Source organism: Microcaecilia unicolor, chromosome 11, assembly GCF_901765095.1.
Source record: "Microcaecilia unicolor chromosome 11, aMicUni1.1, whole genome shotgun sequence".
In the NCBI taxonomy this organism is placed as follows: domain Eukaryota; kingdom Metazoa; phylum Chordata; class Amphibia; order Gymnophiona; family Siphonopidae; genus Microcaecilia; species Microcaecilia unicolor.
Window position 1 is genome coordinate 127,794,767 of NC_044041.1, and position 72,089 is coordinate 127,866,855.

Consider the following 72,089-nt stretch of genomic DNA (forward strand, 5'->3'; position numbering starts at 1 on the left):
CTGTGCCCTGGAAAATCGACCTGAGGCTAACAAGGAGAGCCCATCTGGCACTGCTGATTTCATCCACCAGTGACTGGGTACTTAAGGAGCCTGCCCAGGCACGCAGCTGAAGAGATGTGGCAATAGGGGCAAGTCTGGACCCTTTGGAGCACATAGAAGAATGCTGGGCTGTATAGACATGGAAGAGTGGCCTAGTGGTTAGAGCACCAGTCTTGTCAATCCAGAGGTGGCCAGTTCAAATCCCACTGCTGCTCCTTGGGATCTTGGGCAAGTCACTTAATCCTCCATTGACTCAGGTACAAACTTAGATTGTGAGCCCTCCTGGGATAGAGAAATATCTAGTGTAGCTGAATGTATTTCACCTTGAGCTACTACTGAAAAAGGTGTGAGCAAAATCTAAATAAATAAATATTGGACCTTTGTCTGTACTGAGTAAATTTTACAGTTGAGATGGATAAACGACAGATCAAGAACTGGGGTTCTGTTGTTTCCTCTCCTGTGGTCCCCGATCCCATGCATAAACGTGTGATTGTTAACACTGATGGGACTTAAAGCCAATTATGCCTTAATGTAGGGGTGTCTCATGAAGTTTGAATGGGGGAGGAGCCAATTTCCCTCCCCATCACCACCTCTTATAACCTCTGTAAATTCTTCTGTTGACACTGTTGGATGGCTTCATATGCTATTTCCAACAGAACCAAGGGTGTCGCCTGAAGTCCTTGAATGCAGTACCAGTGCCTAAGATGGTACCATCATTGTCTGAATCAGCGCAAAGAGACTCTGTTCCAGATACAAATATTTCTTTAGAAGATATTTGGCAAGTAATAACATAAATGGAAGCAATGGTTCAAGGGACAGTAGCTAAATTATGTAATTTTACCAAAGACACCATGGGCAAATTGCCAGAGCTATAGGCTGTAAATTCAAATTTAAATAAACATTTAGGTGTTTTGGAATTGCAGGTTAAATCAGGCTGTGAAAATATCTGGAATTAAAGATAATCTTGGTACACATTAGCGATTCCAAACCTGGTCCTGGAGGCACCTCAGCCAGTCAAGGTTTGAGGATATCCACAATCAATATTCAAGAGAAATATTTGCATGTACTGCCTCCACTGCATGCAAATCTCTCTCATGAATATTCATCGTGGATATCCTGAAAACCTGACTGGCTGGGGTGCCTCACCAGGTTTGGCAACCACTGGTATACATTTTAAACTTGAAGCACTGGAAGATATGGCTAGAACAATGACGCTGCTAAGTAGTAAATTTAAAACAAATCAGAGAAACTGTTTCTTCATTCAACGTGTAATTAAACTCTGGAATTCATTGCCAGTGAATGTGGTAAAAGCAGTTAGATTAGCAGAGTTTAAAAAAGGTTTGGATAATTTCCTTAAAGAAAAGTCCATAAGCCATTATACTCAGTTACACAAACTATTTCTTGTTTTATCCTTGTATCCAACTCTGCAATGTGTACCTTTTTTCCTCTATGCATCGTATTAATTAATCATCACCACTCGTGTGTTGACGTTTACATATGTTTATCTAGTTCGATTCCCGGCACAGGCAGCTCCTTGTGACTCTGGGCAAGTCACTTAACCCTCCATCGCCTGCCGCATTGAGCTTGCCATGAGTGGGAAAGCGCGGGGTACAAATGTAACAAAAATAAAAAATAAAAAAATTGTTTCTTTTTTTTCTTGTAATGCCTTAAAATTAATTAAATAACTAAGACAAAAAAAAAGATGGGGATTTGGGACAATCCACTGCTTATTTCTAGGATAAGCAGCATAAAATTTGTTTTGCTGTTTTGGGATCTTGCCAGGTACTTGAGACCTGGATTGGCCACTGTTGGAAACAGGATATGGGCTTGACAGACTTTTGGTCTGTCCCAGTATGGCAACGCTTGTGTTCTTATGTAGAGCAAGGAATCTGCATTTCCTCAACTTTCTATGCACCCAATTAAAGGCACCTCAAATTTTGCTTGCTAATTATTTTTAAAAGGTTTTAAAAATTCCTAATCTTGATGAGATTTGAGTTAATAAATGTTTCTATATCTCTAAGCAAGTTAGGGTGTTTCATGGACTTTTTAGAATCACCGAGTGCCTTGGATTTGACTAATTATCTGGAAACTTTTCACATTTCTGATTAGGCGACTCTGCTGGTATCATTTGTCACCGAGAGTGATACAAATCTGTTCTTGAAGGCTTATTTTCACTGTAAGGAGTCTCTTTTCTGGGTCTGAAATTGCAGCTGCTCCCTGGTGTTGTGGGAGCAACTCGGTTTCATAGGAAATTGTTTTGGGCCATTAAACTATACTCTTTGGCCGTAGGGGACCTCATTATTCTTAAAGTATCCCTGCAATGTTTGGTGTCATTTGATGTTATACAGCTGGAGATATTTCTATCTGATAAGAAATAAATGATGCGGATGCTTTGTGGTCTAGTACTGGTTAAGGGAGTGTCATTGTTAGGATGCTTTTCGCTATCCTTAGTTTTCCTTATTATAATTCAATTGTATGGTTGAATTATTGTCTATTTCTTCAAGATGAGGTCTAGTCTTGTATTTTGAAGCATTTGTTTCTGTTAGTGAATTGAGGTGTGTTCTTGTCTGTGTATGACTTGTCATTATGTTTGGAATGTAACAATTTGCAACCTCAGAATTAAAAAAAAAAAGTCTTTCTCATGGAAGCAGGATCAGGAAGGCCCAGCATATTCTGGTTTGTGTGGTGAAGGAAGATGGGGGATACATAGGGGAATCTTACAATGTTTACAGTGTTCAAAGAGTGACAGAGGCAAAGCATTTGACAGTTGAGTGGATTTGTTTGATGGGTTTGTGAGATCAGCCTTCCTGTTTGTCATCTCACTGGCATACTGGGTGCCGAGAGTGGTGGGAGGGGAGGCAAAATCCTCTCAGCAAACACAGGTGAGCATGTGAGAAAGAGAGGAGTACATGAAATGGGCTTTTATTCCAAAAAATAAACTTTTCCCCCATTGTCTAGAGGAAAAAGATATTGAATTCCTGTTTCAAGGAATGATTCCAGTGGCATTGTTAAATACTCAGGCCCAGATGCACAAAACCTAACAAGCCTGCAATGTGTGTTTTACACTGGTTCTAGCTGGTTTAGCGAACAAGGAGTAAAGCGGGACGCATAAAAGGTTTCTCTGATCTCTTTTCCTGTCACGGTAGCAGCTAACGAAAATTGGTATGCAAAGCTATTATAATGAGCTAATTACTATACAAATGTGCATGCACAGCCGTTTTTCTAGCGATGCACAGAAGCAGCTTCTACCTTTACCATGGAAAATTTAACGTGTGGTCAGGAGCTGCCAGTACTGGCTAGAATGACAGTTGAAACAGTGGAGGGAAGAATCAGTCTATCAGAGCTTGCTCTTGGTGGCAGGCATAATCGCAGGTGACTGTGTCACTAGGCTGGCCCTGGCTGCTTCTCCTCACAAGGGAGATTGGACCTCAGCAGCAGTATATAATTTGCAGTTCCAAGAGTAGGCTCACTTTGCATTTTAGTTTTTGACCTGAAAGTCTCTCTCTTGGATCAAATCTGGCTGATTCCCAAAGCTCATAAAAGTGCTTTCCCTTCCTCTCTAGCTAGTGCTTTAAAGGTAAACTGAGAAATCTGTGACCATCACACTTTGGACTTTTCTGTTAAATTGCTCTTGCTGCCATTCTTGCATTCCCTGTAGCAGTACTACAAATCCTGCCCCCTCCCCCAGACATGGTGGCGAGAAGGGAGGGAGCATTATTTTTGGTCGATTTTTCTGAGTTACAAGTGGTCATTATGAGTTGGGTTGAATGTCATTTTCTACCACTGTGGTGTGGAATCCGTTTTGCAGAATCCACAGAACTCCATTGGCGGGGAACGGGTCCTCCGCCCTGGTGCCCTCTCTGTAAGCGCTGCCCCACCCACCGCTGCCACTGCCATCTACATTCTGCCTCCTGTATTAAAAAAAAAAACTCAGTGCTTGTGCTTGCAAATAAATAAATAATTTAAACAAAAAAAAAAGTCTACCTCTACTACTTTCATACACTCGCTGGACTGAGACACAGATTGCACACATGGGTCCCCTTTACTCTGTTTACCCTAATTCGCATTCTGCTGCGGACCCTTCCCTCACCATTAAACCAATTTAAAGTTTGTTTGTAAATGGGGCAGAAGCAGGGAAGCAATCAGAATCACAAACACAGGTCAAGGGGAAAATGTCAAGGGTGAAGGGGCTCTGAAATTCCCTTAACACCTAAAAGGAGAGACTTTGTGTTATTTGTATTTCTTTTCAGAAGAGAGAGATGCAGGGGTAGCCCAAGGCAACCCGCTGCCTGAGGCAGGGATAAGATGTCACCCCCACCTGTTCTGGCATCTTCCCCCCTTCCCTCTTTAACCCTCTTCCCCGTGTTTACCTTATTTTTTCTTTTACAAAAGGCGACAGTGGCAGCGATTCCCATAGGCTGCCCTGCTGCAGTGCCACCGCCACGACCTCTTCGCTCTACTGTATCCACCCTCTCAGGAAACAGGAAGTGACATCAAGAGGAGGGACGGTAGTAGGGAGAAGAGGCCAGTGGCAGGTCAATCTATGGAAATTGCTGCCACTGCCACCTTCTACAAAAGAAAAAAAAATAAGGTAAACTTGGGGAAGAGGAAGGGGAGAGTGCCGCTCCATGGATAGTACAGTCTGAGGCCCCCACCTCAGATGGGCTAGTGGGAGGGCTGCCACTGGAGAGATGTATTTAAAGCTGTGCTGGACTCTTAAGTTCTATACCACATATCTCTATATATAAAAGGCAACACCAACGTTCTATGAAGCCTCCAGCCGGAAGTGTGAAGGGGGAGAGATATCTGGTTTCCCCATGAGTGTCTGCCCTGCCCTCGCTCTCTAACACAAACAGTGAAGGAAAACAGCAAAGCAGGAAATCAAATCGCTCTGTCTGTAACAATGAAGGAATCAGAGGGGGGAGGGGAGAGAGGGCACAGAGGGCAGGGACACACACATTCCCACATGCACACAGAAGAAAACCTTGCCAGCCCCCGTTTCATTTGCATCAGAAACGGGGCTTTTTTACTAGTAACCATAATAAAGATGGGGGTCAATATTCAGCCAGAGGCCCTACCATTAGGCCAACTGAGGTGGGAGCCTCAAACTGCATTCTCCATGGAGCAGCACTCTCCCCTTCCCTCCTCAACCCCCACGTTTACCTTATTTTTTTCTTTTGTAAAAGATGGCAGCGATTCCCATTGACTGCCCTGCCATCGACCATATCTGGGCTTCGGCATTGAACATCCAGTTTATGTGGAGCTGGCTGTTGATATCCAGAATCTAAGTGGTTACAGATTACTGTATAAAGATAGGGCAGTCTTTTGTGTGGTCCCATTTATGTGGTTACACTGGCCGGTTAAGCACTGAATATTGGCACTTAACCGGCCAACTGCTGACTCCAGCCTTGGAATGCCCCCAAAATAGCTTAGGCAGTATCCGCTAATTTTCAGCCGCGATAACTGGTTAAGTGCTGCTGACAATTAGCAGCAGATAGCCCCAAACAAGTGGTTTACCCAGTCAGTGGCCAGTTAAATCATTTCGAATATTGATCAGGATGTTTTTAACTTCAGCCAGCTTTGGTTATTTCGCCATTGCTCTCTGCATTTGATATTGGTATCTGCAGCAGGTCTTGACCCTTAATGTTTTGCTAGATTCTATGCTGCACAGATCAGGGACTGTTTCCACATTTAATTGTTCTCCCTTGCCTTTTCCAAAGCTGAGCTCCAGGTAGGTTCCCTTTTGTCTAAGGGCTTCTTTTACAAAGCCGCGCTAGCAATTCCCACATGGCAAATGAGAGGAAGCCCATAGAAATCAAATGGGCTTCCTCTCATTTACTGTGCAGGAATCACTAGCACCAGTGGCGTCCCTAGGGGGGCTGACACCCGGGGCGGATCGCCGATGCGCCCCGCCCCCCCCCCCCCCCCGGTGCAGCGCAACCCCCCCCCCCCCGGCGAAAGAACCCCTCCCAGGTGCACACTGCTGAGGGGGTGCTGCGCGCCGGTCAGCTTCATTCGTTTCAATGCTCCCTCTGCCCCGGAACAGGTTACTTCCTGTTCCGGGGCAGAAGGAGCATGGAAACGAATGAAGCTGACTGGCGCGTGGCACCCCCCAGCGGCGTGCACCTGGGGCGGACCGCCCCCAACGCCCCCGCCCCCTTGGTATGCCACTGGCTAGCACAGCTTTGTAAAAGAAGCCTTAAGTTTGTACCTGGGGTAATGGATGATTAAGACACCCTTTTACTAAGATGCATTAAGAAATGGGCTTAGTGGCGTTTTAATGTGGGACTTTCCCACAAATGCTAAGCCCATTTCTAACACGCCCCTAAAATAGGGCTTTTTTTAAAAGTCTGCAAATGCACTAGCTGGATAACATTCCATACCTGTTGACCACCCAAGATACACCCCCTCCTGAAAAAATTACAAAAAAATTAAATAGCGCTTGATTAGCATGCGCTGACGGTCAAATTGTGATACCCGCCAGCAAACCATCTCTGGGGCAGCCCCCACACTCTAGAATGCACTCCCTGAAAGGCTTCAGTTAACACAAGACTATAAGTACATAAGTAATGCCACTCTGGGAAAAGACCAAGGGTCCATCGAACCCAGCAACCTGTCCACGACAGCGGCCAATCCAGGCAAGCTTCCCAAACGTACAAACATTCTATACATGTTATTCCTGGAATTGTGGATTTTCCCAAGTCCATTTAGTAGTGTTTTATGGACTTGTCCTTTAGGAAACCGTCTAACCCCTTTTTAAACTCTGCCAAGCTACTTCAGGAAGCAGGTGAAAGCTTGGCTCTAACTAACTTACTAGTCACACACACACAAGTGACACCAGCAGCACATACTACAGCAGGACATGTTTATCCACTCCTACTCTAGCTAAGATAATATTCAAGTGTGGCAATACTTTTGTACTCGTGCCTTTCTGACCTCATGTGCAAGTTTCTTTAAATGAGTTCCCTTATTTTCTAGCTCTTGTTTCTCTATCAATTATCAACTAACTTTCGCAAATCTCTGAAGACACATCTCTTCAACAAAGCCTACAAAGAGAATCCATAACCTTACAAAACTACGATACCAACCCACCCAATTATTAAAGACCAACTTCTATACTATCCTAACACCTTCCTTCTCTCATCCCTTATTTAATCTTTGCACATTACTAACTGTATCTGATATATTGGAATGACTATGTCATAACAAAACTCTGTAAGCCACATGGAGCCTGCAAATAGGTGGGAAAATGTGGGATACAAATGCAATAAATAATAATAATAATAATTACAGCAGTAAAAATATTCAAATAACAATACAAAGTATAACATAGTATACATAGAGGGGAATAATCGAACGGCGCCGGCGAAATACATAGCCGGCGATGTATTTTGGCGGCGCCACAAACAGCTGGCCAGAACCGTATTTTTGAAAAAGATGGCTGGCCATCTTTTGTTTCACTAATACGGTTCCGGCCAGCCAAATGCCTTGGATTTGGCCGGGGTTTGAGATGGCCAGCTTCGTTTTTTAGCGATAATGGAAAGTTATTTCAGCCAGCTCAAACCCCGGCCAAATCTAAGACATTTGGCTGGCCAGAACCGTATTATCGAAACAAAAGATGGCCGGCCATCTTTTTCAAAAATTTGGCCATGGGAGGAGCCAGCATTTTTAGTGCACTGGCCCCCTGACATGCCAGGACACCAACCGGGCTCCCTAGGGGTCACTGCGGTGGACTTCAGAAAAGCTCCCACGTGCATAGCTCCCTTACTTTGGGAGCTGAGCCCCCCAACCCCCTCCCCAAAAACCCACTACCCACAAATGTACTGCACCCACTAAAACTGCTCCAGGGACCTGCATACAGCCTCTAGGACTTATTGCTGCTTTATAACTTTGGCACACCAGTTCACACCTGAAGACTAATCTCTCTGAAAAAGACCTTTCTTGGCATAACCACGTTTACTCACAGTTAACTGCAGATCAGAGGTTGTGCCCCACTGGCAAAGAGTCCCCTGGTACTAAGATGAGCAGTAGGTCAGAGCTGGCACAATGGGGTACAATGCCCTCTTTCAGCACCCTTCAAAATAAGAACTGCTTTCTCTAACATGGATAACACAGGAAAGGGATCTAAAACTGGCCTACAAAAATGGCCACTACCGCATGGACTACAACAGGAAACAAAACAGGGCACACTCTGACCCAGTAAGCAGGGGGAAAGCACCAGGGGAGTTCAGCCTACCAACTACCAATACCTACACCTACCACAATGCATTGCTGATGTGACTCTGCAGTGCAAATAACAGAAAAGGTGTCACACTCACCCCAGAGCCACATCACAAGCAGGAAAAAGCTGTCGGAGGACAGAACACATTCTGCTGTCATGGAGGTGGGTACGGCATTTGATGCTGGCATACAGGCTGGAAAAAAGTGTTTAAAGTGGGGGGGGGGGTTTGGTGGGAGGGGGTTAGTGACCACTGGGGGAGTACAGGGAGGTCATCTCCGCTTCCTTCCAGCGGTCATGTGGTCAGTTCGGGCACCTTTTTGAAGCTTGGACCTGAAAAAAAAGGGACCAAGTAAAAGCGGCCAAATACTCTTCATCACCGCCTTTTTTTTCCCATTATGGGCTAAAGCCGGCCATTTCGTAACCCCGCCCATGTCCAGCCTTCATGTCGCTGCCAACACTCCCCCTTGAACTTGCACCAGCTCTGCAACGGGAAAGCAGCGATGGTGTCAAAATAGCGGCTTTCGATTATACCGATTTGGCCGCCGTTGCAAGATCGCCGTCCATCTCCTGATTTGTGTCAGAAGATGGCCGGCGATCACTTTCGAAAATGAGCTGACTAGTAACATAGTAGTCAAAACTCTGCTGCCCGTCTCATCTTCCGCCAGGGTCGCTTTACTCATACTACCCCTCTCCTCAAGACCCTTCACTGGCTCCCTATCCGTTTTCGCATCCTGTTCAAACTTCTTCTACTAACCTATAAATGTACTCACTCTGCTGCTCCCCAGTATCTCTCCACACTCGTCCTTCCCTACACCCCTTCCCGTGCACTCCGCTCCATGGATAAATCCTTCTTATCTGTTCCCTTCTCCACTACTGCCAACTCCAGACTTCGCGCCTTCTGTCTCGCTGCACCCTACGCCTGGAATAAACTTCCTGAGCCCCTACGTCTTGCCCCATCCTTGGCCACCTTTAAATCTAGACTGAAAACCCACCTCTTTGACATTGCTTTTGACTCGTAACCACTTGTAACCACTCGCCTCCACCTACCCCCTCCTCTCTTCCTTCCCGTTCACATTAATTGATTTGATTTGCTTACTTTATTTATTTTTTGTCTATTAGATTGTAAGCTCTTTGAGCAGGGACTGTCTTTCTTCTATGTTTGTACAGCGCTGCGTATGCCTTGTAGCGCTATAGAAATGCTAAATAGTAGTAGTAGTAGTAGTAGATGACGGCAGAAAAAGACCTGCACGGTCCATCCAGTCTGCCCAACAAGATAACTCATATGTGCTACTTTTTGTGTATACCCTACTTTGATTTGTACTTGTGCTCTTCAGGGCACACTACTTACAATGTCAACACAATATGTAATAACACATTTAAATAGGCAGTATAGGGTGTAACCAAAGATGGAACATATACCCCCCTGAATGGGCCGTGTCAGCATTGTCGCTCACCAGCTGCTAGCATTCCATCTTTGGTTGCACCGTATACTATTCAAATGTTTTATTGCGTATTGTGTTGACATTGTAAGTAGCATACTACGTTTGTTTTATTATTTGAATAATTTTACTGCTGTAATTGACTGTTGCTTACGTTTGACTTATTCTTACTGCACACCGCCTTGAGTGAATGTAAATAAATCCTAATAAATAATGAACAGAAAACATTTTAGCACATTTTGCTTCTCATGCACTGAGCCCACGTTAGGGTTTAGTGTTCTTCAGTAAAAGGCCCTTAAATGACTTGTCCAAGGTCATACGCAGCGTCCCTGCTTCTTAGCTTGTGTTCTAACCATTGAACTACTCTAATGGCTGTTTTTGTGGAACGATGGAGACTCAAACATGCCTGGTTTATATGTCCTTTCTGCCTGATACATTTATTTGTTTTTTTTTAAATTGGGATTTATTAACTGCCTTTATGAAGAGATTCACCCAAGGTAGCACATGATTAATAGAAGAATTTCCACTTTTAGGGACCATTTCCTACACTCAGTCCATCCAAAGCGAGAATGATAGGAGAAAGTTTTTGCTTCTATGACACATTTCTCCTTAAATTTTCCCTTGGCCTGACTTACTGCTGCTTTACATGTAACTTGTTGCTCCTTATGTGCTTTCCTAGACCCTAATGCTCAAAGGTATGGTGCTAAAGCCAACTGCGCAGACCCCATAGTGCAAGAACAGCACAGAAACCTAGCTCTTCAATGCTCAAAGGAAATGGTATTCAAATTACATGCATGCAATAAAAGTGAAAGCAAGGGGGGAGGGAATGAGACTTGATATACTGTTTTTCTGGTTTTTTTTGCAACTACATTCAAAGCGGTTTACATAGTATATTTGTATCTGAGGCAATGGAGGGTTAAATGATTTGCCCAGAGTCACAAGGAGCTGCAGTGGGAATCAAACCCAGTTCCCCAGGATCAAAGTTGCCTGCACTAACCACTAGGCACTGGTGTATGCACACAAACTGCGCTTACTGCAAAACTCTTGTGCGCATGGGTCAGGCAGTACCGGAAGTGCAAGCACACATCGGCACCATTCATCTGCACCTTTAATTATAAGCATTTCAAAAATCATTTTCACTTGAGGAGCTCATTTTTAAGCACAGAAGAATGGTGCCAATGTGTGCTTGTACTTTCCATTTTGCTTGCACTCCACACATTTGTTACAATTTGTAGCCATATTTGGTGCACACATTGGTTCCCGTGCTAGAGCCCTCTGAGCATGCTGGTCTAGCACTAATTGTCTGAACACTGGTGTTAGGTTTTGAGCATCAGTCTCTGGCTATTCTTTCCCTTTTTCAAAATGTTTATTTGGATTTTGCTCACACCATTTTCAGTAGGAGCTCAAAGTAAAATTAGGTCTTACCTGATAATTTTCTTTCCTTTAACGACAGCAGATGAATCCAGGAACTGGTGGTTTGTGTCCATCTACCAGCAGGTGGATAGAGTTAACAGAACTCTTGGGAGTTATAGCAGGCGGCCAACCCCTCTATCAGTTAGTATACAGTGGTGGAAATAAGTATTTGATCCCTTGCTGATTTTGTAAGTTTGCCCACTGACAAAGACATGAGCAGCCCATAATTGAAGGGTAGGTTATTGGTAACAGTGAGAGATAGCACATCACAAATTAAATCCGGAAAATCACATTGTGGAAAGTATATGAATTTATTTGCATTCTGCAGAGGGAAATAAGTATTTGATCCCCCACCAACCAGTAAGAGATCTGGCCCCTACAGACCAGGTAGATGCTCCAAATCAACTCGTTACCTGCATGACAGACAGCTGTCGGCAATGGTCACCTGTATGAAAGACACCTGTCCACAGACTCAGTGAATCAGTCAGACTCTAACCTCTACAAAATGGCCAAGAGCAAGGAGCTGTCTAAGGATGTCAGGGACAAGATCATACACCTGCACAAGGCTGGAATGGGCTACAAAACCATCAGTAAGACGCTGGGCGAGAAGGAGACAACTGTTGGTGCCATAGTAAGAAAATGGAAGAAGTACAAAATGACTGTCAATCGACAAAGATCTGGGGCTCCACGCAAAATCTCACCTCGTGGGGTATCCTTGATCATGAGGAAGGTTAGAAATCAGCCTACAACTACAAGGGGGGAACTTGTCAATGATCTCAAGGCAGCTGGGACCACTGTCACCACGAAAACCATTGGTAACACATTACGACATAACGGATTGCAATCCTGCAGTGCCCGCAAGGTCCCCCTGCTCCGGAAGGCACATGTGACGGCCCGTCTGAAGTTTGCCAGTGAACACCTGGATGATGCCGAGAGTGATTGGGAGAAGGTGCTGTGGTCAGATGAGACAAAAATTGAGCTCTTTGGCATGAACTCAACTCGCCGTGTTTGGAGGAAGAGAAATGCTGCCTATGACCCAAAGAACACCGTCCCCACTGTCAAGCATGGAGGTGGAAATGTTATGTTTTGGGGGTGTTTCTCTGCTAAGGGCACAGGACTACTTCACCGCATCAATGGGAGAATGGATGGGGCCATGTACCGTACAATTCTGAGTGACAACCTCCTTCCCTCCGCCAGGGCCTTAAAAATGGGTCGTGGCTGGGTCTTCCAGCACGACAATGACCCAAAACATACAGCCAAGGCAACAAAGGAGTGGCTCAGGAAGAAGCACATTAGGGTCATGGAGTGACCTAGCCAGTCACCAGACCTTAATCCCATTGAAAACTTATGGAGGGAGCTGAAGCTGCGAGTTGCCAAGCGACAGCCCAGAACTCTTAATGATTTAGAGATGATCTGCAAAGAGGAGTGGACCAAAATTCCTCCTGACATGTGTGCAAACCTCATCATCAACTACAGAAGACGTCTGACCGCTGTGCTTGCCAACAAGGGTTTTGCCACCAAGTATTAGGTCTTGTTTGCCAGAGGGATTAAATACTTATTTCCCTCTGCAGAATGCAAATAAATTCATATACTTTCCACAATGTGATTTTCCGGATTTAATTTGTGATGTGCTATCTCTCACTGTTACCAATAACCTACCCTTCAATTATGGGCTGCTCATGTCTTTGTCAGTGGGCAAACTTACAAAATCAGCAAGGGATCAAATACTTATTTCCACCACTGTATGTCTTTTGAAAGCAGTACAAGTAGGCCAATCAATAACTTTAATGTAAAACCCATTCTCACTATAATAAAAGAGAACAAACTAGAAAATTGTAACTATGGAACCGAAGCTGTAACACTGTCTGTCTAAGCAGAGTTTCTTCTTTGTATTTATTTATTTTTCATATTTGTCTGAATCTGTATTAGAGAAAAAAAGAACAGCAGCGGAAAAATAAATAGTTGGCTAACGGGAGGGATCCTGGATTTATCTGCTGTTGCTAAAGGAAAGAAAATTATTGGGTAAGACCTAATTTTACCTTTGTCACAAACAGCAGATGAATCCAGGAACTGGTGGGATGTACTAAAGTCTACCCTAAGAAGGGTGGGAAGCTGACATCCCCCGTGCCAACACCTGAGCCCCGAAATGCGCATCTTCTGTTGAGGCGACATCCAACCGATAGTGTTTGACAAAAGTATATCAAGACGCCCAAGTAGCTGCTCGACAAATTTCATCCACATGAAGAGTAGAGGTCTCCACCCAGGACGTCGCCTGCGCCCGAGTAGAATCAGCTCGTAGATCCAAAAGTGGCTCTCGACCTTGTGATAGATACGCTGACCCAATGGCCTCCTTAATCCAACGCGCTATAGAGGCTTAGGAGGCTGCCTCACCTCTCCGCGGCCCCGAAAAAAGGACAAAGAGGTGGTCTGATCGCAGAAATTCATTAGTGACCTGAAGGTAACTTAAAAGCACCCTCTGGACATCCAATAGTCGAAGGGATGCAAACTCCCCTGGAAAATCCTCTTTCCGAAACGATGGGAGAAACAGAGTCTGATTGAGATGGAATTCTGAAACTACCTTCGAAAGGAAGGAACTGTCCAAATCGAGACCCCCAAATCTGAAAACTGTAAAAAGGGATCCCTACAAAACAAGGCTTGCAGCTCAGAAATGCGTCGAGCTGAGGTAATCGCCACCAAAAAGACTGCCTTACGCACAAAATCCTTATCCGTTGCCTTTTGTAAAGGTTTAAATGGAGGCGCTTGCAAAGCACTGAGCACCAGGTTAGTCACCAAGGACAAGGCTGCCGAAGAGGTGGACGAAGATGAAGGACTCCTCGTTAAAAAATGAACCACATCCGGGTGAGCTGCTAAGGACAATCTGGCTAATCGACCTCGAAAGCAAGCAAGAGTTGCTACTTGCACTCGCAGAGAATTATACGCGAGATCCTTAGAAAGACCTTCCTGGAGGAAATTCAATATTACTGAAATCGATGCCAGGAAGGGATACCCGGTCTTCTGCTCACACCACGAAGAAAAGATTTTCCATGCTCGGACATAAGCATACGAAGTGGACTGTTTCCGTGCTTGTAGAAGCGTGGTAATCACAGATTCTGAAAACCCTTTATTTCTCAATCGGTTCCTTTCAATAGCCAGGCCGTAAGACCAAAGCGGGAGGGATTTTCCGTCTGAACAGGGCCCTGACACAGTAGATCCGGTGTTACCGGAAGTCACAGTGGAATGTCATGCAGTAAGCAAATAAGGTCTGTGTACCACAGCCTTCTGGCCCAGTCTGGAGCCACCAGGACCACGAGCCTGCGATGATGACTGATGCAATGAAGAACTCTTCCTATCAGAGGCCAAGAAGGAAACACATAGAGTAGCCTCTGCTTTGGCCACGGCTGCAGTAGGGCATCGATTCCTGCAGACTCGGGCTGTCTTTTCTGGGAGAAGAATCTGGGCACCTTGGCATTTTGTACCGTGGCCATGAGGTCCATCACCGGAGTTCCCCAACGACAAGAAATCAGTCTGAATGCAGCCACCGATAGTGTCCACTCTGCCGCATCCAACAGAGTTCGAATGAGGAAATCCGCCTGGACATTGGACTGGCCTGCAATGTGAGCCGCTGATAGGCAAAGAACATGAGTCTCCGCCCACTCCATGAGACGGGATGTCTCCACCGCTAGCGACACACTGCGAGTGCCTCCTTGCCGACTGATGTAAGCTACCATCGTCAAATTGTCCGACAACACGCAAGCAGGTCTCCCTTGCAGGAGATCTTGAAAATTGGCCAAGGCATTCACCACCGCTCTCAACTCCAAATGATTTATGGACCACACCATCTCGAGAGGGGTCCAAGTTCCCTGAGTCACTCTGTGTAGACAATGAGATCCCCAACCGGCCAGACTGGCATCCATCACAACCACCACCCAATTCAGGGAGGCTAACGGCATGCCCTTCTGCAAAGTGGTCGGGCAGATCCACCACATGCTGGCCATGGCCGCATCCGTCCAGGATAGAGACGCCGTTGATAGTCCATAGAAGTTGGAGACCATCTGCTCAGAAGAAACAACTGCACAGGACGCACTCTGCTCTTCATAAATATCTCTTGTCTGCATTCAATTCAATCCCTGGTATACATTTAATCCGAACAGGAGCCAGTTTTGCATTTGACAGCTTTGTTTGTTCAAGAAGTATACAAGTGTTTTCCCTTGACAAAGCTGTCAAATGCGAAACAGGCTCCTGTCGGGATTAAATGTATACCGGGGATTGAATTGAATGCAGACAAGAGATATTTATGAAGAGCAGAGTGCCTAATGCCACAGTATGATCAGATGAGATTGTGGCTTCCAGCAGTGCGCAGATAAGTTATAGTTTTCTGCATTTGATAAAGCTCAAAGAAACATCGCTGCAGCAAGATTGCGGGGGTGAATTGCATATATAGTACACAGAGTAAAAAAGAAAAAATTGTAAAAATGCTGCACAAAGATATTTAAGATTTTTATACACCAAAGGACACGTGTGTTTAGCAGGTTTTGTGCACTATCGGAGGTTGGGGGCTGTCAATGATTATACAATCGTCACAAAATCAGAGGCTTACTATAAATGTGATATACAGCATTTGTGTGACTTTATGAGATGTCCCCTTATCAAATAATTTATTGAACATTTTTCGCTCCATCAGCAGGTTGTGTGTATCCTAGAAATAAGCAGGATTTTCCCGTCCCTCTTAATAATGGCTTATGGATTTTTAGGAAATTATCCAAACCTTTTTAAAACCCTGCTAAGCTAACTGCTTTTACCACATTCTCTGGCAACGAATTCTGGAGTTTAATTACACGTTGAGTGAAGAAATAGTTTCTCCAATTTGTTTTAAATGTACTGCTTAGCAGCTTCATTGCATATCCCCTAGTCCTTGTATTTTTGGAAAGATTAAAACAAGCAATTCCCTTCTAGCCGTTCCACTCCATTCAGTATTTAGAACATAAGAGTAGCCATACTGGGTCATACTAATGGTCCATCTAGCTCAGTATCCTGTTTCCAACAGTGGCCAAGACAAGTCACAAGTACCTGGCAGAAACCCAAATCATGGCAACATTCTATGCTACCAATCCCAGGGCAAGCAGTTGCTTCCCCATGTCTCTCTCAATAGCAGACTATGGACATTTCCTGCAGGAACTTGTCCAAACCTTTTTTAAATCCAGATACGCTAACCACTGTTACTACATCCTCTAGCAAAGAGTTCCAGAGCTTAACTATTTGTTGAGTGAAAAAATATTTCTATTTGATATAAGCCTGTATCATATCTCCCCTAAACTGTCTCTTTTTCAAAGAAATAGGCTCTAGCTTCTTTAGCCTTTCCTCATAGGGAAGTCATCCCATCCCCTTTATTATTTCATTGCCATTCTCTTTACCTTTTCAAATTCCACTTTAAGATGTGGTGACCAAAATTGCACACAATCCGGCCAAGTTTTAAAATTGTTTATCGTTTATTAACTTTGCTATACCGCTTTCTTTGCTCACAAATTAAAAAGCAATAAAACAAAAAGGAATTCCAATTGTAGATAGGAAAAAACAGACTGACCTTATCAAATTAACACTAAATCAATCATACACAGAACAGTATCACATACATGCATACAAAGACAAGCAGACCACGAAAGAAAAATAAATGTGATTAAACATAGAAGCACAAACAAGACAACACAGAACATGCTGCCACCAGATCTAAGACATCTATCTTCCTATTTCTCCTTTCAGCAAGACTTTGAAGACCTACCTGTTTGATCAATAGTTTGGATCTATGATTAACTGCTTTGCTTACTCATTTGTGATGTTAACTTCCCTCATCTGTTGAGATCTTCTTGTACCGTAAACCGCTATGAATCCTTCTTGGAAATTGGGCAGTATATAAGACTCCAACAGAATAGAATAGAATGCTTAACATTTCACACAATTAAACTCAACCCTGATCTCCCGTTGCAGAATCAGCCCAGACCTAAGTATGAAATACTTGCTGGAATAAATGAGTCTTTATTAGAGTGCAAAAGGATATGGCTCCTGGCCTGTTAAATGGCACTTAACAGGCTATCGAGCAATATTCAGTTGTCTTCCATTGCCCTAGTTACAAATTTAGGGCCCTGTTTACTAAGGTGCACTAGCGTTTTTAGCATGCGCTGCTATAGACACCCATATATTCCTATGGGTGTCTCTAGTATTAGAACGCACGCTAAAAATGTTAGCATGCCTACAGCGTGGCCTAATAAACAGGGCCCTTAGATTGTGAGCACCCCGGGACAGAAAATACCTACTGTACCAGAATTTAACTTACTTTGAGTTACTATTAAAGAAGGTATGATGTAAATCTAAATCTGAAATAAATAGTAACAGGCTGTTGTATCTCTACCCACCTGGGTGCACACACATCTTCAGTGTGAGCCCTGGCTACACGATCACTTCCTGGAAACATCATGATGAAGTTCTCTCCTTCCAGTTGGCCTTCACCTTCCAGAGCGGTACATGGACTGGTGGAAATAGACACTTCTTCCATGACACTGAAGGTCTCCGTAATACATCATATCACATCAGTAACTGTACACAAATCCTGGCCTAAATCAGATTGGCCACAGACCTACATTAGGCCTGGTCAAGGCCAGGAGTAGTGTGTTCTGGATCACAAAGACTACTGCACTAGAATTTCCTCAGCCCTTCTTGGGAAGGAGCACTTGACACCCCCATCTTTGAAAGCTAAGTCAGCCCTGAATGTTCAGCTTCTGTTACTGAGAATGTCTGCAACCAGGAGCTGGGAAAAAATGGAAAAGGCCTAGGCCTGGACCTGCCACTTCACCCAATAAACTAAATCCAAAGAGGATGACTCAGTATTTGGTTTGCCCCACTGCACATATGGAAATACAGTTCTTTCTGTTATGGGAAGTCAGAGCTATATTTCCAAAGGTGAAGTGGGACAAAGTTGGGACAGGATTAGTCTCTTAGGGCTGGCTAAGGTGAGCTGATTAGTTGAAGTCTAGAGTGCTTTCTACTTTCTCTAACTCAGCTGAGCCAAAGGCAGCTCTTGAGTTTCTGAGAAATGAAATTTGCTCTCCTCCTCCCCCCCCCCCCCCCCAAAAAAAAAAAAAGCAAATGCAGTAAGACAGACAAAATGCAAAATATTTGGAACTCTGAAACCTTAGAATCTAACCTCTGAGTTTCTGGGGAAATTGATGGTGGAAGAAGTGGGATATTGTCCCAAGTGGCAATTAGTGGGAAGAGTAGTTGGCTGAGACAGGGCATGAGATTCTGTTATACAGTGGAGGCAGCTCATATGGAAAAACGGGCCAATTTTAAGGGGTCAGCAATAGAGACACCCTTCTACTATGAAAGGTATATACCTAAAATAGAAATATTCAGGCAGCATTTGTAAGGCAACGAGAGGTTTTTGAGGCCATAAAGAGACTGGCAAACTGAAACTAACTCTTTAATTATATATTAATATCAACATAGCTTCAAAAGTATACATTTAATAACATTTGTGTGTGTGTGTGTGTGTGTATATATGTATGTATATATATATATATATATATATATATATATATATATATATATATATAGGAACAAATTTAAATACATTGGCATGAATAATACAACATACACAGAGGCCAGCTTACGAGCTCAGAGGAAGCTAAGAAGAGGCTGAGGGTGTGTGTTTGTATAGTATAACCCGGGACTGGATGGCATAGGTGGAATCTCCAGTCCAGGTTTGGCATTTGTGGGGTGGAAATTGCTAACAGCAGCCAAGCCATGCCCCGAATAATGCCCAGCCTGCTCCTGAGGAAGTGGGACGTCCATCCCATGGCATGGCTGATCTGAAGACACAAGGTTCGTATTAGAAAATGGATTGTGGAGAGAGAGTGGCTCAGACTTCAGGTGACCATTGCTGCTGAGCTGGCAGAGGAAACTCTCATTAGGTGGGCCCACACTGTGGAAGAGCTGGTGGGCTGGAGAGTTCCTTGGGTCTGAAAAGGGGCTGAGACTAGGAGAGGTGGTTTGGGCCTGCTGGGTAATAAGATGTCTTCCCTGATCGATGCCGGTAGAAGAGCTGGGTGATTGGGCAGGAGAGCTCCCATCAGCACTGGAGGATGGAGAACACACTGGCTCACTTGCTTGCTCGCACGCCTCGTCATCTTGGCCTTGTTTGCTACGGTCACATTTGAAGCGCTTCTGTCTCCTCAAGTAGCAGCCATTTTCAAACATGTTTCCAGATTCAGGGTGGAGGGCCCAGTAGGAGCCCTTACCTGGTTTCTCTGGGGACCTGGGAACTTTCACAAAGCAGTCATTGAAGGAGAGGGAGTGCCGGATAGAGTTCTGCCACCTTTGTTGGTTCTGTCGGTAGAAGGGGAAGAGCTCCGTGATCCACTGGTATATCTCATTCAACGTCATCATTTTGTTGGGTGATTGCTGAATTGCCATGGTGATGAGTGAAATGTATGAGTAAGGAGGCTTGGCATGTGAATAATTCCTCCGGTAGGTCCGTGGGTCCTCCTGGAATTCAAGACCACCCTGCCCATAGACTAGGGCACTCATGGAAGAATGGGGAGTCATGGGGGAGCTTTGGGACCCCATGTTCGCACTTTGTTTCAGATGCCCTGGTATATTTGGAAGGCCTGGAGGTAAGGAACTTATAGAGCCCACGCTGCTCAGGAGCCCTGGTACAGAGGTGCCCACTCCATTGTTGATGTAGGGCATGGCTGCCGCTTCTGTAGATCCCTCGCTAGGCAGGAAGGAGCAACTACTAAGACTGGGGGGCAGGGTAGGCATGCTTGGGTAGACCTGAAAGAGAAATGAAGAGCCAGTTAGTGGATATATTTGGACATTCTTCTGCTAATCCACTGTCTTCAACCTCCAGGCATCAACTAATCTGGCTTTCTCAATACAACAAGACGACTTCTGCACTTTTATCCCAAACATTAGGACTGGCAAATCTGGCTCCTTACAGCCAGAAAAGGGAGATCTGTGAGGAATATTCAGTGGGTATACTTCAAGAATTGTGTTTGATCTGCAAATTTTAGGCTGTCTGGTATTCAATGTGGGAGGATGTGATAAAAGGAGTTAGCAAAACTGGGTTTAAAAAGATTTGGACACATTTCAGGAGGAAATTCTTAATTCTATAAACCATTATTAACCACTGCTTATCTCTGGGGGTAAGTACTCTAGCATGGAATATTGCTATTTTTTAGGGGGGGGGGGGGGGGGTGGATCCTGCCAGGTACTTGTGACCTGAATTCAGTGGTGTGCTGGAGCAGGCTCTCACAGGCTCGCAAGAGCCGGTTGTTAAGTTTTTAAGAATTTTGGAAGACGGTTGTTAAAGTAGGGCCCTCCATGGCTACTTTAACAACTGGCTCCCAAAATGTGGGCTTGGGCCCCCTGCTGAATTATCTTTTATTTTGCTGATGGGGATGCTGAGCCCCGCCAGCCAAGTGAATAGACTACTGCTGCTCCACGCTCCTTGTTTCCAGCTCTGGGCAGCAGGTTGGGACTTCTCGAGCATGTGAGAGAAGTTCCAGCATGCTGCTCAGAGCAAGACATTGGGAGTGGTGGCAGTCCATTTATTGGCTGCCAGCAAAGGTATGCCTAGTGTGCCCGCATGAAAGGATGGAGGAGAGAGAGGCAAGTGTTGCTCCCCCCTCCTCCCCGGCCACCCCTGGCCCTTCCAACTGCAGAGCTGGCTACGTCCGGAGAAAGAGCCTGTTAAAAAATTTACCAGCAGACCCCTGCCTGAATTGGACATTGTTGGAAAGAAGATACTGGGCTTGATGGACCCATTTGGTCCGACCCCGTATGGAAATTATGTTTTGTGGCTCTGAGAAACCAGAGTTGTCCATCCCTTGCTTAGTTGAATTTCTTTGTTGCCTAGATATACTCATTTATTTATTAACTTATTTGTTGGTATTTATTAACCCTCACTCAAGCATAAAAATCTCACTCTTAAATCTATTTTCTGTGTAACCTCAATTACAGTGGTGGAAATAAGTATTTGATCCCTTGCTGATTTTGTAAGTTTGCCCACTGACAAAGACATGAGCAGCCCATAATTGAAGGGTAGGTTATTGGTAACAGTGAGAGATAGCACATCACAAATTAAATCCGGAAAATCACATTGTGGAAAGTATATGAATTTATTTGCATTCTGCAGAGGGAAATAAGTATTTGATCCCCCACCAACCAGTAAGAGATCTGGCCCCTACAGACCAGGTAGATGCTCCAAATCAACTCGTTACCTGCATGACAGACAGCTGTCGGCAATGGTCACCTGTATGAAAGACACCTGTCCACAGACTCAGTGAATCAGTCAGACTCTAACCTCTACAAAATGGCCAAGAGCAAGGAGCTGTCTAAGGATGTCAGGGACAAGATCATACACCTGCACAAGGCTGGAATGGGCTACAAAACCATCAGTAAGACGCTGGGCGAGAAGGAGACAACTGTTGGTGCCATAGTAAGAAAATGGAAGAAGTACAAAATGACTGTCAATCGACAAAGATCTGGGGCTCCACGCAAAATCTCACCTCGTGGGGTATCCTTGATCATGAGGAAGGTTAGAAATCAGCCTACAACTACAAGGGGGGAACTTGTCAATGATCTCAAGGCAGCTGGGACCACTGTCACCACGAAAACCATTGGTAACACATTACGACATAACGGATTGCAATCCTGCAGTGCCCGCAAGGTCCCCCTGCTCCGGAAGGCACATGTGACGGCCCGTCTGAAGTTTGCCAGTGAACACCTGGATGATGCCGAGAGTGATTGGGAGAAGGTGCTGTGGTCAGATGAGACAAAAATTGAGCTCTTTGGCATGAACTCAACTCGCCGTGTTTGGAGGAAGAGAAATGCTGCCTATGACCCAAAGAACACCGTCCCCACTGTCAAGCATGGAGGTGGAAATGTTATGTTTTGGGGGTGTTTCTCTGCTAAGGGCACAGGACTACTTCACCGCATCAATGGGAGAATGGATGGGGCCATGTACCGTACAATTCTGAGTGACAACCTCCTTCCCTCCGCCAGGGCCTTAAAAATGGGTCGTGGCTGGGTCTTCCAGCACGACAATGACCCAAAACATACAGCCAAGGCAACAAAGGAGTGGCTCAGGAAGAAGCACATTAGGGTCATGGAGTGGCCTAGCCAGTCACCAGACCTTAATCCCATTGAAAACTTATGGAGGGAGCTGAAGCTGCGAGTTGCCAAGCGACAGCCCAGAACTCTTAATGATTTAGAGATGATCTGCAAAGAGGAGTGGACCAAAATTCCTCCTGACATGTGTGCAAACCTCATCATCAACTACAGAAGACGTCTGACCGCTGTGCTTGCCAACAAGGGTTTTGCCACCAAGTATTAGGTCTTGTTTGCCAGAGGGATTAAATACTTATTTCCCTCTGCAGAATGCAAATAAATTCATATACTTTCCACAATGTGATTTTCCGGATTTAATTTGTGATGTGCTATCTCTCACTGTTACCAATAACCTACCCTTCAATTATGGGCTGCTCATGTCTTTGTCAGTGGGCAAACTTACAAAATCAGCAAGGGATCAAATACTTATTTCCACCACTGTATATCAAAAAATGCTTTCAATAAAGATCACCTTAAATATTCAGATTCTCATAACATAACAAGGGGTAGGACAAGCCTCAGAACCGGTCTAGCCACTAATGTGGCTCAAAAATATATTTATATTTTGAGAGGTATTTATTAACCACTTTTATAGAGGGGAGATTCACCCAAAGATATGTACAGCAGGTATAGCTTGACATAAAACTTACAATTTTGTTAACAGCATAACAATAGTTAAATGACAAAATATAATACAATCAATGGTGTAAACTCAGAGACAGGCAATTGAATTCTAACAATAGGGATAACATGATACAGTGTCAGATGTATACACATTAAAACATTACAACAGAATGATCACATAGCAAGGAATTGGAACAGCAGGGGAGAAACATCAAGTGTCAAATTCACAAGTACAGTGGGAAATACAAAATATTACTCCAGGAACCATTCATGGATCAACACTGGACACATGAATGGTTAAGGAGAGGTGAATTGAAACCTAAGGGTGAGCGATTTAAAGTTGCAGCCCAGGACAGCAGATTAAGGACAAGATGGTTTACAGTAAGCATTGAAAACACTGGTGCGGATTCTGTAACAAAGAGCTGGAAACAGTTACTCATCTTGTGCCTGGCTGCGAAGTGCTGATGGTAGAAAATTTTTACACACAGAGGCACAACAAGGTGACATCTCATTCATTGGAAACTCTGTAAGCATTACATCAGTGTACCAGAAAAGCATTGGGATCATGACCCTAAGAGATGGGACTTCCTCATCCTGACTGCAACAAAACTGGATATAGTGGTAAAAGCAGTGCTTTTTTCTAACAAAAAAGGTGCCAGTACTCAAATGCCAGACCACACTTCAGGGGTGGGGTGGTCACTCCACAATAGCCAGGCTTCCTGCAACAGAATCTATGACAAGGCAGAATTGTCATGTAGAGCCTGAGCTCTTTCATTCAAACTTGGGAACCATGGATCAATTTTAGCAGACAATGGAAAAGGTGCAGGTACTCAATACCCCCAAGTACCCCCTCAAAAAAAGCCCTGGGTAAAAGAGAAAAAAATCAGAATGGCATTGATTATAGAGGTGTCAGTCCCAAATGATTACTGCGTGAATCAAGTGGACAGAAGGAAGATCCTCAAGTACCAAGAAATGCAGTCTGAGACTAAGAAAATGTGGTAGAAAGATAAAGAAATATTTCCCCATCATTTTGGGTGCCACAGACTTGATGAAAAAGAACTTCCAAGCATATATATGTTACATCTTATGAACTCCAGACAGAAGCTTTCTTTGGCACAATGTAAGTACTACAGCAAGCATTAGCAGTAAATTTGAGAGACTGAGATCATACTCCATATGCTCTGGCGAACGTTTAGGAGTGAGGTTCATTCTTGTCATGGTATACCCACTTGGAGAAATTGCCCCCCAGAAACATGGTAAATATCAGCAGAGTACAAATGATACAATAATAGGTGAATGGAAAAACAGTCATAACACAGAAATGATACTTACAATGTCAGCACAATAAAATAGACACATATTAAAACATTCAAATAAAAGATATGACATTCATAATGTCAATATGATACAATGGACATCTTAAGAGGCGGCCGAGGGGGCAGGTGCAGTTCAGATGTATAGAAAGGGAAAGGGGATGAGACTTGATATACTGCCTTCCTGTGGTTTACTATCAAAGTGGTTTACATATTATATACAGGTATTTATTTTGTACCTGGGGCAATGGTGAGTTAAGTGACTTGCCCAGAGTCACAAGGAGTGGCAGTGGGATTCGAACCCAGTTAATAGACACATGAAAACAAAAGGGACTCAATTCTGTAAATGGTGCTTCAACGGGCGCCTTTTATAGAATAGCGCTTAGAGCTGGGATCTGCGCCCAATTTTGGGCACGAGGATTTACACCAACTGAACCCAGGTGTAAATCCCGATGCCTTTAGCCTCTTGGGTACCTGCAGTCATCAGAGGGCAGCTCCGGACATTATAGCTCTGTGTGCGCTGATGACTCGCAGTGTCCCTGCCCCCCATAAGACACAGACTTCCTGTATCTGTGAAAGGCAGGACGCTGCAGAGTCATAAGTGTGTGGCTGGGAGGTCCTGCTGCTTTCTGATGACCATCACCAATGTATCTATGATCTGGTGGCAGCAGCGGGTAAGAGGCTGGTGAAGCTGTAGGGAACTTAAGGGAAAGGCGCTGCTGCAGGGATGGGAAAATTAGGTTCTTACCTTGGTAATTTTCTTTCCTTTAGTCATAGCAGATGAAGCCATTACGTATGGGTTATGTCCATCAACCAGCAGGGGAGATAGAGAGCACTCAAACTTTCACAGTGCCCTCTTGGCCAGCTAGCTCCACTACCTCTTCAGTATTTGAAGCTTCCAAAGCAGTATGGCAAACCGCAATGGAAATCACAAGAGCTTTCCTCACAGCTAACGATGGCCCATCACAAGGGCATGAACTCATAAAGGAGGGAATGCACATCCTCCTGGAGGGAATAAACTAATCCTCCTTATTGTATAAGTGGAGGGGAACACACGCGCCTCCTGGAGGGAATCACACATCCTCCCAACACACTGGAGGGAATGAACTCATCCTCCTATTTATAGAACTGGAGGGGAACACACGCGCCTCCTGGAGAGAATCAACACATCCTCCAAAAAAAAACATGCTGGAGGGAATGAACACATCCTCCTAAATTTAAACTGAACATGAATCCTGAAGATTGTTTTCCAACTTTCTCCCAAGGAAGGAACTTCAGGAAATTAGAACAGAACCTGAAAAACAGATTCACAACATACAGACAATCATACAGGGAGGGCTCATGGCTTCATCTGCTATGACTAAAGGAAAGAAAATTACCAAGGTAAGAACCTAATTTTCCCTTCGTTGTCATCAAGCAGATGAAGCCATTACGTATGGGATGTAACAAAGCAATCCCTAGATAGGTGGGAACAAGCCACACCACGCGCTAGCACTTGTGCACCAAAACGAACATCCCTCCTGGCAGCCACATCCAGCCTGTAATGTCGGGCAAAGGAGAGCTTAGAAGCCCATGTTGCTGCACTGCATATCTCTTGAAGAGAGAGTGCTCCAGTTTCAGCCCAAGAGGAAGAAATCGCTCTAGTAGAATGCGCCTTAAAGGCTACAGGCGGAACCCTGCCGGCCAGCAGATAAGCTGAAAAGATAGTTTCTTTGAGCCAGCGGGCAATAGTGGCTTTAGACGCTGGAGACCCTCTGCGAGAACCGGATAGCAAAACAAACAGATGATCAGAAGTCCTGAAAGAGTTAGTAACTCGCAGATACTGCAGCAGAGTCCTGCGCACATCCAAAAGGTGCAGCTGCCCAAACGATTCTGGAAACTCTTCCTCTGAAAAAGAGGGCAAGAAAATAGGCTGGTTTAGGTGAAAGGCTGAAACCACCTTAGGCATAAAGGAAGGCACGGTCCGAACCGTGACTCCGGACTCTAAAAATTGCAGAAATGGGTCTCTACAGGACAGCACCTGGAGCTCTGACACCCGTCTCGCCGAGGTAATGGCCACCAGAAAAACGGCCTTCAGTGTCAAATCTTTCTCCGATGCTCGCCGAAGCGGCTCAAAAGGAGATGCCTGCAGGGTTTTCAAAACTAGCCCCAGGTTCCAAGCTGGACAGAGTGCTCGCACTGGAGGTCGGAGCCGAAGCACCCCTCTAAGAAACCGTGCCACATCTGGGTGAGCAGCCAAAGACACGCCTTCCACCTTACCACGAAGGGAGGCCAACGCTGCCACCTGCACCCGCAGGGAATTATAGGCCAAGCCTTTTTGTACACCTTCCTGCAAAATGTCCAGAATCGGCGAGACAGGAGCCCGCATTGGAGCAATGGCTCTGGAAGCACACCAAGACTCAAACAGGCACCAAATCCTGGCATAAGCCACGGAAGTGGACCGCTTGTGGGCTTGCAGGAGAGTGGAAACTTTATTGGAATAACCTTTATCCCTCAATTGCGCCCTCTCAATAGCCATGCCGTAAGACCAAAGCGGCCGGCGTCCTCCATGGCTACCGGTCCCTGAGTCAACAGGTTCGGTATCAGAGGTAACGGCAGAGGAGCCTCCAGGAGCATCTGTCGGAGGTCTGCATACCAAGGTCTCCTTGGTCAATCCGGGGCGATGAGGACCACTTCTCCTGGGTGCAGTCGAATCCGCAAGAGCAGGCGCCCTATCAAGGGCCATGGGGGAAACACATAAAGTAGACCTGGAGGCCAGGGTTGAGCCAAGGCATCCAACCCCGCCGAGCGAAGATCTCTCCGTCTGCTGAAGAAGCACGAGACTTTGGTATTGGCACTTGTCGCCATTAGATCCATCACGGGCTTGCCCCATTTGGCACAGATCTGCAGGAATACTTCGTCTGCCAGATTCCATTCTGCTGGATCGATCTGATGCCTGCTCAGATAATCGGCCTGCACATTGCTCTGACCTGCAATATGAGCTGCCGACAGAAACTGAAGATGCAGCTCGGCCCAGTTGCAAATCAGTTCGGCCTGCGCGGCTAGTGCTCTGCACCTTGTTCCGCCTTGTCGATTTATATAGGCCACAGTTGTCGTGTTGTCCGACATCACTCTGACAGCCAATCCTTCCAGGGTCACTTGAAAGGCCAGAAGCGCCTGAAACACCGCTTTCAACTCTAGGCGGTTGATGGACCACTCCGACTCCTCGGGTGTCCATAGACCCTGGGCATGCTTCCCCTTGCAATGTGCGCCCCAGCCCTTCAGGCTGGCATCTGTTACCACTAGGCACCAAACGGGGAGCGTCAGCGGCATTCCTCGCCGCAGCATGCTGTCCGAGAGCCACCACTCCATGCTGAGTCGGGCCGCAGGGAGCCAAGTAAGTCTGCATTGGTAATCCTGAGAAATAGGAGACCATCTCCGGAGAAGGGAATACTGTAGAGGTCTCAGGTGCGCTCTCGCCCAGGGTACCACTTCCATCGTGGCTGTCATCGATCCCAGCAGCTGGACAATGTCCCAAGCTCGCGGGCGGGGCATCCTCAGGAGCAGACGGACCTGATTCTGAAGCTTGCACCGCCTTAGCTCGGGTAGGAACACATAGCCCAAGACTGTGTCGAACCTGGCCCCCAAAAATTCTAGAGATTGTGAAGGGGTCAGGTGACTTTTGGCCATATTGACGACCCAGCCTAGAGATTGCAGTACTGAGACCACTCTGGCTGTAGCTTGTAAGCTCTCTGTTGCAGAGTCTGCTCTGATGAGCCAGTCGTCTAGGTACGGGTGAACCCTGATACCCTCTCGCCTGAGAAAAGCAGCTACTACCACCATTACCTTCGAAAAGGTTCGGGGAGCTGTGGCAAGGCCAAAAGGCAAGGCCCTGAACTGGAAATGCTTTCCCAACACCGCAAACCTCAGAAACTTCTGGTGCGGGGGCCAAATCGGTATGTGCAAGTAAGCTTCTTTCAGGTCTAGAGACGTGAGAAACTCTCCTGGCTGTACCGCCGCAATGACGGAGTGCAGGGGTTCCATGTGGAAATGCCGCACTCTCAGGGACTTGTTCACTTCTTTTAAGTCCAGAATAGGGCGAAAGGACCCACCTTTTCGCGGCACCACAAAGTAGATGGAGTATCGGCCGCAGCCTTGCTCGGCGGGAGGCACCGGGATCACAGCCCCTAACTGAATCAGACCTTACAAAGTCTCCTCCACCGCCGCCCGTTTGACGGCAGAACCGCATCGGGACTCCACAAACACGTCTCTTACTGGGGCGTTGAATTCTATTCTGTATCCATATCTGATCAGGTCCAGAACCCACTGATCTGAGGAAATCTTGGCCCACTCCTCGGCAAAGAGGGAAAGCCGTCCTCCGATGACAGGCATCGAGGAGAGGGCCAGCGCACCATCATTGAGAGGGTTGCCCCTGAACTCCTGGTCTTGAGCCACCAGCTGCGGAACGCTTGTCCGAGCGAAAGGAGTTCCTCTGCTGACCACAGGCACGTGAAGTGAACCCAGCAGAACGCCCCGGGCGGTACCTTCTAGCTTCACGGAAGCAAGGTCTGTACGAGGAGTGGACCACCTGGCCCTTAGAGGAAGGCCTCTGCCTATCTTCGGGCAAGCGCTGGGGTTTAGGATCACCCAGGCCTTTCACAATTTTCTCCAACTCCTCACCAAATAGGAGAAGTCCTTGAAAAGGCAACTTCACCAACCTTTGCTTAGAGGCCATGTCCGCTGCCCAGTGTCGTAGCCACAGACTACGGCGAGCCACCACTGCTACTGCCATTTGTTTAGCCGAAGCTCTGACAAGGTCATAAAGGGCATCAGCCAGAAAGGACAAGGCCACCTCCATCCGCGGAGCCACATCCAAGAAGGGCTCCGCTCCATCTCCGGGCTGAGCCATTGCCTGTTGCAGCCAAGCTAGGCAGGCTCTAACAGCATAACAGCTGCATGCAGACACCCGAACAGTGAGACCTGCAATTTCAAAGGACCGTTTCAATGCTGTTTCCAGCCTATGGTCTTGAACATCCTTCAGGGCAACACCTCCTTCAACAGGGAGGGTAGTTCTCTTTGTCACCGCAGTGACTAGGGCATCCACTGAAGGCATTTGAAAACGAGCCAAATGTCCCTCACGCAGAGGGTATAACTGCCCCATAGCCCTGGAAACTCTCAAAGGTCCCTCGGGGTCAGCCCACTGAGCCGAAACAAGCTCTAGGATGGAGTCATGCAAAGGGAAGGCCCGAGCAGCTTTCTTGGTACTAGCCATCCTGGGATTACCCGAGGAGGCCATGCCACTGTCAGGATCTTCAATCGAGAGGGCCTGCAGGGTATCTGAAATAAGCGCTGGCAGCTCATCACTGTGGAAAATCCTCTCCGCGGAGGGATCATCCAGATCCTGTGGTAAATCCGCACCTGACTCTGGTTCCTCAGACCAAGAAAGTCTGTCAGAGTTCTCCGAATCCTCACACCCCGACCATGGGGGGGGAAAAAGGTGCACCACAATCTGAAGGGGAATTAACCCTTCTGCGCTTATCTTTAGGCCAAGCATCCGGGGAAAAAAGCCTCACTGGGCAGTCCCAGGCCAGAATCCATCGGGGGGGGGGGGGGCAATCAGAGGAGCCTCAGGCGACCCCTGAGGAAGGGCTCTTTTCATCATGTATGCTTTATGCAGCAAAAGCACAAAATCCGGGGAGAAAATCTCACCCTGGGCACCCAAATCCTGTCCGGTGCCAGCCACTCCTGAAATAACCTCATCTCGAGGTGCCCCACCCGGCTCAGGTCTCTCCGTGTCCACGGAGGCCGCGCCATGCGGTGTAAGCAAAATGGCGCCCGCTGCCAGCTCAGAGCGGGAAGAAACATCGCTCGCCATGCTCGGGCCGGCTCCTACGCCAGTACAGCACGATTTACAGAGCCCTGCTGCTGATTTGCGCTTGCCACAAGTGGAACAGCGCTTTACATTGTCCGCAGCCATCGCCGAAAAACGGCGGTAAAATCCAAAATGGCGGTTTCGCGCCAAAATCGCCCCGATCGCGGGCCCACCCCAGAGGAGTTGGAAAACACTCTTACCTCAAAGGATCTAGTGTACAACTACGATCCTGCTGAAAATCAGGTCAAAAACCTCTGTTCCAGCGTCTCTGCGTTTAAAAACGCGACGCGACTTTCTTTTCTTTTTTTTTTTAAAGCTGTGAGGAAAGCAGAGGTATTGAAGGCTCCGGAGGCTCAGATGAGTGGGAAAGGCAGGGAAAGGGCGAACCTATATGCCTGCATCCACTGTTGGTGGGTAAGGACAGGGAAAGCAAGGCAATATGTCCACATCCACAGAGGTATGGGTAAGGCAGGGAAAGGGCTAACCTATGTGCCTTTAAAGTGAAGCTGCTATAGCCTCCAACACCCCGGTTAACAACTGGCAAGCCAGGAACCACCTCCCGGCAGATTTTTCTGGAGCTCGAACAAGCTGCAGCCACCCTGCTAGGGGAGATAGAGAATACTGAAGAGGCAGTGGAGCTGGCTGGCCAAGAGGGCACTGTGAAAGTTTGAGTGCTCTCTATCTCCCCTGCTGGTTGATGGACATAACCCATACGTAATGGCTTCATCTGCTTTATGACAAGGAATAGGAGGATTTGGAGGAGAGGTAAATGGGGTGCATCAATTGGAATTTGGAAAATAAAGACTGAGATGAAAGATGCTAGGGCACTCAAATGAAGGAGGAGGGGAATAAGGACGTGAAGGGTGCACAGGCCACGTTTTGCACACATACAGATGCACTACAGCAGTAGCATAGTAAGAAGGGTGGGAGCAGACCACCAACCCTAGACATCATCTTCCCTTACTACGCCACTGCTCTCGTAGCTGGGATATTGTGCCAGTTCCTTCTGATACCCACAGCGTAGAGGGTTCTCACCTCCTTCCTCAAGAACCTCAACCAGAACAATCTTCAGAATTTTCCTATACAAAATTCATCCAAAAAATCTCTAATCATCTACCACTAGGCGTTGTTACAGGAAGATGGGAAAAATTTCAGGGCCATTCTACAGAACTGCTATGTAACAAAGGGCCTTGTGGTTTTGCCTATTCATGAGGTGCTTCAAGAACTTCAATTAAATATATGTAAAACTCCCATCAACTATCGCTTCAGCTTCCAGACACCTGGAGCTCCTATACAAGGTTCTCCAATCATAGCCAGCAGTTTCTGAGGCAGCCTTGAAAGAGAGTAAATTGTCAAAGTCTCACTAAGAAAAGTATACCAGAGTTCCACGATTACACTCACAATAGTAGCTCATCAACTTCAAATGCTTCACTTCCAGCATTCCAAACAACAACAATTAAAGGATTCTTTTTCTTCCATGTAACTCTCATCAGAACAACTGACAACTCTTCTTATGGATCTTCAGGAGATTATATATCATTTGATAAGCTCCACCTATGATGTCTATGATACAATTTCCACAGCTTCCACACTAGCTATAGCAGCACGGAGTATAGCATGGTTGAAAGTGTCAGATCTGGGAGAAGATCTTCATGATCCTTAATGGATGTTCCATGCTTAAGGGACATCTATTTGGGAAAAAGGTAGATGATGCAGTATCCCAAGAACATAAGAATAGCCATACTGGGTCAGACCAATGGTCCATCTACCCAGTATCCTGCTTCCAGCAGTGACCAATCCAGGTCATAAATACCTGGTAGAAACCCAAGTAGTAGCATCATTCCATGCTACTAAATCCAGGGCAAGCATTGGGTTCCCCCATGTCCATTTCAATAACAGACTATGGACTTTTCCTCCAGGAACTTGTCCAAACCTTTTTTTTTTAACCCAGATATGCTAACTACCGTCGCCACATCATCCAGCAATGAGTTCCAGTGCTTAACTATTTTTTTAGTTAAAAAATATTTCCCCCTATTTGTTTTAAAAGTATTTCCATGCAATTTCATTGAGTGTCCCCTGTTCGTTGTACTTTTTAAATGAGTGAAAAATCAATTCCCCTCCACCCGCTCCACACCACTCAGGATTTTGTAGACCTCAATCATACCCCACCCCTCAGCCATCTCTTTTCCAAGCTGAGGAGCCCTAACCTCTTTATACTTTCCTCATATGGGAGCAGTTCCATCCCCTCTTATTTTGATTGCTCTTCTTTTAACCTTTTCTAATTCTGCTATATCTTTTTTGAATTATAGCAACCAGAGTTGAACACAATATTCAAGGTGAAGTTGCACCATGGAGCAATAAAGAGGCATTATAATATTTTTGGTCTTATTTTGCATCTCTCTCCTAATAATTCCTAGCATCCCATTTGCTTTTGGCTGCCGCCGCACATGGGGCAGAAGATTTCAACATATTGTCTACAATGATACTTAGGTCTTTGAGGGGTCACTCTTAACATGGACCCTAGAATCAGATAACTATGATTCAGATTATTCTTCCCAATGTGCATCACTTTGTATTTGTCTATATTAAATTTCATCTGCCATTTGGATGCCCAGTCTTCCAATTTCCTAAGATCTTCCTTCCAATTTCCTAAGGTCTTACTGCAATTTTTCACAATCCACATGTGTTTTGACAGCTTTGAATAGTTTTGTGTCGTCTGCAAATTTAATCACCTCCCTTGTCATTCCAATTTCCATATCATTTATAAATATGTTAAATAGCGGCACTCCACTGTTCACCATTGAGAGAATTGACCATTTAACCCTACCCTCTGTTTTCTGTCCAATAACCAGTTCTTAATCCACACTAGAACCTTACCTCTTATCCAATGACTCTTTAATTTTCTCAGGAGTCTCTCATGAGGAACTTTATCAAAAACTTTCTGAAAATCTAGAAACACTATTTTTTTCAACAGGCTCACCTTTATCCACATGTTTATTCATGCCTTCAAAGGAAGCAAATTGGTGAGGTAAAACTTCCCTCAGCTGAACCCATGCTGACTCTGTCTCATTAAACCATGTTTGTCTATGTGTTCTGTAATTTTATTCTTTATAATCGTTTCCACTATTTTGTCCGGAACCGATATCAAGCTTACCGATCTATAATTTCCCGGATCACCCCTAGAACCCTTTTTAAAAATCGGCATCACATTGACCACCCTCCAATCTTCAGGTACTACAGACGATTTTAACGACAGGTTACATATTACTCACAGACAGCAATTTCATGCCCAGGTGGTCGCTGTTGAGATTTGTTGGGCAGCGACATTGTTGTCAGTTCACACTTTTGTCAAGCACTATCGGTTGGATGTGGCAGCGTGGGAGGAGGCGACCTTTGGGGCTTTGGTTCTTGTGGCGGAGGTTTCAGCTTCCCACCCAATTTAGGAACTATTCTGCTACATCCCATAATAGTGGTGTTCCTTGGTCAGCTGCCACCCGGGGCGGATCATGGATTGCCACTGTGCACCCCTCCAGATGCAGCGCATCCCCCTGGATGCAGCACCCCCCCCCCCCCCCAGCACATCACCTCCAACCCCCCCCAGTTGCACTGCTCTTACCTCCTGGGGGTGAAGGGAGCATTGGAGCAGCAGCGTGGCTGTTGGCTCCACTGGTTCCCTGCCCGGAACAGGAAGTAACATCAGAGGGAGCAGAGAACGGGTGGAGCTGACAGCCATATGGCTGCTCCCTGCAACCCCTGCAGCATGCACCTGGGGTGCACCGCCCCCCCCCCCCCCTCCCTGCCCTCAGTACACCACGTCTCTGGATTCATCTGCTGCTAACGCAAAGGAATGAAAAATTATGTCTTTATCTGATCATTTTCTTTCCTTTAGTCGCAGCAGATGAATCCATGGCCCCACCCCTATCTATGCGTTTTTGGTTGCCGAACAGATTTTTCCTGAGGAGGTTTCCACTGTGTTTGTTGTTGTTCTGTTCTTTGTTTCTAGATTTTATCATGATGTTTGGGGGATACCATGTGGATTCTGTGAGGAAGGGGCTATGATTGTTTCCTTCTGCTTTGTTACAGGATATACTGGCTGGCCAAGGAGCAAAACGCTCTAAAAGGCACAGTTCAATTCAGTGCTCTCTATCTCCACCAGCTGGTAGATAGACACAACCCACAAGTCTCTGGTTCATCTGCTGCGAGTAAAGGAAAGAAAATTATCAGGTAAGACAATTTTTTGGTTCAGGTCGTAAACCAGAAGCTAGAGACACTTGGACAACTGATGGAATGGGCTAACCTAGCGGCATTCTTTCAGTACTGGGAACAGTACTATGCCCAAGCAGAAGGCACAGCAATGGGTTCCCCCTCTCCCTGGTGGTACCCAACATAAAGTCTCTGAAATCCATCCTATTGGAGAGTACCAGGGTTAACCCACACTGTGGATCTGCAACTTTGTGCACAAATTTGGAAGCGATTTGAATCTGATTTGGACAGCCAATTTTGGGTGGGCCTGAGTCCAAGGTGGGTGGGCACTGGGCATGCATGAAAACTAAGCATGTGAAGAGAGGCTGGTGTCGGTTTCAGCTTGAGGCAAGTGCTGCCAGCTGCCATTTGAAAGAGCACTGGCTGCCTGAGAAGGAGGAAATCTTCAGCTGACGGGGTTTGAGGACCTCTGCAAGCCATAGTAAGAGTGCACAATTTTGGGTGGGCCAGGGTCCAAATAGGGTGGGCCCTGGCCCACCCATGGCTACGCCACTGTCTGGCCCATATATATACACAAACCTCTTTATACATCAGTTCCTTGTGTATGCATTAATGCAAGATCAGTCTGCAACAAAGCAGATCTAATCAGAGAATGGGTCAAAAGTGAACAATTGGATTTTCTGTTGATATCAGAATCTTTGTTACCACAACTAGGTGATTCCATAATTAGAACTCTCTACCCCTCAGGTTATAAATAAATAAATGTTTACAGATCATGAAAACGAAGTGGAGGTTAAGCTGTCCTCTATAAATAATTCTTTCATTCCAATATTCTAAATTCTTTTTCAAATTCAGCTTTAGAAGTTTTAGCTTGTGAGATTCAGGATAATTCTTACCAAGATACAATTACATTTATTTTTATTTTAGTGTCCTCCTGGGAAATGGAATGAGGCAAGAGCTGATTTTTATGAATTTCTAATTACTGTATGCTTAAGTCAGAAACATGTATTAGTTATTGGAGATATTAATCTACATATTGAAAATTCTCAGGATTTGAATGTGACTGATTTAAAAGGTTTTCTAGATTTTATAGATCCTGTCCTATCCTATTTTCTCTCAATCTCATGAGAAAGGTCATCACTTAGGAGTCCTTTTATTTATTTATTTTGTATCCCACCTTTTCCCACCTATTTGTAGGCTCAAAGTGGCTAAAGTGCGCTAACAGATTTAGCACATGCTAACTATTAGGATGTACTAAACGATAAGATACCCATTGGAATATAGTGGGCATCTTATCATTTAGTGCACATTAATCATTAGCATGCGCTAAATCCATTAGCATACCTTAGTGTGGAGGAGTGGCCTAGTGGTTAGAGCACCAGTCTTGTCAATCCAGAGGTGGCCAGTTCAAATCCCACTGCTGCTCCTTGTGATCTTGGGCAAGTCACTTAACCCTCCATTGCCTCAGGTACAAACTTAGATTGTGAGCCCTCCTGGGACAAAGAAATATCCAGTGTACCTGAATGTAACTCACCTTCAGCTACTACTGAAAAAGGTGTGAGCAAAATCTAAATAAATAAATTAGTACAAGGACCCCCTTAGATGTGTTAGCATACTCCACTTATTCATCTACCAACATAAAAATGGAAGACGTTTCTTGGAAACCTGTTGGTCTGATCACTTCTCATTGGACCTTAAAGTTCTTTGGAAAGAAAAAGGTAACAACTTTAAACCCTACAACTAACTCTACATATACCTCTAGTAATAAGATTGATGCAGAACAATTTTGAAATCATTTAGAATCTCAGATTCAGGGACAGGAAGCAATTCAGGGGTAGATGCCCTAACAAAAACATTAAAGCCCTTACCGTACCGATTCCTTAGCGAATCGGTAAGAAACGGGCATGCATCACAGAAATCGCATGCAAATGAGCTACTCGCTGCTAGCTCATTTGCATGCGATTTCCTTCCAAGCCAGTCAGCCAGTTGAGCATGCGCAGAGCAGCCAAGCGTTATGCTGGCTGCTCTGCGCATGCCAAGGACGTCATTTATAGACGTCCTTCACTCAAAAAAAACAAAAGAGGACATCCCTGACGAGCAGGACGGGCTTTTCTTCAAACTCAAGGGTGCCTGAAAGGTAGAGACAAAAAGAATCCAAATTGCTCACACTTCGATGTTCTCACTGCTTATCTTCTGTTGTGGAGAGTGCGAAGCCCTCCTTAGGCACAGCTCCCTGCACCGATGCTGATACCGGCACTATATCAGTGTAGAGAGCAGTCCTGCAAGCTGCGCCTCGTGCAGCCCGCACAGGACCGGCGCGCACTCCTCTCTCATGGCTTCCGCCGTTCTCTCCCTGCCGGCAATGCGCAAGCTCTAGCCGGCTGCAAGACCATCCGAGGGAAAGGAAAAGTGCTCTAGTGGGCAGTCTCTCTTCATCCTCCTGTCCTCGCTCCATTCGCTTCCCTGTTAATTGCCTTCTCTCACCCTACTTGCAGGGTTTCTCTCTCTCTCCCCCCACCCCCTCAGTTAACCTCTCTTTTTTCTCGTTCCGATTCCCTCACAGCAGCCCCAACGAGAGGTGCAGACCTCCCGTTAGGTTTTCCACGGTAAGGGGATCGGAAAACGGTAGTGCATCTCATTATAATACCCTGACAACTGCAACAATCACCTTCCTATTGTTAGCTCTGGCTCTCCCCATCATGATCAGTGCTTTACCTTGATCAGGAGTTGTAGGAGTGGCCTAGTGGTTAGGGTGGTGGACTTTGGTCCTGAGGAACTGAGTTCAATTCCCACTTCAGGCACAGGCAGCTCCTTGTGACTCTGGGCAAGTCACTTAACCCTTCATTGCCCCAGGAACAAATAAGTACCTGTATACAATATGTAAGCCGCATTGAGCCTGCCATGAGTGGGAAAGTGCAGATTACAAATGTAACAAAAATAAAAGAACGCTACTCACAGGGCTGCCCTGGTGGGTCTGAGGGTCTGTGGTATTTATGTCCTGCCATGTGTAAGGTCCCAGCTCAGCTGAGACTGAGAATGCTAAGGATGGTGTCATAAACACACTGCTTAATGGTGGCAGCTGATTGCCAGATTCAGGCTCCTGCTAGAAAGGTTCTCGAAAGAGCCCAGTGTGCAGATCCTGGCCCAGATGCATCCCTGCAATGACCAAACCAGGCATTCATTCATATTAACTACCTTTACTGTAGTTCAGGGGCGTAGTCAGACAACAAATTTTGGGTGGGCCTAGGCAAGAAGTGGGTGGGCACCAAGTGTTCTCTCCTCCCCCCCCCCCCACCAAAAATATATCTCAGCTGGCAGGAAAATGCTTCTTTCCACCTTGGCAGTCTGCAGCAGGCATGCGCTGAAAACTGAGCATGCACAGGTGCCAGTATCATGGAGAGTATCATTTTTGTTACCATCAGGGGGAAGTCTTCAGCTGACGGAGCTTGGGATCCCCACTAGCTACCACTAAACGTGTGCTACTGCTGGGTGGGCCTTAGCTCTAAGCGGGTGGGCCCCAGCCCACCCAGGCGCATCTGTGGCTATGCCACTGCTGTTTGTACTAATATTTTGGAAGGGATATAAAATAGAGGAGGGAGGGATCCTCAGATAGTTGTGAAGTGAAGACTACTTAATGACTGTCCCTGAGCAATCACCACTACAGATTAGAATCTTAATTCAGAGCTCCAAGAAGGGCATCTCTCTCCATCCTGTAGTGCTATATAAATGTTTAGTAGCACTATTAGAAGCGGTGAGAGATGTTTCTCCCTGCATCCTGTGGCACACGTTGCTTATTTTAGAAGCCCTATTGATGTTTTATAGACGGCCATAGTGTCTCAATCCTGATTTCAAAAAGCTGAGATATGTATGCCTAAAACTGAAGACTGTTCATATAGCCATTTTTGATTAGGGACTCTGAATCGCCTGGTGTAGGGCGGGAGGGAAATAGTAGATGCTTTAGGGTTTGGGAGTAGAGATCAGAAGTAACTTGGGGGATAGGAAGGTGAACTGAAGGTGCTTTGGAATCTGGGGGGGGGGGGGGGGCAATAAGCTCCAGGATCCGTACAAGTATAGGCATTAATTTTCCTGTGTTGCCCCGTTGATATTTTGGATGCTCCTCCCACATCTAACTGGTGCATATATGTCCATTTCTCCGTGTATTTTCAAATGGTGCTATTCAGAGTTTCAGGAATGTCTCTTACAGAAGTTAACAAGCACTTCTGTTCTGCACTATAAGAAACGTTCCTCACAGGACTTAGAAACTTTCCTGTGGCAGAACAGGGATCAATTTTGTGGCAATAGTTAGAAAATTCTACAGAATTATTTATCAAAAGGTGTATATATGTGAATTATTTGGCATGTTAAATCACGTAAATTTAGTTTGCATAATAAAAATAAAGTTGTTGTTTCTGTTTGCTTTGCATCCAAATATTTACCACCCCCACTCTTCACTCTATATTTAAACACTGCAGTCAACAATGGATTCAAATGCTTACTGCGGTATTTAAATCTATACATGGATATTCATCACTGGTCATGATCTACATATTGCTATCCTAACTTAACCGGAGAGTACCAGTGGTACTCAAACCACATCTGGCTCCATCCCAGGACTGCACCAGCACTACCTGGATAGAGACAAGGCAGTCAGAGATGATTTTCAGCACCATTATCCAGACAATGCCACTGAAAATCCAGTTATGGCCCAGTAAGCGGCATTTATTCGGATAAGTGCCACTGAATACTGTGCCCTTAATTCTGTTCTTTTGGGAGTTTAATGGGTGTTGTACATCATGTACTACTACTACTTATTATTTCTATAGTGCTACTAGATGTATGGAGCAAGCATAGAAACATGCAAGTGACAGTCCCTGCTCCACTGAGCTTACAGTCTATTCAAGAGCAGGACACAGAAGAAATTATGGGAATGACTAAAACAACATGGGTATTAAACAGGTAATTTGACTGCCCCTATCGGACTGACCGTTCACTTGTCTTCTAGATTGTAAGCTCTTTGACCAGGGACTGCCCCTCTATGTAAATTGTACAGCACTGCGTAACCCTAGTAGCACTTTAGAAATGTTACGTAGTAGTAGTAGTAGTAAATAAGAGATTAGGATTTTAAAACAGCAGGAATCCACGTGGGGGAGAGGTAGAGGGGATGGAGAGAGAGAGAGAAAGGATTAATACTGGGGAGAAAAGGAAGATGGCATGGGTTGTTAGATGATGAGGGAAGAATTGATTAGGGGAAGAAGGGGGATGGGAAGATTGTGATGGAGCCATGGAGGTAGTATTCATGGAATCTGAGGGGGTAGGGGAATATGGAGAGAAGAAAGGATGTTCCAGGTTTTCTCCCCCTTCAGTCCTTTTTTACAGTCCCTCCTTTCCATTCGAAGCTTTCCCAGCTCCTTCATAACATCATACCCTTTACTCAGCTCTTCTTTCTATAACCTACCCCCAGCTTCTCTATTTCATCCACTTCCTCCTCCCTCCCCTCCCCCATGTTAATGGCTAAGCAAGAGGAGGATGAGGGGGGCTGTGCTTCGGGCCACAACCTCCTCTATCACCAAGGACCAACTACAGCTATGAGCTGCACAGTTTACATCAGTAGTCCAGTCCCAAGACCACAAGGGAAGAGGACACAGCAGCACATGCAACCAGTCTCCTCCTCCTGAGTGTTCACACTACAGTATGGTGGTAGAAGAGGACCGAGAGGGTGGGGTGGGGGAAAGAGTTGGAACACACTCATGTAGGACAGTTGGCCCTTCAGGGCAGCTCTCTGGTCTCCTGGACTGATTCTGCAGGGACCATGGAATGCCACTGAAAGGGGAAGATAATCTGCAATTTAGGGTCACAGGAGACTAGGAGCTTTGCATAACAGAGACATCCATCAGAATGCCTATTAACTTCTATTATACATTGTAAGAGACAGACCTCATGCTTCCTCTTTTAAGAGGAGATGTCCTCTTTTTGGAATTCTTCAGATATGTCCTTCAGGATTTTTTAATTTTTAAGAAAATATCCTCTTTTTTTATGTGTCTATGACCAATACCCCTACTCACATAATGAGAGAAACTATTTCTGGCCTATTAGTCAATCTGGACAACGGGGGTGCTAAAGAGAGAGAAAGGCATTGCTGATCTCTTTTCTGTTTTCCTACTAGTTGAATCTGTCAAAAGAATTTTGTTCGTGCTGCACAACTTTAAGCGTGTGTCGTGCAAACACTTGCACACATATCGCAGAATCCAGCCAAAGTTGTTGAGAGATATCCCCTCGTCTAATAAGTATGCTCAGACAAATTCAAATCCAGAAGTTTTTGAAAAGTAGATTATTGTCTACTGCTGCTGTACTGTAAGTCAGTCATTGTTTGATGTGTGTTTATTACCTAAAAGCCACTTACAGGTTTGCTATGATTAAATATTTCTTTAGCAAAGGTGGCATCCATTTCATTTTTGGTGTCCTCTTTTTTTGTCTCCACAAATATGGTAATCCTATCCATTAACTTCTATTATACACCAATAGAGACATCACCAGCAGTGCCTACTCGTTCTATTAACCGCCCTTCCATAGCCCCATTTAAACACGGAGGGCCTGATACACAAAGGATTTCTGCTCCTAAATTTTTCTAAATATACTCAAATTTCCTAAACTTAGGAGCTTAAAAAATGGACTGGCAAAATGGGCACATTTAGGGCAGGGGAAAAAGTTAGAAACAAAAAGGGCAATTCTAAAAATTGGCACCCAAAGATAGGTGCCAATTGTGCGTGTAAATTAAAGAACAGCAACACATACAGATGTGATTGGTGCCACTAATTGGCAATTATGTGCGTAAGTGCTAGGCACTATTCTATAACATACGTGCCAGAACAGCTTAGCGCTTGAGTGTGAGGGGACACAAACATGGTCAGAATATGGGAAAGTCATGGGGGGCCTCTCATTTATTCATTTCCAGTTCTTGATACACCACAAACGTCCATCTATGGCAACTATGTCAGGTTTACAATATTCTAAAACAGGGAGGCGAAAAAGAGAAAGTAGGAAAAAGGTGAAGAAGGACAAAGAAGTTAGGAAAGGGGGAGACTGAAAGCCTCATGGAAGAACATACATAGTAACATAGTAGATGACGGCAGAAAAAGACCTGCATGGTCCATCCAGTCTGCCCAACAAGATAAACTCATGTGTATACCTTACCTTGATTTGTACCTGCCTTTTTCAGGGCATAGACCGTACAAGTCTGCCCAGCAGTATTTCCCGCCTCCCAACCACCAGTCCCACCTCCCATCTCCGGCTCTGGCACAGACCGTATAAGTCTGCCCTCCACTATCCTCGCCTCCCAACTACCAACCTCTCTTCCCCCACCTGCTCCGCCACCCAATTTTGGCTAAGCTTCTGAGGATCCATTCCTACTGCGGAGAAATTTTACCTTCCCATGGGAGGGTTGGGTTCTTGGCAGAGGTAGGTAGGGAGGGAGGAAATTCCACAGTTTGGGGCCCAGGTAGCTGGAGGTGGTTTCTCAGGAGATGGTGAGGTGAAGGACAGAAATGGGTGTGACAGACTCCTAATGACAGAATGAAGGGGCTCAAAGAGTGTGACAGTGAAAGAGCCTTCAAATGAATGTGACGCACTGGTAATTGGTGAGGCTTGGCATTTTTGTAGATGTGATGGTTTTCTGTTCTCACAAAGCGTACTATACTAGAATACTATGTTACGCACACCTCAGGGCACAGTTAGGTTCCAACAGTTACAACTGCCATTGACCTGGCATAACTGTTGGTGCCTAACTTTAGAAGCGCCAATGTCAACGTACGCTTGTATTCTATAACAGAATCTTGGCACCAAGATGCAGTTATAGAATTGGCGCTAAAAGCATAGCATTGGGGGTGCCTCAATTTTCATGCCTATTTATAGAAATACCACCTTAGTGCTGATTTTTAGCACTAGGCTCATAAATCAGACTCAAATCTAGGTAAATGAATGTCAAGCCTAAGTTTATAAGCTTAACTTCTAGTACTGTTCCTTCTAAGCTCAGCGGAGTCCTCTATCTACTGTCTTGCCAGTGAGGGGGGGGGGGGGGGGTGCTATTTCACTATCACATTTTCAATAGTGACGGACAGGCAAGTTCTTCAGGACTCCAGGGAACCTGCCTGTCCTTAGAAATTGAAAACGCAATATTGAAGCACCATTCCCTACAGGTAGCAAGGCAGTTGGAGGACACCCACTCAGCTTACAGGAAACAGTGCAGGTCTTAAATTAAGATGAATTTTCAGCTGAAATCTTAGGGACTGATATTCAGGGCCAGCCTAACCAACTATGGGGCCCTGTGTGAACCAGTTTGGGCCCCTCTCACCAAGCAGTCCGGTACAAGGAGGTTTAATGACAGGAGATGGCATGATGTCAAAAAGCTGAAGCCCAATCCCCCAGCAGCTGCCTTCGTGGTATGTCCAAAACAACTTATCAGCTTCTACATGCATCCACTTTGTCATTGTGCATTGTTTTATCTCAGTTTTATTTAGAAACATGCCGGCAGCATAGGTATGTACGCAGAGGAACTACATATGGAAAGCTTTCAAATAAATAAAAAAGCTGTGAGAGAGTATGCGGAGCAGTGAAAGGTTTCCAGAAGGAAGGGGGTTCTGTGTGCGAGACAAAGAGCAGAGTCGTGGAGAGAGGGGAAAATGGAAACTTGCCGGTCAACATTCAGCTCGCAGCACAAGCGATTTAACTGGGCAGGAGCCTTTCCTGCCCAGTTAAATCTGTTTGCATCGGGCAGTTGGAGTCCAATCCTGGGATAGACAGAGGCACCCGGGCCATGGGTTGATGCTGTCACTGTCTTTTTAAGATGAAAAATAAATAAATAAATAAATGAAGGCACATAGCGAAGCACTGAAATCCATGATACAGCATTGTAAATAACAAAGGTGGCTTGCCACAATCGAATTTTAAGGAGTACAAGAATGCTACGGGAAAGCAGGAGAGTCCGGGAGAGGGAGAGTAGTCCACAGGTATTTTAAAAAACCCCTCGAAAACTCCCCAACTCCTCTTACATCTCTCCCTGATCCCCTCCTAACACAGAGAATGTAAAACCTAGGAGGTTTAATAAAATAATGTAAACCTCATACGTTTGCTATTGTTTTGGACAAACCAATATGATTGCAAGCTCTGCCCACTGGCTTCAGCCCAAATAATTGGCCAGATAAGCTCATGCTGTCTCTTCTTGTTAAACCTCCTTGGTCTGGATGGTATGCCTCCTGTCTCAGAACCCCCCACCTCCACCTCCACCAACACACACACACACACCTTAAAATGTGCATTTCTCCATAGAGGGCTCAGGGCACTGGCAGCAATTCAAATAGGTCATCTGATACCAACTCCGGAGCCTGCTCTTTGCTGCGTCCTAGTAGAAGCAGAGTTACATCAGAAAGGAGTGGGATGCAACAGAGAACAGGCTCCGGAGTTTGGGTCACTGGTAGACGGCCTCTGTGAATCGCTGCCACTGTCCTAAGCCCTCTACAGAGAAATGCTGTTTTATGGTGTGTGTGTGTGGGGGGGGGGGGGGGGGGGGGTCAGTGACAGGGGAGCATGCCAGGGCGGGGATCCTAGGAGTGTGGGATCCTATGTGGCTGCTCCTGTTGCCCTCTCCCTAAGGCTGGCCCTTTTGATATTCAAAAGAAGTTAATTGGGCAAAAGAAGCCTCTGCCCAGTTAAATTGCACTGGCCAGCCCAGGGGCACATATTTAGTAGCACTTAACTGGACAGTGCAGTATTCAATATTGGTGCCACATACCTAACTGGACATGTCGGATTGCATAAAAAGCAGTCCTAACTTTGAACGGTTGGCTATACAGGAATTGCACTGAATAACAGCTGTACCCGGATAGTTTCCAAGTGCCACCAAATACCCGTATATTCAGTGCCGCCAGAAAAGACAACATTGAATATCTATTTTAGCTGGTAGCTGACCAGTGTTGGATGAATATTAGCTAGTGGAATTTTACCCCTGCTGTTGAGTTCTAATCCGAAGCAAATGATTCTGTACTGCTGTCATGGACAAAAAGGTTCAATTGCACATTCAGTGACTGGACTTAAATCAGTGACACTGTCTTCTATGGGAAAGAAACCTGCGATGCCAACCATGCCAGTCACAGTGAGACCAATGGGGAATGCAGCATCTGCCCCTGGAGCTGCCTGAGCACTACCCATATAAGGCCTCCCGAGCTTTATCCTGTATTGCTTATCTTACCTTGTGCACAAAATGAAATGGTTTACAATAAAACATATTCAAAATGAATGAAAGGAACTCCAATTGTAGATAGAAGCTTTACAAAGAGGCTCTCTTTTCCTGCATTCCTCTCCTGGACTTCAAAACAAGTGACACTCTTATACAGTAAGAGGTCACTGTCTCAGCACCTATCAGGGAACCTCCTTCTGTTCAAAAGCATCACAAAGCCTCCATACTATGGAAAAGTGGGCTGTGCCACACTGACTTTCTGTCTACATGTAGATTTGAATAATTAAATCTTATTTAGGTCCATTTATATGGAACACACATACAGGGAGATGCCCTCAACCTTGTCATTACTTTCCTCAAGGCTCAGTCCAGTTTAAATAAAAGAAACTGGTGATTTTTCTCAGAAAGAAGGCAGAAGAAAACTGTGCAGGAAGAAATTTCAGTTTCCAGGAGATCATCTCTTATTTATTTATGTATGTAATTATTACATCTATAACTCGCCTATCCAAACACCCAGGTGAAGTACAATAAAATATTAATTAAAAAAAAACACAAACAATACACAATCTTACAAATCACAAACTCTAAAAACTCAGAACCCCCATCAGCCAAATCCCTAGAAAAGAGTCAGGTTTTTAGCAATTTCTTGAATTGGGGAGCAGATGCCGACTGGCGCACAACCAATGGTAACGAATTCCACAAATGAGGACCAGCCATTAAAAAAACTCTCTGGGTCAGCCGAGGCTGGTGATCTTGTAGAAGTGACACTTGGTGACAATTCTCAAGGCCCAGGATTGCAGGAATCCAGGTGGAGCCTGGTGAGTGGCTTTCCCAGCCACAGATTGTTACAAAAGGGGCTGTCCTAAATTAATTTTCAGAGAGATATATTGCACCAGGGGCGTAGCCAGACTTCGGCAGGAGGGAGGTCCAGAGCCCGAGGTGAGGGGGCACATTTCAGCCCCCCCCCCCCATCGACCCTCCTGCCACTTTTGACCCCCCCACGGTGCCGCCACCACTCCCCCGTCTGTTTCGACCCCCCCCCCTCCCACCACCACCAGGTACCTTTGCTGGCAGGGGTCCCCAACCCCCACCAGCCAAAGTCCCCTTCAGCACTGGTCTCTGAGTCCGGCGCGTTGCTGATCTAGATTCTCTTTCTGTGAGTCCTAACGACGTCAGGACTCACAGAAAGAGAATCCAGATCAGCAACGTGGCGGACTCGGAAACCGGCGCTGAAGGGGACTGGCTGGTGGGAGTTGTGGACCCCGACGGCAGCAGCGGGGGAGGGTTGGCGGGGGGGGGGGGGGGGTGAAAGCAGGGAGGCCAGGGCTAAATCTGAGGGGGCTCATGCCCCCGTGGCCCTACCTAGCTGCGCCCCTGGGTGGCACTAAACTGGTAATGAAGCTCGAACTACCAAAGTCCAATAGATGCTGGTTTTGACTGAGCTGGAAGCCAAAGGAGCATAAGGAAACTTTCAGTTCAGAAAAATAAAGAAAAGAAAGCCAAAACTATAAATCAGTGCATGGCAATGGCAAATACACAAAGAGCTACACCCATAAGAACATAAGAATTAAGACCAAGGGTGCATCTAGACCAGGATCCTGTTTTAACAGTGGCCAGTCCAGGTGAGAAGTACCTGGCAGAGTCCCAAAAAGGAACAAGATTCCATGCTACTTAACCTCAGAAATAAGCAGCAGCTGTCACCAGCTCTGCCTTTAGCATGGCTTATGGGCTTTTCCTCCAGGAATTTGTCCAAACCTTTTTAAGCCCAGGTACAGTAACTCCCTAAGTCTATAAACTCGGGTGCATAATTTTGCAAATAGTGCGCAAAATTGTGCATGCAGGTTATGGAATAGTGCCTAATTTAGTTGTTTAAATGGGTGCTAATTACACTAACAGCAAATAATGCCCCTTAAGTGGTGTTAATTGGCACCAATTTTCTGTTACGTAAGTAACTGCACTTAGCTATTCTATAATCGTAACACCTAAGTTCTACAGCACGAAACTCAAAGGAGTTGTTAACAGGGGCAGGTCAGGCACTTATGCACTAAGAGGCACTTTTACTAAGCTGCGGTACAAGGGGCCTACGCTAGCGTCAGTGCATGTTTTTGATGCTCGCTGAGGTGTCCTTTTAACGCAGCAGGTAAAAGGCTGTCTTTTTTTTTGAGGAAAAGAAGTGGCCATGCAGTAAGTGAAACCCTTACCATGCGGCCATTTCAGGGGGGGGGGGGGGGGCCTTACCGCCACCCATTGAGATGGTGGCGGGGCTCTTGGCCAACCCACCAGTAACCAGCTGGCATGTAGCCTGCCCGATTACCACCGGGTAAGCCCCAACACAAAAATAGAAGATATTTTTGTAGCGCTGGAAATGACATACACTGGGGTGAGAACTACCACCGGGCTCATGTACTGTCAGTTACTTGCACAACTTGCAGTATTTAAAGAGGAACATTTACACCAGCCTTTCAGATGCATAAATATTTGCACCTAATGAAGTTAGTCACTCAGTACCGACATAACCTAATATCTAGAACAGCTTCAATGCCCAACTTTGTGGTTGTAGAATACTTGCTTAGCACTCAAATATTAATGCCTAACGTTAGGGGTAGATTCAAGAAAGGGGCCAAACTGCTTTTACCACATTCTCTGACAAAGATGGGGAGGGGGGAGGTGTATTGTGGAAAGAACTGTGGCAAACTGGGAGTGTGCCATGAGGAGGAGGAAGAAACAAAATGTAGATGGAGGGTGTATGCCAGGAAAGAAGAACAAGCACACACACAGCAGGTGCAACACAAGCAGCAGCCGGGACACACATCCATACACACACAAGCATTTCTATCCCTTCTGTGTAACAGGTGGTCACTTGGATGGAGATACATTGTCAGGACTATGGATTAAATCTTTCTGGCTCGGGATTTACCTTTAAGAAGAATGTCCTAAACTCTGCTAAAATGAAAACTGAAAGCATACCTGGTCTTCCGGGTGATAATTTCCCCAGTGCATGGAGTCCTGCTCTTCCAGTTTAATTCCATTCCGCATGGCTGGGCCGGGATCCTCTGGCCAGCTCCGGGATGCAGGACAATGCCACAGGGACACTGGGGGCCTTGCCATGCTCCCCCACCCCCCTCCCAAGCAAGGTGAGTTTTAGCTGCCTTCCAGGCTATTTATCAGTCCTCAAGGTCATTTAAATATCCTGTCCTGTCCTCCACCCTCTGCCTGCTATCACACTTTCTTTCAAATGGTTCCCCGCCTCCCTATTGCACCTCTCCCCAGCACACACACTCCTTCTACATAGCTTCCTATTGTCCACCTGCTGTGCTGAATCATTTAAACACTCCCTCCCCCCCTCAAAAAAAAAACCCATCAACCCCCTACCCACTACCAGCCTCCTCCCCCTCTCTACTAACCCCCCACCGTCTGCCCAAAATGGAAAGAAGACCCAGGTGCAGACACCCCTCCTCCCCTTATAAACTTGGAAAAGTCTGACTTCTTTCTGCACGGCACTGAACCTCTGATTCATTATTCTCCACTTAAAAGATGATTCTCTTCTACATCTAAGTTCCTTTCTGGGCAAAATCTAATTAAGAAGAAAAAACAGCACCTAAAGGAATCAGTTTTCTTATGCGAGTCAAATTCTATGTGCATAGAAAGCACGAAACTTTTTATTTTTCTGATGGTGAATGAAAAGTCATCTGGGAGAAAGTTTTTCAGATTCACATTTTAAAGAATCTCTTTTTGTGTGTACTTGGAAAACTGCAGAGTGGCAGTGGAGCAAAAAGCATAGAAAGTGTTTTGTGCTGTTCTGCAGACCACATGCTAGAACAAGGTCACCTCACTATCTCCCTTCTCCCCACAGATTGCTCAGTTGTCAGATTCCAAATAATCACATCCTGAGCTTCCATTTCTCTTTTCCCTACCCATAACAATGTGTTAAAATTAACAGTTTTGCTACTTACAAAGCACTGTTGACAGCATACATAGAGCTGTTCAAATCTCACTTGTCTTCCCGTCTCCAGGCTTTTCAGGCAATATGAACATGTGCCCTTTGGTGCAAGAGAAGAGGCACAGTACAGACTGAGAAAACGCTCTCTCCATTGTTCTGATGATCACATTTGAAGCATATCATCAAAAAGTTTATTTTATTAATTTAAAAAGGGGGTGGGGTCGCCTACACTTAAGAACATAAGAATAGCCATACTGGGTCAGACTAATGGTCAATCTAGCCCAGTATCCTGTTTCCAACAGTAGCCAAGCCAGGTCACAAGTACCTGGCAGAAACCCAAATAGTGGCAAGACTCCATGCTACGAATCCCAGAGCAAGCAGTTGCTTCCCCATGGACTTCTCCTACAGGAACTTGTCCAAACCTTTTTTAAACCCAAATATGCTAATCGCTGTTACTACATCCTCTGGCAAAGAGTTTCAGAACTTAACTATTTGTTGACTGAAAAAATATTTCCTCATATTTGTTTTGAAAGTATTTCCATGTAACTTCCTTGAGTGTCTCCTAGTCTTTGTACTTTTGGAACGAGTACAAAATTGATTTACTTCCCTGTTACACACCCCGTCACTCACCCTCCCCGTCACCCCCTCCCCTTACCTTACTACTGCCCTGGTGGTCTAGTGACCTTTTTGGGGCAAGAAAGAGCTCCCTCTTTCCTGCCTGGAGCGCTGCCCTGCATGCATCCTTCCTGTTCGTGATCTCGGCACCGATTCAAAATGGCTGCTGAGAGTTGAAGTCTCGCGAGGTCACTTCAACTCTCGGTGGCCATTTTGAATCAGCGCCGAGATCACGAACAGGAAAGATGCATGCAGGGCAGCACTCCGGGCAGGAAAGAGGGGGCTCTTTCCTGCCCCAAAAGCAGAAGAGGTCACTGGACCACCAGGGCAGTAGTAAGTAAGGGGAGGGGAGGCTAGCAATCTGCCTGTTTGTCCGGATTTCTGGACAAACTGGCAAGCTGGCGGGCGGGCCGACGGTCCAGAAATCTGGACAAACAGGCAGATTGGCAAAACCCACCCGGTTGCCCGGACATGTCCTCAAAAAGAGGACATGTCCGGGTAAATCCAGACATATGGTAACCCTACTTCTACTCTACACCACTCAGGATTTTGTAGACCTCAATCATATCCCCCCTCATCTTTTTCTTTTCCAAGGAGAAAAAAGTACTGGGTGACAGTAGGTAGCCAATAAGAAAGTACATCATTGAGGGGAGGATACGTTTAGAACAAATATCTTGAAAATTTTACAAAAACACATCTACTTACATAGGTGCTTTTTTAAACTATCCCCAGTGGCTACAAATGCTCTTGCACAAATCATGTGTATATACCCTAAGAGCCTCAAATCTCTGCCTAGCACCACCCAAACGTTGCTAAGATGCAATAGGGAAGCAAAAGATGACCCTTTCAAGATGTTTGGAGGCCCTTGGACCCTTCCCCTACCACCACCATCACTAGTAACATAGTAGATGATGGCAGAAAAAGACCTGCACAGTCCATCCAGTCTGCCCAAAAAGATAAACTCATATGTGTATACCTTACCTTGATTTGTACCTGTCTTTTTCAGGGCATAGACCGTACAAGTCTGCCCAGCAGTATTTCCCGCCTCCCAACCACCAGTCCCGCCTCCCATCACCGGCTCTGGCACAGACCGTATAAGTCTGCCCTCCACTATCCTCACCTCCCAACCACCAACCCCTCTTCCCCCACCTGCTCCACCACCCAATTTCGGCTAAGCTGCTGAGGATCCAATCCTACTGCACAGGATTCCTTTATGCATATCCCACGCATGTTTGAATTCCGTTACCACTACTACTCTTCTTCGCTCTCCTGACCCCACAAAAAGAAACCATGGTTGCACAAGTGGGCCCCCAAAGGCTCCTCCCTCTCCCCTGACCTTACAATTAATAACCACGGTGGACAACGTGGGCCTCTGCACCACCCCTACCAACCCCTGATCCCTCCAGATCCCACATGCCCTACCTATTAGTCAAGAGGCAGGCGTGATGGATGGCCACTACTGAAAACGGTTGTACCTGATTGCTAGCAGTGCATGGGGAAGCACTGGCTATTTAACAGACTAACCCCTGCTGGATGGGGGAGGGATTAAGCTTCACTGGAGGCTTTTTGCTCAAGTATTCCCATGCTGACAGTGCCTGATCCAGGATCCTCTGATGCAGAGGTGTTCTAGTCTGGATAGCCTTGAACGGAGACTGTGGAGAACAGGGATGTTTGGAAGGCCAGGGGAGAATAGTGAAAATAGGACTGAGGGCAGAAAACAGGATAGCAGGGGGGAGTGGGGCCCAACTGGGCTACCAGGAAATCTTTTTGGGGATGTTGGGGAATCCAGGCAGGAATTTTTTTTTAAAGTCGTCCTGCCTTTCAGTGCATGAGCCAGTTCCAACTCATGTACTGAGTGACAGGGGACATTTCATTCACAATGTGCACACTTTTTAAGGATGCTGTCATTTGCATGCATTAGAACACTGTTCTACTGTACACCTGATTGCACTGTGCCATTTGTGTGTATCTTTCTTCTAACTCTCCCTTATCACCTCCTTTGCCATTGAAATTTGCTTTTGAACTTCCTGTTACTGATAAAAATTGCAATACAAAGAGAAAGATAGAAAAGGAGTGCTTTTGAACACAAGCTAATTAATTCCACCCCTTAGTGCTCTTAGGAGCTGAGTGAGCCAATCAGCCAGCAGAGACAGGAAGGTGTGCTCTGATTTCCTCCTATAGTGGTTTTTGTTCACTTAGGTTCACCTTACAAATTACACCAGTCAAAAGGATCATTATAATCATCTGATATCCCTAGTACCTTAAGAAGTTTTAATTAAACAACTCTATAATACTAAGATGCAGACAGTAGTCCAGCAGCAAAAGGGGTGCTATCCAGTCTTTTGCATTGAGTGTCACATGTATGATTATCTCCCATTTGGTGAGATGCCATGTGTGTGTGTGCTCGATGCAAAGAGCTCCTAGCTCTCAGAGAATGTGTCTGTTCTCTTGAGGCTAGAGTAGCAGACTTGGAGGAGCTGAGGGAGACAGAGAGGTACATAGAGGAGGCCTACAGGGACATTGTAGAGAAGTCCCACCTCCAATCTGGCAGCCCCTGTTTGGCCTTGGAGGAGGAAGGCCTTCTAAAAGGAGAGCATCACCCTGGTGCAGCTGGAAATAATCTTGTAGACAGGACCAGCACACTAGGAAATGCAATATCCTCTTGCACCGAGGATGTGTCTCCAGGAGCTACTTCCCAGGTGGGAAGGGTTAGGACGGCTGTCGTAGTTGGTGATTCGATTATTAGGCATATAGATAGCTGGGTGGCTGGTGGACGTGAGGATCGCCTGGTCACTTGCCTGCCTGGTACGAAGGTGGTGGACCTCACACGTCACCTACATAGAATTTTAGACAGTGCTGGGGAGGAGCCTGCTGTCTTGGTACATGTGGGTACCAATTACATAGGAAAATATGGGAGAGAGGTTCTGGAATCCAAATTTAGGCTCTTAGGTAGAAAGTTCAAATCCAGAGCCTCTAGGGTAGCATTTTCTGAAGTGCTACCCATTCCATGGATGAGACAATGGTGCAGGGAGGAGGGTTTTACATTTGTTAGGAACTGGGCAACATTCTGGGAAAGGGGAAGCCTATTCTGAAAGGATGGGCTCCACCTTAACCAGGGTGGAACCAGGCTGCTGACATCTGCATTTAAAAAGGAGATAGAACAACTTTTAAACTAGAAACTGAGGAAAGGCCGACAGTCATTCAAAAGTGCATGGTTCGGAATAAGGTACTTTCAAAGATATCACCAAAACAAGTAAGATAGGGTATCCTGATAGTGAGATTGCAAAAGAGACCATAGTAGATCAGGTGTCCTTAAATAAAAATAAAAATCAGAAAAACATTGCTAATTAATGCTGTCAAGTACTGAGCATGATGTAAATAGGAACAACAAACATACTTTGAAATGTCTATATGTGAATGCCAGAAGCCTAAGAAATAAGATGGGAGAGTTAGAATATATTGCACTAAATTAAAAATTAGATATAATAGGCATCTCTGAGACCTGGTGGAAGGAGGATAACCAGTAGAACACTGTCATACCAGGGTACAAATTATATTGTAGTGATACGGTGGATCAAATTGGTGGAGGGGTACTACTACTACTATTTAACATTTCTAAAGCGCTGCTAGGGTTACGCAGTGCTGTACAATTTAACAAAGAAGGACAGTCCCTGCTCAAAGGAGCTTACAATCTAAAGGACAAAAATGCAGTCAATCAAAATGGGGCAATCTGGATTTCCTGGATAGAGGTCCAATGGTTAGGTGCCGAAAGTGACATTGAAGAGGTGGGCTTTAAGCAAGGATTTGAAGATGGGCAGGGAGGGGGCTTGGCGTATGGACTCAGGGAGTTTATTCCAAGCATAGGGTGAGGCGAGGCAGAAAGGGCGGAGCCTGGAGTTGGCGGTGGTGGAGAAGGGTACTGAGAGGAGGGATTTGTCCTGTGAGCGGAGGTTACGAGAAGGGGCGTAGGGGTAGCATTTTATGTTAAGGAGGGCCTTGAATCAAATAGATTGAAAATTCTGCAGGAAATAAAACACATCTTGGAATCCTTATGGATTGAAATTCCATGTGTAAGGGGGAAAAGGATAGTGATAGTGATAAGAGTGTACTAGTCCACCTGTCCAGGATGAACAGACAGATATAGAAATGTTATCAGAAATTTGGGAGGCTAACAAACTGGGCAACACCATAATAATAGGTGATTTCAATTACCCTGATATTGACTGGGTAAATGACCTTGACGAAATCAAGGACTGCTTTATGGAGCAGCTGGTACAGGAGCTGACAAGAGAAGGAAAAATTCTAGACCTAGTCCTTAGTGGAGCGCATGATCTGGTGCGGGAGTTAAAGGTGATGGGTCGCTTGATAATAGTGATCATAATATGATCAGACTTGTCGTTAGCTTTGGAGTAAGTATACACAGGAAATCCAAAATACTCAAAATACTCTCAAAGGTAAACAGCAAAACAAGGTAAACTTCTTGAAAAATGCTAATAGACTTAAATACAAGATGTAAAGACTTCGTAGTGTGTCTGTAAAGTCTAAACTTTCTCCCACTTGAGGAACAAAACTAACGTGGATGCTGGCAACACAGCAATTAAAATCGCTACAGTGACTACAGTTGGTTATAAAAAGAAACCCACCAAAAAAAACTTTTGGCGGGTTTTTTATAACCGAAACATGGCCCATGTCGGGTCTTAATGAATAAAGGACTTTCGATTGTTCCAGTCTTGAAGGTCCAAGTATGCTTTTTTCTTTCTTTGCTTGTGTTTGTATACTCTGGAATCCTCTCTTTTGTTAACTGCCTCTAGTGAAACCATGTTGCCTCGAGTCCTGTAATCCACTGGATTCCAAAACCTTTATTATCTTGGAATCCCAGTTCAAATGCATTCCACGTATTTGCAAAGGTGGAAAGAAGAGAAAACGACAACCAGCATGGTTAAAAGGTGAATTAAAAGAGGCTATTACAGCAAAAAGATTGTCCTTCAAGAATGGAAAAAGGACCCAAATGAACAAAATAAGAAGCGACATAAGCACTGGCAAGTCAGATGCAAAACATTATTACAGAAGGCTAAAAGAGAATATGAAGAGAAATTTGCTGCAGAGGCTAAAACTCACAGTAACAACTTTTTCAGGTACATCAGAAGCAACTGCCAGGGAATCCATGGGTCTGTTAGATCACGAAGGAGCAAAAGGGGCACTCAGGGAGGACAAGGCCATATCAGAGAAACTGAATGAATTCTTTGCTTCTGTCTTTACGGAAGAAGATGTAAGAGATCTGCAGTGGCGTAGGAAGGGGGGGGGCGGTCTGCCCCGGGTGCACGCCGCTGGGGGGTGTCGGCTCCACGCTGGTGCACTGCCCTCTCTGCCCCGGAACAGGTTACTTCCTGTTCCGGGACAGAGAGAGCAGTGAATCAGCGCGGAGCCAACACACCCCAGCAACGTGCAGTCGGGGCGGATCGGCCCTCCCGCCCGTCCCTCGCTGCAGGTATGCGCTCCGGGGGGGTGCGCTCCAGCGGGAGGAGGGTGCGCTGTGCTGCACCCGGGGGGGGTGCACAGCGGCGACCCACCCCGGGTGTCAGCTCCCCTCGCTACGGCTCTGGAGATCTGCCTATATCGGAAATGGTTTTCAAGGATGATGATGCGGAGGAACTGAAAGAAATCTCGTTGTACTTGTTAGATCACAAGAGGAGGTGGATTTTCATGCCACCTTATTGGTCTCTTTTGTGTTTCTTCAAGACAAGGAAGCTTTGCTGAGACTTTATTTGAGACAATCTGCTTCAGTTACTTTTATGGGAGGAAAGAGCCAGATATTTCCTGACATTTCCAGATGGACACAGGAAAGAAGAAAGAAGTTTCTATAAATGTGTCAGGAAGCTTTGGATTTGGGAGCTAAATTTCAGTTTCCATGTAAATGTGTATTACAGATTGATAATGTTAGTTTCATTTCTTTGAACCTTTAAACTCCGTTCTATTTTGGATGCAAGAGCTCCTAAAACCTGACTTGTAATGGCGTCTTGACTTTTTAAAGAGTTTTGGTGCAGTTAACTAGACCTTTGCTTTCTTTACTTTTTTTTTTGTTTGTTTGTTTTTATACCTCCACCAGGTAATGGTATATTGATCAGTCTCCCCCCTAGTAGCCTAAAGCCTGTAAAATTTGGTAAAAGAGGGATTTCTCCCTAAATATTTTCTTTTGTATTTTTTGACAAATTGCTTGACAAATTTATATTTTGGTGAATTGTTGTAAACTTTTCTAAATGAAAAAAAAATTGTGTACCTGTAAGATGTACTGAGCCAAATCGACAAATTAAATAGTAAATCATCTGGACTGGATGGCACACATCCAAGGGTATTCAAAGAACTCAAGCAAGAAATTGCTGATCTGCTGTTAGTAATATATAACCTGTCGTAATAATTGTCCATAGTACCTGAAGATTGAAGGGTGGCCAGTGTGACGCCGATTTTTAAAAAGGGTTCTAGGGGTGATCCGGGAAATTACAGACTGGTAAACCTGACATTGGTGCTGGGCAAAATAGTGGAAACTATTATAAAGAATAAAATTACAGAACACAAAAATAAACATGGTTTAATGGGACAAAGCATGGGTTCAGCCAAGGGAAGTCTTACCCCACCAATTTGCTTCGTTTCTTTGAAGGCGTGAATAAACATGTTGATAAAGGTGAACCAGTTGATGTAGTGTATCTAGATTTTCAGAAAGCTTTCGATAAAGTTCCTCATGAGAGACTCCTGAAAAAATTAAAGAGTCATGGGATAGGAGGCAAGGTTCTGGTGTGGATTAGGAATTGGTTATTGGACAGAAAACAAAGGGTAGGGTTAAATAGTCATTTCTCTCAATGGAGGAGGGTGAACAGTGGAGTTTGCTGGGATTGGATATGGAAATTAGAATGACAAGTGAGGTGATTAAATTTGCAGATGACACAAAACTATTCAAGGTTATTAAAACACACGCGGACTGTGAAATATTGCAGGAAGACCTTAGGAAATTGGAAGACTGCACTTCCAAATGGCAGATGAAATGTAATGTGGACAAATGCAAGGTGATGCACATTAGAAAGAATAAGCCAAATCATAATTACCTGATGCTAGGGTCCCATTGGGGGTCAGCACACAAGAAAAAGATCTAGGTGTCATTGTAGATAATATGCTGAAATCTGCTCAGTGTGCGGCAGCATCCAAAAAAGCAAACAGGATGCTAGGAATTATTAGGAAACGGATGGTGAATAAGACCGAAAATACTATAATGCCTCTGTATCACTCCATGGTGCAACCGCACCTTGAGTACTGTGTTCAGTTCTGGTCACCGTATCTCAAAAAAGAATTAGAAAAGGTTCAAAGAAGAGAGACCAAAATGATAAAGGGGATAGAACTCTTCTCGTATGAGGAAAGGCTAAAGAGGTTAGGGCTCTTCAGCTTGGAAAATAGATGGATGAGGGGAGATATGACTGAGATCTACAAAATCCTGAGTGGTGTAGAACGAGTAGAAGTAAATTGATTTTTTTACTCTTTCCAAAAGTACAAAGACTAGGGGACACTCAAGGAAATACTTTTAAAACAAATAGGAGGAAATATTGTTTCACTCAATGAATAGTTAAGCTCTGGAACTCTTTGCCGGAGGATGTGGTAACAGTGATTAGTGTATCTGGGTTTAAAAAAGGTTTGGACAAGTTCCTGGAGGAAAAGTCCATAATCTGCTATTGAGACAGACATGGGGAAGTAACTGCTTGCCCCAGGATTGGTAGCTTGGAATGTTTCTGCTAATTGGGTTTCTTCCAGGTACTTGTGTCCCATTCTCTTCTTTACTTCCGCTTTTATGGAGAGGGATCACATCTGCTGTTTCCAGTCCTCCGGGACCACTTCCTACTCTAGAGAAGCATTGAAAAGGTCAGCCAGCAGAGGCACTAGAACTTCCTTAAGTTTCTTCAATACCCTCAGATATATGCCATCCGGCCCCATCGCTTTAGTTTAATCAGCTGTTCAGGAACACTGTGCTCTGAAAATCATTCAGGGACTACCAACCCTCCTTTCCTATTTGTGTGTGTCTTCTGCAGTCCTGTTTCTGGCCCTTCAGCTGTGAATAAAGAACAGAAATATTTGTTAAGCAATTCTGCCTTATCTTTATCAGCTTCTACATATTCCTCCCCTTCTCCTTTGAGTCTCACAATGCCAATTTTGCACTTCCTCCTATCTGTAACATTTCTAAAAAAATGTCTTGTCCCTCCATTTCACCATACTGGCTATTTTTTTCTTCCATTTGCATCTTCGCTTTCCTGACTATTCTATCAACTTCCGTTAGCTTTTCCAGATAGTGTGACCTGTTTTCCTCTTTCTGCAATCTCTTGTAGAATATAAAGGCAGTGGCGTTCCTAGGGGGGGGGGGGCGGTAGGTGTGGTCTGGCCCGGGTGCACGCCGCTGGGGGGGTGCCGCGCGCACCTGTCCTCCATTGTTCCATGCTTCCTCTCTGCCCCGGAACAGGTTACAGAGAAGAAGCATGGAACAACGGAGGACAGGCGCGCACGGCACCCCCCCAGTGGCGTGCACCCGGGGGGGGGTTCCTTTGCAGGGGGTGTCCTTTCGCCGGGGAAGGGGGTCCGCGCTGCATCCGGGGGGGGGGGGGGCGCTGCACCCAGGGGGCGGGGCGCATCGGCAATCTGCCCCGGGTGTCAGCCCCCCTAGGAATGCCACTGTATAAAGGCTAACCTCTTTTTCCTTACCTTTTCAGTTACTACTTTTGAGAACCAAAATGGCCTCTTTTTCCTGTTACTTTTATTTACTTTTCCTACAAAAAGGTTTGTTGCCCTTACAGTAGCTCCTTTCAGTTTTGCCCCCTGCTTTCTGCACTGAAGCCCCAATGCTCAAAAGTAAATGCGAGTGGCTAGAGGCCATTTGCGCCATACTAGCGCCCACATTTACCTGCACAGAATATTCAGAGGCCCGGAGCGGGGGAACAAATAAGCAGGATGAGCAGTGCAAGTACCATGCTAATAGATACAGTCAAGCTCATGCTAATGAGGTATTTTGAATTCCTCAGCAATGCTTAGAACAGAGCACCCGAAACAAAACTGCCTTACTGCTGCAAAAAATAACGCCAGGTCGGAGCATAAGTTAGGGTGTTGGAAAAGAGGATTTCTCATGATTCTCTTGCTTTTCTCATGATTCGTTGTTCAAAATCTGCTGGTTTTGATTGCTTTTGGAAGCAGAAGGAAGCCCGTACAAGCCCTTAAGCGCTGGTCGTAAGAAACAGCAGATCCAAGCCAGGGCCGCCAAGAGACTGAGAAGGGCCCAGGGCAGGGCCACCGTCCCCTCCCCCAGGATCATCACTGCCACTGCTGCCGCCCCCCAAGGATTGCTGCCATCCCCATCCGCCGCAACTGTAAATTCCTTGGCTGGCAGGGATTGCAAGGCCCCTCTTCCTCCAGCCTGCTCTTCTTCACGCTGCCGTATGGCCTGCCCCTGCGGTTGCTTTTTCTCTCACGTCGTGCATGCTTGGTTTCGAAACCGAGCATGTACGGCCTGAGGGGAAAAGCAGCCGCTTGGTAGGCCATGCGGCAGAGTGAAAAAGAGCAGTGCTGGAGGAAGATCTCTTTTCCTGATGGGGTATGGGGGGACCCCTGCCAGCCTGCTGTGTCTGCTCCTACAGGTCCTCCCCAGCCTCCAAGGGGGGCCCAGCACCGGAGTTTTTTCTCTCCTGCTCCTCTCAGGTCACGATCACCCAGGTCCCATCAGGAGTTGGAGAGAAAGAGAGAGAGAAAGACCCCAGTGCCAGGTCCTTCTTGGAGGCCCAGGCCCGGGGAATTTTGCCCCCCCTTCCCCCCTCTCAGCGGCCCTGATCCAATCAAAAGCACAAATTGGCGTCTGTTTCTTGCATCTAAATTCAAAGTGTCCATGGTAAAGGAAAATTTAAAACGCCTAAGGTGAAAACACACTTTGGCATCTATTTCCTGCATCTAATTATAAGCGTTCAAGCTAAAAAAAATTTAAATATTTATATTTAGGCTGAAGAAAACAGATGCCAATGTGTGCTTCATGTTCAAGTTTTACCAGGCGCATACACACAGGGCCCAAGCTTACCGCGAAACTATTCTGCGCATGGACCAATCACAATCCTTCTGCACCAAAGCACAATTCTCCCATCGAACTCCCTAATTCCCAATGCTATGTGTGCCCCTATATTTGCATCTCATTAGAGTTGAGCATTAGGGCATTGTTCTGCTGCGCTGTTCTGGTGGTATTTGTACAACGCTATTTTGAACAGTACTGAAGGAGCCCTGATACTCAAAACTCTGGTCTGAGTAGCACTGTAAAAATACCGTCAGAATGGCGCAGAACAACACCCACTACTCAATGCTAGTCAGATGCAAATGTAGGCGCACTTATAGCACTGAGCATTAGGGAGTTCAGTGGGAGGATTATGGTTAGTGCGGGAGGATTGTGCTTGGTGCATGCACAGAAGAGTTTTGCAGAAAGCTGAGCTCCTGGTAAAACCCAAACGTGAAGCACACATTAGCATCTGTTTTCTGTGGCCTAAATATAAGCGTTTTAAACTTTTTTTAACATGGACGCTTTAAATTTAGGTGCAGTAAATAGACGCCAATGTGTGCTTTCGCTTGGGTCTGCTGTTTCTCGTGACCAGCACTTAAGAGCTTGCACGGGTTTCCTTCTGCTTCCAGAAGTAATCAAAACAGGCAGATTTTGCAGAAAGAATCATAAGAAATCCTCTTTTCCAATATCCTAATGCCTGTTCCAACCTGGCATTATTTTTTGCAGCGGTAAGGCAGCTTTGTTTCGGGTGCTCTTTTCTGAACACTGGGAGGAATACAAAATGACCTCATCAACATAAGCTTGACTACATTAGCATGCTACTTGCTCTGTTCATCTGCACACTTATTTGTTCCCACGCTCCTGGCCCCTGAACATTCTGTGCAGGTAAATGTGGGTGCTAGAATGGCATTAATGGCTTCTAGCCCCTGATGCTCATGTTTACTTTTGAGCATCGGGGCCTGAGACCAGTGGGAAGAGAGAGCAGGGCAGGCAATGCAGCGGCGCCGGAGACCAGCGCTGGATGGAGGCTTCAGCTGGCAGGGGTTGGGGACCCCTGCCAGCCAAGGTATGTACAACAGTGGCAGTGGGTGGGGAGCGGCAGGGCGGCGGAGGGGGGCAACAGGGCAGTGGAGGGGGTGCGGTGGCAAGGCGATGAATCAAAATGTGCCCCCCCCCACTTTGGGCTCTGGCCCCCTCCCACCTCAAGGTCTGGCTACGCCCCTGTCCAGTGCTTGTCTCCGGCACCGTCATATTGCTTGCCCTTCTCTCTCTTCCCCTCTTGTCTGGCACGCTCCTTTTAGTGAAACTGAGCAGTTTAACTAAAAGGAGCGTGCCCAACATGAGGGGAAGAGAGAGCAGGGCAGGCAATGCGACAGCGCCGCCACAGACTAGTGCTGGATGAAGTCTTCAGCTGGCGGGGGTTGGGAACCCCGCTAGCCAAGATGTACAGTGGTGGCAGTGGGCAGCAGTGGGGGCAATGAGCTGGCAGCGGGGGACCAAAATGTGTCCCTCCACCTTGGGCTTTGGCCCCCTCCCATCTCGAGGTTTGGCTACGCCCGACTTGAAGGCTCTCACGCTGAGACCCTTCTTTAACTTATTAGTTGTGTCACACTCATTTGAAGATGTTCTCACTCTCACACTCTCTGAGCCCCTTTTCTTACTCAGGAGTGTGTCACACTCAGTTCTACTACTCTACTACTAATCATTTCTATAGCGCTACTAGATGTACGCAGTACTGTACACATTATATGCAGGAGCTCACAATCTAAGTCTTTTTGTTTGTTTGTTTTTTGGTACCTGTGGCAATGGAAGGTTAAGTGACTTGCCCAAGGTCACAAGGAGCTGCAGTGGGAGTCAAACTCAGGTTGCCAGGATCAAAGCCTTCTGCACTAACCATTAGGCTCTCTCACTCTCTACATAGTAACATAAAGACCTGTACGGTCCATCCAATCTGCTCAACAAGATAAACTCATTTTACTTGATAGGCGATACTTGATATGTATACCTGAGTTTGATTTGTCCTTGCCTTTCTCAGGGCACAGATCGTAGAAGTCTGCCCAGCACTAAAAGTTCTGAAGGTAACGTCGAAGCCCCTTAAAATTTACACTCGAGCCCATCCCTATCTATTCAGTCATGATCAGGGCGTAGACCGTAGAAGTCTGCCCAGCACCAGTTTTGCTTCCCAATTACCAGCGTCGCCTCCCAATCTCTGCTAAGATTCCGTGGATTCATTCCACTCTGAGCTCCTTTTCTCAATGTCAATGCACTGATCCTTACTTGAGAGTTGCACAGGGACAGAAATTTCACCCATTCTCACCCATCCCCAATGGACTCTAACCCATACCCAACCATACCCGCTAAGATCCATTCACCCATCACCACAATTAATCTCCTCCATCCCCACCCGTACCCGCAGAAGTCAACACTATTATTGCTTGCTTGTAGCCCTCTGTTTACTCCCAACCCCAACAGCCTCCTGTGGGGTTTTTTGGGGATGATATTCCCTATTCAACCAATGAGTATTCCAAGCCTCAGACTAATGTTCCAGCTGCCTCACTGGCAGGGCCGGTTTTAGACATGGTGGGCAGAAATTATAGAGGGGGCCTCTGGTCCCCTTTCCCCCTGATCTCCCCACCTGCATTGCTACTACATGGTCTAGGCATCTCTTCCCCTTCTCCTTATCACAGTCCATCTCCCTTCCTTCCCCTTACCTTGTGGTCTTCTTTAAAATTTTTATTTCACTTTAATGGTACATAGAGCTTTAAGAAGCACCAGTAAGGCAGTGTACCTTTACCAACACATTAAACATAGGAAAATGAAGAGGATGGCTATGACTAGACCATGAAGGGATTACGAATGAGCATGGAGTATTTAAAAAGAAAGGGGGGGAGGGGATGAGTGGGAGGGGAGGCGGGAATAATAGTAACAAGGGGTTCAATCACGGAATAACGTTACTATTAGAAATTACGGTTTGAGTTTAATGTAACATGCTGACTATTGTTTCTTTCAGTGTGCATGGCAAAAGTAAAGGTAGTAAGGGGGGAGGGGGATAAGAGAGGGTAATGTTATAAAAACAAAAACTGATGATAGCAACTTAAGATTAATGTACATAAGAACGACAGTTTTACAACTTGTTATGTATGTACTCTAATGGATGTGTTACCAGGTGAAATCATCAATAAAAAATGTTGACACATAACATTTTTATTTCCCTTTTCAGAGGGGCCCGGTGTGATAGTCATTCTCACAAGCTGTCTCTGGCTGTCCCAAAGCTTTCCCTCTCTGCTGTGATTCACCCAGGTAGAAACAGGAAATTGGTTGGGGAATGGATTGTGGCAGAGAGAGAAAATTTTGAGGCAGCGGCAGGCAGTTTGTGAGAATGGCTGCTGTGCTGGGGCCCCCAAGGGAAATACATTTTAGAAGAAGATCGGGAAGGGAGGAGGAGACGGACTGTGGTGGGTAGAAGGGGAAGAGATGCCTGGACCGCGGGGCCCCCTGGAGCTGTGGGGCCCAGGGCAGCTGCTCTGTTTGCCCGCCCAATACTGGCCCTGCTTTCTGGGCATTCGCATTCCAAGCCTCATTCTGGCACTCCAACTGCCTCTCTCCATACTTTCCAAGTCTCATTCTGGTGCTCCAATTGCCTGTCAAGTTCAACTGAATGTGACATGCTCCTAATGAGTGAGAGAAGGGCTCAGAGAGTGAGAGTGTCTTCCAATGAGTGTGACATACTTCTAATGAGTGAGAGCACCTTCAAATGAGCATGCCACACTCCTGCTATTGAGATAGACATGGGGGAAGCCACTGCTTGCCCTGGGATTGGTAGCATGGAATGTTACTACTATTTGGGTTTCTGCCAGATACTTGTGACCTGAATTGGCCACTGTTGGAAGCAGGATACTGGGCTAGATGGACCATTCTTATGTTCTTAGTGAGTGAGAGAAGTGTCTATGAGAGAGACCTCAAATAAATGTGACACACTCCTAATGAGTGAGCTCAAAGAATATGAGAGTGAGAAAACCTTCAACTGAGTGTGACACAGTTGTAATGAGAATGAGGAGAGGCTCAGAGAGTGTGAGTGAAAGAGCAGGAGAGCCTTCAAATTTATTTTATTTATTCATTTCAAATGCTTGATATACCACAAAATGTCCATCTATGGCAACTATGTCAGGTTTACAGCATTCTAAAACAGGGAGGCAAAAAAGAGAAAGTAGGAAAAAGGGGGAGGACAGAGAAATTAGGAAGGGGGGGAGGATACTGAAGGCATCATGCAAGAGGAAGGCTTTGAGGAGAAATGTGAAATGTAAACTTTCCTAGGGAGGGAGGGAATTCCACAGTTTGGGGCCCAGGTAGCTGAAGGTGGTTTCTCAGGAGATCCTGAGGTGAAGAGCAGAAATGGGTGTGACACATTCCTAATGACAGAGTGAAGGGGCTCAAAGAGTGTGACAATGAGAGAGCCTTCAAATGAATGTGACACACTGGTAATGGGTGAGGCTTGGCATTTCTGTAAGGGTGATGGTTTTCTTTTCTCAGCACAAGGTCATAGAGTAAGATTTGGCCACAATGGTGTGGCTGGAACTCAGTTGACTGTTGTGCTATGGCTCAGGCATTGGCAACCCTAATCCACAAACTGTTTTGATTCAGCCTGATTCTCTGTAGGGGTTCAAGATAGCAAAATCTGTTTTTAATCTAACCTGTCTGTCACATCAGTGACTGAGGCTAGGTGACACATGATAGCACCATGATGACAGCACTAATGAATTTAAAAATGCACTGGAGGCAGCTCTTGAGACTAGGGGTGTATGCTCATAGAGCCCCCAACACACTTGCATGTTCCTCCAGCGCACCAGGAGAGAGCAATGAGGAAAAGTGGGGAGAAATCAAAAGCTCTCTCCAGGCTGCTCTGAAAAGAAATATAGTTCCTGTACCACATCCTCCCATTAGACAGCAGGGACTATGCAGAAGGGCTGAGTATTCCTGTAACACATCCTCCCATGGGACAGCGGGGACTGTGCAGAGAAGCTGAGTGTTCCTGTAATACACCCTCCCATGAGACAGCAAGCAGAGGGGATGAGTGTTCCTGTAACATATCCTCCCATGAGACAGCGGGAATTGTGCAGAAGGGCTGAGTGTTCTTTGAAGCCTGTTAATGAACTGGACTGTTATTTATGTTTGAATAATGCAGACAACGATATTTTGATTTTTTGGAAAAACAAGCAAACATGCTGGCCACAACTAGCAAAAGTTGCATGGGGGATCTTGTGCAAATCCTGAGATTGTTGATGACTTACTCATCCACAGATTAAAAAATCATAACAGTGCTTCACAGGGCTTATTATCTACCCCGCTAGGGCGTACAGAACGGGTTGTATTTTGTACATCTGGACATTTTAACAGAGTGGATTAGGATTCTTTGGAGTAGTAAAAGTCAGCTATTGTTGGGGATGGAAGAGTAGAGAGTGGTGGTGAAGGGGGTTATTTTTTTATACTTCAATAAAAAGATTTAAATATAAAATCATACGTGTTTGAGACTTCTGCAGAAGAGGACAGAGCCCATGGGGATGGGGCGGGGATGGGGACAGAACCTGCAGGGACGGGCGAGGACGAAGACAGGGCCCACGGGGATGGAATGGGGACAGAGACAGAGACGGGGAGGTGACAGGGACGGGGACAAGCTTTGTCCCCATGTCATTCCCTATCCCTGGCTCTATCACTGATTGTGTGTGACCCCGGGATGAGTCACTTTATTGTGGAGTGCTTCAGTTCTAATCCCCAGCTCTATCACTGACTATGTGTGGAACCTGGGATGAGTCACTTATGGGCTCATTTTCGAAAGATAAGGACGTCCATCTTTTGACATAAATTGGAAGATGGACGTCCTTCTTCCAGGGACGTCCAAATTGGTATAATCGAAACCCAATTTAGGACATCCCCAACTGCACTCCGTCGCAAGGACGGCCAAAGTTCAAGGGGGCGTGTCGGAGGCATAGCGAAGGCGGGACTTGGGCGTGCCTAACGCTTGGACGTCCTTGACTCATAATCGAAAAAAATAAGGATGTCCCTGATGAACACTTGGACATTTTCACCCAGACCTGTTTTTCTTACGACTAAGGCACAAAAAGGTGCCTGAAATGACCAGATGACCACCAGAGAGAATCGGGGATGACCTCCCACCCTCAAAAAACATCTTTCAAAATATGTCATGCCAGCCTCAGATGTCATACTCAGGTTCGTGACAATGCATGCAGGTCCCTGGAGCAGTTTTAGTGGGTACAGCAGTGCACTTCAGACAGGCGGACCCAGGCCCATACCCCCCCCCCTACCTGTTACATTTGTAGAGGGAACAGCAAGCTCTCCAAAACTCACCACAAACCCACTCTACCCATATATAGGTGCCCCCCTTCACCCATAAGGGCTATGGTAGTGGTGTACAGTTGTGGGTATTGGTTTTGGGGGGGGGGGGTTGGGGGGCTCAGCACACAAGGTAAGGGAGCTATGTTCCTGGGAGCAATTTGTGAAATCCACTGCAGTGCCCCCTAGGGTGCCCAGTTGGTGCCCTGGCATTTGAGGGGGACCAGTGCACTACAAATTCTGGCTACTCCCACAACCAAATGGCTTGCATTTGGCCGTTTTTCACATGGATGTCTTTGGTTTCAAAAATCACCGAAAGTCAGAAACATCCATGTCTAGGGACGACCAAATCCAGGGACGTCCAAATTTAAGGATTTGGATGTCCCTGACGGTATTTTCGAAATGAAAGATGGACGTCCATCTTGTTTCAAAAATGCGGGTTTCCCCGCCCCTAGATTTTGCCATTTTGCAAGGATGTCCAAATCGCAACTTGGACGTCCCTTTCAAAAATGCCCCTCCACGTGCTCATTTTTAAAGCACATAGGCATACAAAGTTACATGGAGGCGTATTTTCAAAGCAGTTAGACTTACAAAGTTTCATAGCAACCTATGGAACTTTGTAAATCTATGAGCTTTGAAAATGAGCCTCAACAAAAAACAGAGAGAGGGTTCAAAGAACAAACAAAAGTCCAAACAGCAAAAAAGTACCAGGAGCCTTCACAAGCAGGGCAAAACCTTTAATTTTACATCATATATCATTGCTCTTAGTTGTCTAAGACACTGGTTCCCAAACCTGGTCCTGGAGGCACCCGGACATTTAGGTTTTCACGATACCCACAATGAATATTCATAAGAGAGATTTGCATGCAGTGGAGGCAGTGAATTGAAATCTCTCTCATGAATATTGATTGTGGGTATCCTGAAAACCTGACTGGCTAGGGTGCCTCCAGGACCAGGTTTGGGAACCACTGGTCTAAGATGAAGAGAACAGCTGAAAGCTGAGTTCACATCAAAGGTGACTAAAATCCCATTTCCAGGGAACGCACATGCGCCAAAGCCTGGACGCAACTCAATTTCAGCCCAGCAACCAGTCTAGGATGAGTCACTTTATCTCGCTGTGCTTCAGTTCTAAACCACAATGTTGTCACTGACTGTGGAATCCGGGATGAGTCACTTTGTTGTACAGTGCTTCAGTTCTAATCCCCGGCTCTGTTTCCAGCAGTTATTCAATACCTAAAGGTAGCCTAAAAGCTCTTATCCAAAGAGTGAATGCCAGGGAACCACTGCAGAACTGTGCACACCTCCTGATTCAGATTCAGATTCAGATAGCTTTATTTAGTGTGACAGTTATACATGGGTTACTAAAAAGCAATACATTTACTGATAGAGAAAAAAGGCAGAAGAACATAAGTTACAAGTATTAGCAACAGTAGAAGAAAGTTAGGTATGGAGTGATCAATAACAAGAACAATAAAGTTCTGGTCCTATTCTGCCCCTGTCACATTAACATGATTTGAGGAACTTAAGGTACTAGAGCAGGTCCAGTATGCTGCTTCATGGCTTTTGGCAAACTTGAGGCAGTGTGGTCATATTACACCAATTGATGCTTTGCATGGGACAATGTGGTCATATTACACCAGTTCTTGATACCTTGCACTAGCTACTGTTGAAAACGGTTGCCTGTTTCTTGCATTTATGATTTTTCATATGTTGGCTCCAGGATATTTTTTTAAGATTTGTAATTATATTCCTAATCTTCCTTTGCACTCTCAAGGAGAGAGATTTTTTTGTTCCTTTCCCTCAGTTAGATCAGGCATGTTCTTGTAAATAGGATGGAACTTGATATATTCATATTTTCAAAGCACTTAGACTTACAAAGTTCCATAGTAAGCTATGGAACATTGTAAGTCTAAGTGCTTTGAAAATAAGCCCCATTTAATGCCTTTCTGTGGTTACAATCAAAGTGGTTTATATATTATATACTGGTACTTACCTGTGCCCAGAGTCACAAGGAGCTGCAGTGGGAATTGAACCCAATTCCTCTGGTTCTCTGGCTACTGCATTAACCATTAGGCTGTTCCTCCACTCCACACTCTTATTCTGTTGTTTTTTCTTGGAATACGCTTCCTTTTTTTTGTAGACTTATTGATGATTTATTGGGGTTCAGGAAACCTGTTAAAAGTAAACTTTACTTTTTAATTAAGGGTTATGTGATTTTTAGTATTATTCATTTATTTGTTCTTGGATTTTATCATTTGTGATTGCCTATTTGTTTATGGATTATGTTTTAGCCTATATATTGTTTCTAAATTTGATTATGTATGTTTCTTTGTAACCTGTTCTGGGCATTGTTGGCAGGACAGGCTAAATACAGATTTGTAACAATTGCTGCATGACAGCCCACACACCATGCACTGCAGCCCTGGCCTGCCTGGCTGTTACCCACATATCATGGAAATGAAATTAGGGTCCTGTTCTGTATGAGCTCTCAGGCACTTAATCCTCCTCTTCCTCCTCTCTCACAACAGCATCTGATCTGTGTATTTGATCTTGTTTAGACCCAGCTGGAGGAAGCTAGTCTGGCAGTCAAGCCCCAGCTGTGGAGTAATCACCCCTATCCTCACCTCTGGCCTTTCACAGGGACTTCCCACCTGGGGAGTGATCAGCTGGGCCAAACCCCCAGGTGCTAATTGCATGACCGCCTACTTTTCATTAGTCAAAAGCATTAAACAGCAAGAGGGGTTTCCTTCAGGCTTTTAAGAAAGAATCTTGGGCCCCAAACATCTGCTTGACCTCCCTGAAGGCTGGCAGGCTTTTACCCTTTCCTCTATGGCAATAGATCTCAAAGTGGTCCTGGAGGACCCCCTGGACATCAGGCTTCTATGATATCTACACTCAATATGCATGAGGTATGTCTGGATGCATTGTCTCCACTTCTATGGAGCATACATGTATCTGGTGTCTAATCCCCTGAATAGGCACCGTGCGGCTCCATTTGCCTGCATTGGGGAGTGTTGGAGATGATGTTTCAACAACTGAACTGTCATAACAGATATCTTTAGGCCATGAGGTGTATGAGGACCTGTCTTTATGGAGCAGACCTGTTCCTTCCCACAACCTGTAGTCTCACCTCTGTCCTCACATTCTTTAGATGTGTGTCACACTCATTTGAAAGGTCTCTGGCTGACATACTCTTTGAAGAGCAATGGGGAAGTTGTCAAGGAAATGTGGAGGGTTTCCAAAAGTTCTCAGATTGTTTATCCCAGAGTCGGTAAAAATGTACCGACTCCAGCTTCAAAATAAAAACTTACATTATAATATATGATAAATGAGAGAGAGAGAGATTGTCCTGGATCTAAAGTACTGGTAAATATTATATTTACCAGTACTTCATATCCAGTACAAAAAATGTAAAGACTAATATCAGTAGGAGTTGGACTCAGAGTCGAAGGTTTGGTGTATGAACTCCATAGCCCTGGTTTATACTGTTTCAGCTGGTGTGAATGTTACAACAGGTGCTGACTTTGTGCTCCCACCCCAAAGCAGGATATGCTAGAGGTCTAAGAGTTGCAGGCAGGTAGACAACAAGGAAATCTCCTAAACTGTGACCTCAGAGCTTGAGCCCACAACAATAGTGATGCAGGCTCAAGCCCAGTGGACGCTCTCTGGAGCTACGGACCACTATGACTTTTTTTATTGACTTGAAATTTTTGTACTCTTTAGGGCATCATTTTTTATTGAATTATGTTAACTGTTGGCAACCCTGCTGACTCCCAAGGATATAAAAGGCCTCATGCAACTTAGGCCATGCTGAACCCTCCCCCTCTACCACCATTCACTAGCCTCTTAAGAATTAACCAGTAAGCGCATGTTTTGTGTGCATACACCAGTGCCTAGTGGTTAGTGCAGCCAACTTTGATCCTGGGGAACTGGGTTTGATTCCCACTGCAGCTCCTTGTGACTCTGGCCAAATCACTTAACCCTCCATTGCCTCAGATACAAATATACTATGTAAACCGCTTTGAATGTAGTTGCAAAAAAACCCAGAAAAACAGTATATCAAGTCTCATTCCCTCCCACCTTGCTTTCACTTTTATTGCATGCATGTAATTTGAATACCATTTCCTTTGAGCATTGAAGAGCTAAGTTTCAGTGCTGTTCTTGCACTATGGGGTATGCGCAGTTGGCTTCAAGGCCGCCGGGCCCGGGACAAGGCCACCCCCGGGCCCTCCCCACCCGAGGTCGCCGCCCACCTGAAGTCGCCGGGCCTGGAACTAACCTTGGGCCTCATTCTTTCGCTTTGTGCAGGCAGCAGCAGGGCAGACCTCTCCTCCTTCCTTCTGTGCCCTGCCCTCGCGGACGTTATGTCAGGCGAGGGCGGGACACGGTAGGAAGGAGTGGCCTGCCCTGCTGCTGCTTCTTGCGCGAAGTGAAGGAAGGAGACTTAAGGTTAGTTCCGGAGCGAGGAGATGAGGAGCGAGGAGGGCGGCCGGGCCACACTGCAGCGGCGGTGCCGGGCCCCTCCTGGAGGCCCGGGCCCGGGGACTTTTGTCCCCCCTGTCCCCCCCCTCTTGGCGGCCCTGGTTGGCTTTAGCACCAGACCTTTGAGCATTAGGGTCTAGGAAAGCACGTAAGGAGCAACAAGTTACATGTAAAGCAGCAGTAAGTCAGGCCAAGGGAAAATTTAAGGAGAAATGTGTCATAGAAGCAAAAACTTTCTCCTATCATTCTCGCTTTGGACGGACTGAATGTAGGAAATGGTCCCTAAAAGTGGAAATTCTTCTATTAATCATGTGCTACCTTGGGTGAATCTCTTCATAAGGCAGTTAATAAATCCCCCCAATTAAAAAAAAAAACAAATAAATGTGTCAGGCAGAAAGGACATATGAACCAGGCATGTTTGAGGCATGTCCATCGTTCCACAAAAACAGCCATTAGAGTAGTTCAGTGGTTAGAACACAAGCTAAGAAGCAGGGACGCTGCGTATGACCTTGGACAAGTCATTTAAGGGCCTTTTACTGAAGAACACTAAACCCTAACGTGGGCTCAGTGCATGAGAAGCAAAATGTGCTAAAATGTTTTCTGTTCATTATTTATTAGGATTTATTTACATTCACTCAAGGCGGTGTGCAGTAAGAATAAGTCAAACGTAAGCAACAGTCAATTACAGCAGTAAAATTATTCAAATAATAAAACAAACGTAGTATACTACTTACAATGTCAACACAATACGCAATAAAACATTTGAATAGTATACGGTGCAACCAAAGATGGAACGCTAGCAGCTGGCGAGCGGCAGTGCCGACACAGCCCATTCAGGGGGGTATATGTTCCATCTTTGGTTACACCCTATACTGTCTATTTAAATGTGTTATTACATATTGAGTTGACATTGTAAGTAGTGTGCCCTGAAGAGCACAGGTACAAATCAAAGTAGGGTATACACAAAAAGTAGCACATATGAGTTATCTTGTTGGGCAGACTGGATGGACCGTGCAGGTCTTTTTCTGCCGTCATCTACTATGTAACCAGCCAATATTTCAAAGCACTTATCCAGTTAGCTGGTACTGACGAGTGGGATATGTATTCAGTGGCACTAATAGGATAATATTGCTGAAATAAGTACCTCTATATAATATGTAAGCCGCATTGAGCCTGCCATGAGTGGGAAAGCGTGGGGTACAAATGTAATATAAATAAATATTCTCTCTGACCGCCTTGACATTATCCAGACAGTGCCAGGGTAGTACATGGGTGGAGCTCAGGCAGAGCTGGAAGCAGGGCTGGCCTTAAGCAGGGGCAACAGAGGCGGCCACAAAGGACTCCTAGGGGCCCCGTGCTTAAAACAAAGTCAACTTTTGAACTGGCAGCTGACCAAAAGTTAAATCTTCTTTTCCCTTTCCATCTCCCTCTCCATCTCGCTCCCTCCCCCTCTCCTCCCCCCTGGTAATCATGCTCCTCAGCACTGACAGCTCTATACTCCTCCCACCACACTACTGGCCAACCCTTAAATCTCCTCCCTTTCAATCCCCCTCGCCCTTTGGCTTTGCTCTGTTCAGAGGGATAACATTTTATTGCCATTTTGGCTTCACCTCATATGTGTTCTGTGGGTGGGCCCTGCAGTAGCACCAACTTTTCCAAACACGAGCCAGCCAGGACCCCAGGAGACAATTTCTCTCACCTTTCCAGCCAGGCTCCAAGCCAGCCAACCCTAGTCACAGTCACATCAGTAGAGCAGAGGTGACTGGAAAGATCATTCATTGATTCAAGTCACATTGACAACAGGAACTAACCTGCTACCCACACAGACTGCCTCTCAGGTGCCACTGAGAGGAAAATGAGGGGAGGGAGTTGGGATGACTGAAGAGGGCCAGGTGACAGGCCTAGCTGATTATTCTCTGTCTGTTCAGTGGTTCTCTATTTTTGCTATTGCACTATCTCTGGGGTCTAGGGTATCCTAAGCTTGTAATAATAGTCAACAATTAAAGAATTAGGTTTAAATAAATAAATATGTAAGCGCATTGAGCCTGCCATGAGTGGGAAAGCGCGGGGTACAAATGTAACAACAAAAAAAAAATCCCTGATATCCATGGACCTAACCTCAGCTTTGACCTTGTATCTCACTGACAGGTATT

The 72,089-nt window shown here is 45.7% G+C and overlaps 1 protein-coding gene across 1 annotated transcript; it reads right to left on the bottom strand.

Annotated features, from left to right (window-relative positions):
- Positions 1–18,632: 18,632 nt before the first annotated feature.
- On the bottom strand, positions 18,633–47,796 carry LOC115480260 (forkhead box protein A4-A-like). The gene is made up of 2 exons (XM_030218800.1): positions 47,459–47,796; positions 18,633–19,935 (listed from the first exon to the last, which is right to left on the bottom strand). Exons 1-2 carry the CDS (start codon positions 47,597–47,599, stop codon positions 18,778–18,780), a joined length of 1,299 nt encoding a protein of 432 aa, XP_030074660.1. The 5' UTR covers positions 47,600–47,796; the 3' UTR covers positions 18,633–18,777.
- Between the last annotated feature and the right edge of the window lie 24,293 nt (positions 47,797–72,089).

Coding starts and splice junctions, on each gene's coding strand:
- LOC115480260 (XM_030218800.1), bottom strand. CDS start 47,599: ATGGCAAGGCCCCCAGTGTCCCTGTGGCATTGTCCTGCATCCCGGAGC. Junction 19,936..47,458: donor ATTATCACCCGGAAGACCAG/GTATGCTTTCAG, acceptor TTTCTCTTTCAG/GTCTACCCAAGCATGCCTAC.